This window comes from Cornus florida, unplaced genomic scaffold (genome assembly GCF_030987335.1).
Source record: "Cornus florida cultivar Cherokee Brave unplaced genomic scaffold, ASM3098733v1 CherokeeBrave_3.0.0_Hap2_Chr02, whole genome shotgun sequence".
In the NCBI taxonomy this organism is placed as follows: Eukaryota; Viridiplantae; Streptophyta; class Magnoliopsida; order Cornales; family Cornaceae; genus Cornus; species Cornus florida.
In genome coordinates, this window is record NW_026775572.1 from 89,458 (window position 1) to 161,546 (window position 72,089).

At 35.0% G+C, this 72,089-nt stretch overlaps 5 protein-coding genes across 7 annotated transcripts; 3 read left to right on the forward strand and 2 right to left on the reverse strand.

The window, feature by feature from the left end:
• Positions 1 to 5,954: 5,954 nt before the first annotated feature.
• LOC132288716 (protein FAR1-RELATED SEQUENCE 5-like) lies at positions 5,955 to 6,713 on the reverse strand. Its single transcript, XM_059789877.1, has one exon. It carries the CDS (start codon positions 6,711 to 6,713, stop codon positions 5,955 to 5,957), a length of 759 nt encoding a protein of 252 aa, XP_059645860.1.
• A 4,816-nt stretch (positions 6,714 to 11,529) lies between these two features.
• On the forward strand, positions 11,530 to 14,288 carry LOC132289821 (uncharacterized). 2 transcript variants are annotated; one of them, XM_059790006.1, is made up of 3 exons: positions 11,530 to 11,996; positions 13,003 to 13,145; positions 13,877 to 14,288. In XM_059790006.1, exons 1-3 carry the CDS (start codon positions 11,606 to 11,608, stop codon positions 14,078 to 14,080), a joined length of 738 nt encoding a protein of 245 aa, XP_059645989.1. In that variant the 5' UTR covers positions 11,530 to 11,605; the 3' UTR covers positions 14,081 to 14,288. The 2 variants fall into 2 exon arrangements, with proteins under 2 accessions (XP_059645989.1, XP_059645990.1); XM_059790007.1 differs by having other exon boundaries at positions 11,532 to 11,996; positions 13,021 to 13,145.
• A 121-nt stretch (positions 14,289 to 14,409) lies between these two features.
• On the forward strand, positions 14,410 to 27,634 carry LOC132289805 (metacaspase-9). The gene is made up of 3 exons (XM_059790005.1): positions 14,410 to 15,073; positions 26,191 to 26,624; positions 26,833 to 27,634. The coding sequence occupies exons 2-3, from the start codon at positions 26,270 to 26,272 to the stop codon at positions 27,498 to 27,500; spliced, it is 1,023 nt and encodes a 340-aa protein (XP_059645988.1). The 5' UTR covers positions 14,410 to 15,073; positions 26,191 to 26,269; the 3' UTR covers positions 27,501 to 27,634.
• Positions 27,635 to 42,437: 14,803 nt separating this feature from the next.
• Positions 42,438 to 47,041, forward strand: LOC132289873 (calmodulin-7). Its single transcript, XM_059790010.1, has 2 exons — positions 42,438 to 42,651; positions 46,478 to 47,041. Exons 1-2 carry the CDS (start codon positions 42,576 to 42,578, stop codon positions 46,849 to 46,851), a joined length of 450 nt encoding a protein of 149 aa, XP_059645993.1. The 5' UTR covers positions 42,438 to 42,575; the 3' UTR covers positions 46,852 to 47,041.
• A 991-nt stretch (positions 47,042 to 48,032) lies between these two features.
• LOC132289847 (ubiquitin-conjugating enzyme E2 22-like) lies at positions 48,033 to 63,477 on the reverse strand. Of its 2 annotated transcripts, XM_059790009.1 has the most exons (8): positions 63,374 to 63,477; positions 63,163 to 63,199; positions 52,303 to 52,454; positions 50,939 to 51,083; positions 50,781 to 50,858; positions 49,769 to 49,881; positions 49,391 to 49,494; positions 48,033 to 48,573 (listed from the first exon to the last, which is right to left on the reverse strand). In XM_059790009.1, the coding sequence occupies exons 3-8, from the start codon at positions 52,303 to 52,305 to the stop codon at positions 48,216 to 48,218; spliced, it is 801 nt and encodes a 266-aa protein (XP_059645992.1). In that variant the 5' UTR covers positions 52,306 to 52,454; positions 63,163 to 63,199; positions 63,374 to 63,477; the 3' UTR covers positions 48,033 to 48,215. The 2 variants fall into 2 exon arrangements, with proteins under 2 accessions (XP_059645992.1, XP_059645991.1); XM_059790008.1 differs by lacking the exon at positions 63,163 to 63,199.
• Between the last annotated feature and the right edge of the window lie 8,612 nt (positions 63,478 to 72,089).

Consider the following 72,089-nt stretch of genomic DNA (forward strand, 5'->3'; position numbering starts at 1 on the left):
TGTTAAACACTCTAAATGCTTTGCTACGAGAAGAGTATCCTAGGAAAATACCTTCATCTGATTTAGGTTCAAATTTTCCTAGATTATCTTTGTCATTTAACACGAAGCATTTACACCCAAAGACTTTAAAGTATCTAATATTTGGTTTCCTTTTGTTCCAAAGATCATAAGGAGTCTTATTAAGGAGTTTTCTAATGATGACTCTATTTATGACATAGCATGAGGTACTAACAGCTTCGGCCTATAGAGATCTAGGAGAATTATGTTCATTTAACATAGTCCTAGCCATTTCTTGGAGAGACCTATTTTTCCTTTCAACAACTCCATTTTGTTGAGGAGTTCTAGGAGCCGAAAGATTATGATTGTATCCATTTTCATCACAAAATCTTTTCACATCTTGGTTGTCGAACTCTCTACCTCTATCACTTTTAATGGACTTGATCTTACATTCTTTTTCGTTTTTGACTCTCTAAGAAAATTTAGTAAAGATTGTATGAACCTCATTTTTATGTGTAAGGAAAAATACCCAAGTGAATCTAGAGAAGTCATCCACAATGACAAATGCATAAAGTTTTCCACCAAGACTAGCAATTCTCTCCGGACCGAATAAGTCCATATGAATTAATTCTAGTGGTCTTGAAGTTGTTATATCCTTTTTCCTTTTAAATGATGACTTGATTTGCTTGCCTATTTGGCATGCGCTACAAGTTTTATCTTTAGAAAAATTAGTCTTTGGGAGGCCTTTGACCAATTCATTCTTAGATAGTTTTGAAATCAAATCCATACTAGCATGACCTAACCTTCTATGCCACAACCAACTATCCTCATTTGAGGATACAATACACTTGACATCTTGATCGTGTAGTTCACATAAAAGCAAAGAATATACATTACCATTTCTTAGAGCATGGAAAACTTCAACATTATCCTTTTTGACAATGCATTTGTCCGACTTAAACAAGACATCATATCCTTTATCACATAATTGGCTAATACTAAATAGGTTATGTTTTAAGCCCTTAACAAGTAACACATCATCAATAGATAGGGAGGAGGAGATACCAATAGTTCCAATGCCAATGACCTTGCCTTTTGAGTTGTCACCGAATGTGACGCTTCCTCCTTTATGAGGTTTGATGGAGTGAAATTTTGATTGATCTCCCGTCATATGCCTTGAACATCTGCTATCAAGAAACCATTTGTCCTTGGATAAATATGGAGACTTCAAGCAAACCTACAAAAGGAATTTGAATAATCTTCTTTTGGTACCCACATTCTCTTGGGTCCATGAGAGTTAGGAAGAGGTGTATAAGTTCCTTTAATAACCCAAACTTCTTTTGTCCTACATGGCCTAATAGGACAATGATTGATCTTATGTCCTATTTTTTTACAATAATTACATTGTGGACTAAAAGAGGAATTTTTAACAAAGTAATTGTTCAAAGGTTCTCTCTTTTTCAATAAACAAGAGTCTTTGTTGTGAGGATCAAATCCAAGTCCATCCTTGGCATAAGCATTTCTTTGCTTTCCAAGTATGAGACCCAAATTTTCTCTACCTTTTTTGAATTTTGCTAAGGTCTCAATTTGATCTTCAATCATAATTTTTAATGATTTATTTTCAGAAATTAAATCTATTGAAACCGATTCTTTAGCTAATTTTTTTTCCTTTTTCAAAGCTTCATTTTCAAGTTGAAATTTTTCAAGGTTTTGAGAGATGATATTCTTTTCCCTTTTTAGAGTAGCACATTTTTGAACCATTTTGCCTAATTCATCATGCAATTCTCTAAAGGCATCTAGCAAGTAATTGTGTGCATCAACCAATTCATCATAAGTAGTTTCCAAATTAAATGAGTCATGATTAGAAATTACCTCATCGTCATCGGCCATGAGACAAAGATTAACCAATTCATTGAGTTCATCGTCACTTTCGGATCCATTTGAATCATCATCCTCCCATGTAGCTTGTATGGCCTTTCCTTTCTTTTTCCTTTCCTTTTCATTTTTATAGGCATAGCAATCGGATTTGAAATGCCCCGGTTTTCCACAATGGAAGCAAGTAGGTGCTTCTCTTTTTCCTTGCTCACTAGATGACCCATTTCTTTTGAAGTTGTTGCTCTTTTGGAACTTCTTCATTTGAAGGATTCTTCTCACGGTTTTGGTTATGAGAGCAACTTGTTCTTCTTCTTCATCATAAGGAGCCTTATCAATTGCAACTTCTTTGGTAGTAGCTTGTAGAGCTATATCCTTCTTTTGAGTTTCTTCATCTCTATCATTCATTTCTAGCTCGTAAGCCATTAATGAACCAATGAGTTCGTCAATGGGAAGTGTGTTAAGATCTTTGGCTTCTTGGATGGCGGTCTTCTTTGCTTCCCAATTCTTTGGCAAAGATCTAAGGATTTTTCTTACATTGTCGGATGATGTATATTTTCTTCCAAGAGCTTTCAAAGGATTAACAATATTAGTAAAACGAGAGTACATTTCACTAATAGTTTCTTTGTTATTCATGGTAAAAAGTTCATATTTATGGACAAGCATATTCATTTTGGATTCCTTAACATGACTAGTACCTATATAGGTAACTTCAAGTTTATCCCAAACTTCTTTAGCCGTTTCGCAATCCGAAATTCTATTGAATTCGTCTTTGCTTAAGGCACAATAGAGATTAGTGATAGCCTTGACATTACATTGTATAAGCCTACGGTCATTGAGGGTCCATTCAATATCGGGTGTTGGAACATTTTCACCCTCTACTATCTTGGTTGGAACATGGTCTCCTTTTTCTACGGCTTTCCAAACATCTACATCTATGCCTCTTAAGAATGCTCTCATTTTGATTTTCCAATAGTTGTAGTCACTTCCATCAAACCAAGGGGGTCTATTGTTAGATTGACCTTCTTGATGAAAATTTGTATTGGCCATGATCGTTCTCTAAGATGATTAATCTTTTTCTAGAGATTAGGCTCTGATACCAATTGTTAACCACTAATTGACTCTAGAGGGGGGGTGAATAGAGTCAATGGCCAATTTTCGCAATTTATGAAATTTGTTTTACAACAACTATAATGCAATGATTAATTGAAAAATTCAAGCAATATAAAGCACAAGTATAAAAGAGATAGAGATAGGAAGATGCAAACAATGAACTCGGTGATTTAGCGAGGTTCGGAAACTCCTACTCCTCGGCTCAAGATCCCCCTTGAGACTTCCCAAATTCACTAGAGCTTCTCCTTAATGGTGGAGAGCAAACCTTCAAATTTGAAGCAAGACCTTGCTTCTTTTCCTTGCTAGGAGAACACCCTTCTCCTAGGCTTCTTTTGGGTCACACCAACCCTTACAAGATTGTAGCAAAGTTTGTAAATGAAATACAAGAATCTCTCTTAATAGATATACAAGTGTAAGTTCACAACTAGAGAATATCAGAATATTAATGAAGCTCAAGTTCTAGGATGAGAGAATGTAGTGATGGTTGAAAGTGAAAGCTCAGAGAAGAATTTAAATGGCTTATTGAATGCTCTTGAATGCTCTCTTGAATGTATTATTCAGTGGTGTATCTACTTCAGTAAATGAGCCTTCCTTATATAGATAACCGTAGCTTAATATGTCTGTTAGAAGTAGTTGGAAGACTTAAATGCAGAAAAGTGCCGTTGTAGATTCAAATTACTTAGAAGAGCCGGCTCTACAAAAAATTGGAGGAGGCTCCAATAAATGGGAGGCGGCTCCAATAACTGGGAGGCGGCTCCGATTCACAAAATGCATTCTACGACACACAATTTGGCTACTGGAGTGCAAAGAGCAGGCTCCTATATTTGGGAGGCGGCTCCAATCCTTGTGTAAGACTAAGAATGAAACACATCTTGTTCTGTGCACTTCCTATTATGAGAGCATGCATAAGTAAAGTTCATGGAAAGATTTTAGGCTTTCTAAAAACTGATTTTTAGAGAAAATATGCATGAACCTAAAAACTTGAGCTTCAGAAGATATTCAAATATGCTTTAACATTTAAATCTAAAGCTTTCACCATCCTATCTACCCTTTTCTCCATTCCCTGACCATGATCTTTTGAGCTTGATGAAGACTTGCTTTCTTCCTTGAAATTGTTTGATTGATCTTTGAAGTTTGAGTCTTTCTTTGATTTCTTGCAATCTTTGAGGCTTCATTGAGTCCATAGCTTGAGTACTTGAATGCTTGAAATGGCTCATCTAGCTCATTATATAAGATATGAACTATATATAACTCAATGAAAATATTAGTACATAAACATCATTAATGGTTTGTAATCATCAAAAATAAGCTTGACCTTTAGATAAAAATCCTTAGGCCAACACCTGGTGTGTTACCAGGTCCTACTCCTATATCTCTATGTTTTAGTGGATTTGGCGGGGTTCTTACGAGTTTCGAGAGTTTTAGTTCGGTATTATCCAACCAGGCATTTTCCCAAGGGGAGTCGATTCTCGATAACGCTAATGTCGCGTATGATAGGCTACATAAAATGGTAGTAAAAGACGACGCTGCCAGATTGCAGAACCTGCCAGCATCTGAACTTTCAAGGAAATTTCTTCATTTAATTAGTCAGGTGAGATTTTACCCTTATCATGTGCATCTCTTTCTTTTTCAACTATTTGCCACTATTTATTTATTTATGTATTGATTTATAGGGCACTACATACTCAGTTGTTATTGCAAAAGAATATGAAAAGCTTTCCCTAGAGATGGCTTCCCTCAAGGCTAAATACGAAGATGTTACTTCTATGCTTAAAAATAAAGAAGATGACTTGGCTAATGCGAAATTAAACTTTCAAGATGAGAAAGTGAGACTTACCAAAGAATACTTCAATACGCTGGAACTTGAGAAGTTAGCTGCCGTGGAGAGCTTTAAAAATTCTAACGAGTTCAAGGTGCTCATAGCCAAGGCTTGCTGTGATGGTTTTGACCAGTTCAAAGCTCTTGTCAGCAAAGTTCGTCCGGACATAGATTTTTCTATCTATGATATTCTGGCAGAGAGTGAAGAGGAAGATTGAACTCCATAGTAACAGTCATATATATATATATATATATATATATATATATATATATATATATTAGGTTTTTTTTTTTTTAGCATGTCGATCCCTTAGAACTGTTCAGAATATCTCTCAACTCAGAGAATAGTTGCTCTTCTTTTGACATCTCTCAACTCAGAGAATAGTTGTTTTTCTTTTGACATTTTATCTTTCATGATATTGCTTCATACTCGTTACTTCCGTATGCAGAATTTCTTTTACTTTTTCAGGCTTCACTCAGCTTGTCCTTCTTCTGAAGGAATGTCTTTTTACGAGCTTCACCCAGCTCTTCCCTCTAGTAAGGGAATATTTCTTTTAATAAAGAAATGGACTTAATGCTTTACTAGTCCTTTCGTGACTTATTAAATTTAGTAATAACGTAATCAGCAGTAGAAACACGTGAAATAAATACGAATTTTATTAAAGACTTATCGAAAACAATATTCGATAGTCGAGCATCAGCATCCATTAAACATTGGTCTACTTTATTGAAGCTAAAAACATACTATCACTTTTAAAAGTGAGATAATAAGACATAGCCTGTACCTACTGGTAATATTTCCTCAAAATGTTCTGTATTCCATGGGTGGAGAAGTTGGCTCCCACCAAGTGTCTCTAACCAATATGCCCCTGGTCTGTTGCACTGGGTTACTAAATAGGGGCCTTCCCAATTGGGAGCTAACTTTCCTTCCCCCTTCACCATAATAGCCGGGGTAACCTCGCGAAGCACCAGGTCCATTGGCTCGAACCTCCTTAGCTTAACCTGGGCGTTGTAGTACTTGGATAAGCCTAGCATAATTTAGGATTGGCCATAAAAAATACACCAGGTGATCCAAGGTATGGAATGGGCAGAACCCATTATCAGGTACATAGAGAACGAAGAGCTACACCAAGATCGCATGGAAGCACGAAAGATCAGGATGCCCAGAAGATATTAGTTATCATTTCGTCGCTATCCAACTGCACGGTGTGGAAAGATGAAGGATTCTCACAAGATTGAATTTTGAAATAATTTATCAGCCACGTCTTCTCTCCGTATTCTAACTCACTCTGTCTTCTGGTCCTCATAAAATTTTGTTGATCAACTTTGGTGTAGCTAATTGATTGCCTCCCACCAGCCTGCCTGCTCATTAAGTCAAATGCATTATCGAGTGGAACTCCAGATTGGCAGGCCAATTCCACATCAATTACTTGGGCAACACTTATTCTTCGTTGTGATGGCATCATATGTGTGCATTCTTCAATTATCATAGGATGATTGTGAGATTCGATAAAATTATATACAACATACTTTCCCTTCTCGCAGTCATATCTAATTTGCATCAGTGCACCACAACCAGTTCGAGTTTCAGCCCTGGGCTTTCTTGTATAGATATCCTTTTTGTCCTTCACTCTAAAACCTTGTTTGGAACACAAAAACTTGCTTGTTGTAATATTTCTTGTCTTTCGGCTTTTATTTGCATAATTCTTATGAATACTGAATCCAACTTTACCCCCATAAGCATTGTAAAAGTCATATGCTTCATCCTCAGTGTCAAACTGCATGTTCAATTTTGGTGTGAATTCCATCTCAATGGGATTGACAACTTCTGCTGCTAAGTTTTCGGTAATATTGATTTCAGCAACGATTGGAATGCTTGTTCTCACATCATTAGTACTTAAGTCGTCGTCCATTGGGATAACTTAAGTATGAATGCTACAAGAAGCAAAAGGTCCATCAGAAGGTTAAAGTCAGTTGCTATAACTTGTGACATAAAAAAAATACTAAATATTTACCAAAATAATGAAAAGGGCCAAAAAAAACCCTAAAATTATCCAAGATTTCAGATTCACTAGAATGCTTAACCAATGTCAATTTCAACTAAAAAATATCATAATTTACACTAACAGATGACAAATAAAAGAATCATAAATTCTTACACTTATGTGTGACAATGTTCAGCACTGTGTGAATACCTTTTATTAATAGTGAAGGTGATCAGTGTGCCAATTTATTAAATTTCGCAATGTTTATTTTCTTAGAAATATCAAATAATAACCTGTGAAATGTGTAATTGCCGCATACATTTAATACAAAAAAATTTGGATAACACAGTGGTACCTAATGAAGCCAACTCAGTTCAAAAAATCAATTATGAAAGATTTTAGATTCACTAGAATGCTTAACCAATGTCAATCAATTTCAACTAAAAAATATCATCATTTACACTAACAAATGACAAATGAAATAATCATAAATTCTTATAGTTATGTGTAACATTAGTTAGTTAGCACTGTGTGAATACCTTCGATCATTTAATGGTAAAGGTGATCAGTATGCCAATTTATTAAATTTCGTAATGTTTTTTTCTCATAAATATCAAATAATAACCTGTGAAATGTGTAATTGCCGTATACATTTAATACCAAATTTTTTGGATAACACATTGGTACCTAATGAAGCCAACTCATTTCAAAAAATCAATTAAAGAATATTTTAGATTCACTAGAATGCTTATTGAAGATTATAGAAGAAAATCCTACAATTATCCAAGATTTTTAATTCACTATAATGCTTAATCAATATCAATTTCAACTAAAAAAATATCATCATTTACACTAACAGATGACAAATGAAAGAATTATAAATTCTTATAGTTACGTGTGACACTAGTTAGTCAGCACTGTGTAAATACCTTCATTTAATGGTGAAGATGATCAGTATGCCAATTTATTAAATTTCGCAATGTTTTTTTCTCATAAATATCAAATAATAATATGTGAAATGTGTAATTGCCGCATACATTTAATACCAAAAATTTTGGATAACACATTGGTACTTAATGAAGCCGACTCAGTTCAAAAAATTCAATTATGGAAGATTTTAGATTCAATGGAATGCTTATTAAAGATTATAGAAGAAAATCCTACAATTATCCAAGATTTCAGATACACTAGAATGCTTAACCAATGTCAATTTCAAGTAAAAAATATCATAATTTACACTAACAGATGACAAATGAAAGAATTATAAATTTTACATTTATGTGTAACATTAGTTATTCAGCACTGTGTGAATACTTTATTTTGATAGTGAAGGTGATCAGTGTGCCAATTTATTAAACTTCGCAATGTTTGTTTTTCTCATAAATATCAAATAATAACCTGTCAAATGTGTAATTGCCGCATACATTTAATACCAAAATTTTGGGATAACACATTGGTACATAATGAAGCCAACTCAATTAAAAAAAAAAAAAATCAATTATGGAAGATTTTAGATTCACTAGAATGCTTATTGAAGATTATTAAAGAAAGCCCTACAATTATCCAAGATTTCAAATTCACTAGAATGCTTAACCAATGTCAATTTCAACTAAAAAATATCATAATTTACACTAACACATGACAAAATGAAAGAATCATAAATTCTTAAATTTATGTGTAACATTAGTTAGTCAGCACTGTGTGAATACCTTGTTTTGATGGTGAAGGTGATCAGTGTGCCAATTTATTAAACATCGCAATGTTTATTTTCTCATAAATATCAAATAATAACCTGTGACATGTGTAATTGCAGCATCCATTTAACACTAAATTTTTTGGATAACACATTGGTACCTAATAAAGCCAACTCAGTTCAAAAAATCAATTATAGAAGATTTTAGATTCACTAGAATGCTTATTGAAAATTATAGAAGAAAACTCTACAATTATCCAAGATTTCAGATTCACTAAAATGCTTAACCAATGTCAATTTCAACTAAAAAATATCATAATTTACACTAACACATGACAAAATGAAAGAATCATAAATTCTTATATTTATGTGTGACATTAGTTAGTCAGAACTGTGTGAATACCTTATTTAGATGGTGAAGGTGATATGTTTACCAATTTATTAAACTTTGCAATATTTTTTTCTCATAAATATCAAATAATAACATGTGAAATGTGTAATTGCAGCATACATTTAATACCAAAAATTTTGGATAACACATTGGTACCTAATGAAGCCAACTCAGTTCAAAAAATCAATTATGGAAGATTTTAGATTCACTACAATGCTTATTGAATATTATAGAACAAAACCCTACAATTATCCAAGATTTCAGATACACTAGAATGCTTAACCAATGTCAATTTCAACTAAAAAAATATCATAATTTACACTAACAGATGACAAATGAAAGAATTATAAATTCTTACATTTATGTGTGACATTAGTTAGTTAGCACTGTGTGAATACCTTAATTTGATGATGAAGGTGATCAGTGTGCCAATTTATTAAACTTCACATTGTTTTTTTTTCTCATACATATCAAATAATAACATGTGAAATGTGTAATTGCCACATACATTTAATACCAAAATTTTTGTATAACACATTGGTACCTAATAAAGCCAACTCAGTTCAAAAAATCTATTATGGAAGATTTTAGATTCACTAGAATGGTTATTCAAGATTATAGAAGAAAACCCTACAATTATCCAAGATTTCAGATTCACTAGAATGCTTAACCAATATCAATTTCAACTAAAAAATATCATAATTTACACTAACAGATGACAAATGAAAGAATCATAAATTCTTATATTTATGTGTGACATAAGTTATTCCACACTGTGTGAATACCTTCTTTTAATGATGAAGGTGATCATTGTGCTAATTTATTAAACTTCTGTAATGTTTATTTTCTCATAAATATCAAATAATAACATGTGAAATGTGTAATTGCCGCATACATTTAATACCAAAATTTTTGGATAACACATTGGTACCTAATGAAGCCAACTCAGTTCGAAAAATCAATTATGGAAGATTTTAGATTCACTACAATGACAGATGACAAATGAAAGAATCATAAATTCAGTTCTAAATTTACAATGTTTAGTTCAAAAAAAAATTTTCACTGTATTTTGAACAATAAATGAACAAGACTATTAAGTGCATAATATTAATAACAAATATTAAGAGGAGAATCTTACCAACCATCAAGCATTAATTAGGTCAATTGTAGATACCAGCTCAGGTCCATTGTAGATTTCTTTCTTGTAGATGAAAAGGAGAATCTTATTGAAGAAATCACCAATTTTTGAAAGGAAATCACTGCAATCTGGGTTTTGATTCAAAAAAGGAAATAAAAAAGTAAAAATAGAGGGAAGAATTAGGGTTTTGAATAAAAAAAGGAATTCAAAAGCAACCTGTTTTTTATGGAACAAGAAGAGACAAATTAGGGTTTGGATTAAATAAATTAAAAAGAAATAATGGAACAAAACGAAAAGGGAATGAGAGAAATAAGGAAACCAGAAAGGGAAGAAAGAGAAAGGGAAAGTGAAAGTGAAAGTGAAGAAGCGGGGGCGCCAAATTCTGTAATTTTCAACTTATTTTAACTTTCCTTTTTTGTTGGCACTTTAGCGTTAACGTTACTGTGCCATTAGTTGCCTTTTTTTTGTTCTGCCAAGCCAAACACGGCATTAAGTAGTGCACTGCAGGGGACCGCATGGTTAGGAACAACAGAGTATTTGCGCCCAGACTAGTAAGAATTTACGTTATTTAACATATTGGGAAACCTCAACTGGTCCTTTATGAGAAATTCTCTGAGTCCTTTAACATAACCCTTTGAGAAATTTAATTCTATCCTCTAAGAAATTCCAATTTGTCCTTTATTTGGACGGGATATTCACCTGAAGAGGTATAAATGTCATTAGCCGAACCAATACAACCCATTACATCTAAAGGTTGAATAGCTTAAAGAGAGGTGTATTTGGTGTCGGTTGAAAATTAAATTAAAGTAGTTAAACTAAATAGGTGCAATGGATGGTGAAATGACACATCCAATCTCAATAGACACCATGCCCTCTATAACTACCTATAAACCCCATTTGGAAATTCACTTTAAAAAAAATTCATTTATCAGATTTCTTTCCTCTCCAACTCAAGTGGGTTCAAGCCATAGGTCTAATAGTCAGAGCCACTTAGACTCAAAACTAATTTCACTGAGTCATACTAAAATTGGTCCGAACCATTTGGTTTGGTTTGCACCTTATTCATATTTTATATGGTATAGATGCATATTTGAATCAGAAAGAATATTACATAGAGGTGATTCGCCGCATGCACGAGTTTGAAATGATGTTATTGGTGAATAAAGACTGTTGTCACTGTAGAGTTTGTCACCTCCATGCGGAGTGTAAATTGTTTTAAAGACCTAGTATCTAATATGGAGTACTTATCTGGTCTAAATTCTTTATTTATTATTATTTATTTACATAATTAATTAAATATTTAATTAATTATTTCTTAACATATTATTAATTATTTCATAGCACATTAATATAAGGTTTGTTATGTCTAACAAATACATGCCTATTCTACAAAAGGGTATATTATTTTTTATAATATTCTCAAATTATTCTTTTGAAATTGACTTAATTAAACATGGGCCTAATTAGGAGTTAAAAAAAAAAATGTAGTATAAGAGAATTTTGGGACAAAGGCAGTATGTTTTTTAAAAAACAAATGTGCGAGACTAGGGAATGAGTGGGAGGCATATATTATACTCGTATGTGTTTAAAACGAAAAAATGAAAGAGATGATGGCAAACCCTAGGAGGAATTCATATTCAATTTCATGCGGGAACAACGAAAGCTCATCGTCGTCGTCGGAGAACAACCAGCAGCGGCCATTTGAGGCACAAACCCTAACAGCGGTGAAATTGTTTTTGAAGAAGCCCCATGCCTTCCCTTTTCTCCTTTCGTTATTCCTCCTCCTCACCTGGCTCTTCCTCAGATTCCAACAACTGTCTCCACATTTCTCCACCTCCTCCCCTCCACACCTAGAAAGAGAAGACATTGATGGCGATCAGAAGGCCAACCTCGTCAGATTCGCCTCTGCCTATCCTTCACGCATCACCAAAGACAAGCGCGGATGGTTGCTGAATCCCCTCTCCGTTGCCTTTCATGCTGGCATTTCAGGTCTCTCCTTTCTCTTTTATCTCTGTGTGTGTATATATTAATATATATTTATCTATGTGCCCAAATATTTATCAATAAATTCATTATCTTCAATGTTGCAACCTTTTGTTTTCTGTTATATATATATATTTCCTTATATATATTTTTTTAAATGTGAATTATTTTACTTCTGATTGCTTTCCTTGTTTCCTAGAGTTCTTTTCCTTTATAATGACTATGGCTGGAAGAATTTCTAATCTAGTGCTTTTTTTTTTTTTTTTTTAAGTTAAAGTAGTCTAGTGCTTTTTGTTCCTCTTTCTTTTCTCTATTTATTTTTGTCAGTTTCTTTATATAAGGTGTTAATGCTAACTTTTGATAATTTATTAGGACATACTTGGACTCCCATCGAGATAGAGTGATTCTATTCTATTTCTTCAAAAAAAAAAACAAAAAACAAAAAACAAAAAAGAAGAAGAAGAAAATATAGGGCCTTAAATGAGTTCATTGAAGACAATGCTGAGCGTCAGCCCCACTAATGGTATGGGCCAAAATTTGGAATGCTTCGAAATCATCCTCATCATCCTTGCCTTATTCTCTGGCTCCCTTCCTTTCTATTACCCCCCATATCACCTACTTTGTTTAACTTATAAAAGTCATTTCTAGTAACTTCTTCACGTTATTTTGGGTCTCCCTCTCCTTCTCTTACCTTCGATATGGTTGTTGTGAATATTTGTTTTTCAATTGCCATTTTCTATATGAGCTCATTAGATTGACAGAACTCTACCTCCAACACCACATAGCCATTAAATTTTATGGAATTTCCAAACTCGTCCGTATTTAATTTCTCAGTCACTGTGAGTGAAAAATTGTCTTTGAGTTGTGTTTGTTTCATCCTATTACAGTTGAAGCTAGTGATTTCTCTTTGTGGTGGAAGACTTGCTTTATTTGATATGAATTACATATAGAGATTGATAGTTATGTTTTCATCTTTGTTCTTCAGTAATCTTGATAATCTATAATTTCGTAGGAGTTTGTTTTCTTGTAGGGGGTGCACTGACTTGTGTTTCGATTCATGTTGGCGAGATCCAACCTGGTGGTGTGAGAGGAAACCATAGGCACTACACCTGCAATGAGACATTTCTCATATGGGGGGCTAAAACGATATTCAGGGTATGCTTTGTCTGCCTTTGAAGATCAAAGACTGTCTCATTCTGCTTTTGTATAATAGAAAGAAATATTGATTTCTTTTGTCCAATATGATGATTGCTATATGTTTCTACACTATGTAACTGTTACAAAACAAACACCAACGGCTGAGGTCAAGTGGTATCTCCTCTTCTTCCTCCTTCCAAATGGAAGGTTGAGGATTCGAGTCCCCAATGGGACCAATAGGTAAGAAAAAAAGAAAAAGAAAGAAACTGTTAAAAAAACAGAGCTGTTTAGGAAACAGTTCATGTTGTAGCAATGGAGGCTTATACTCCTTCCGATTCTCTGAGAAAATGAGGAAAAATAAAAGGAAATGATTGCAAATTGCTTCTTTCCTAAAAATTTATTTTTCCATCTTATTCCTTCCATTCTTCTTGAGAACCAAATGGAGGATTGAGAATGCAATTCACAGTTATGTTTTCTGCATGATAACTCAACTTATGCTGTTGTCCTGAATCCCTGATGCACAGGAATCAATCACTGTTTTGTAGGTTCTATCTGAAATTGATTGCATCACCTGGCACTAGTTATTGGCTATTAGTCACCTGATATTCTGTGCCTTCTGCAATGACATAAAAAAGATATTTAATGCAAATAAATAAATAAACATAAATATATCAAGATTTCTCTTATATTACATGTCATGACATTCTTCTGCATCAAATCCTTCGTGCTAAGTTATTAATCATCTACAGTTGGAGAATAATGCGGTCCATAAAGGTTATGCTGAGGTAACAGTTGGTGCAGATGAGGTTGCTGTTGCAGCCAGCCCAAGTGGGACGGCACATGCTTTAGTAAATGTGGATCCTGTACGGAGTACATTCTTCATAGGGTGCCAAGACAGTATAATCAATTATAATAGCTCGACTTCTGATTTTAATATTTGGAAAGATCTTTAACTGTTCCTTGTGCATCTTTGCATCCCCCCTTCTATCATTTGGTAAATTGGAATCGTACATTTAATCTTAATTTTTTTGTTTAGTGTGAAATTCATACTACTAGGACTTTGAAAGATGAAGTTTATGTGCATAAGCCGCAGTTGCTGTCCTGTTGCTTGGTTTGTTTGTAACCCATTCTTCCATGTTATATAAATTGTTCAAGTCACCATTCTATGCTTTACACACACACACACACAGAGCTTAGATTTCATTGAACGAACTATCGGAGTTGTAGTTATGGATCTTGTGGCTTATGCTTCTTGAATTCTTCATAGAATAGATGCAAAATCTTCATTTGACATGTGTCAATGCATCACTAACTCAACGCATGTTGTATTTGGCATAAATCTGCCTGTACGCAAGCACATGGGTGCGTGTGCACTCATTTTTGTTTTGCGAGTATGTTGCATACATTAATGTGTTCTTGTGTATGCATGCATGCATGTGAATGCATAGATGTGGTGTGTATGGGCGTGCATATGTGCGTGTGACCCCATTAGTGTTGGGCTATACTGTAAAGGATGCTTGTCTATTTGTCTTTCCCTTAGAATTAATCTATAAATTTTGAATCTTAATCTCTTGATTACTGAGGCCTTTCTGTTGTCAAACATGAGGATGAAGGTCTGAACCTTCACGGTAGACAAAAGGAACTAATGCCAATGTTAGACTTGTAACCATTCTATCCCTCTGGGCTGACTTGACTACACTGGTAATGATCCCTTTTTTCTTTCCAATCTGCAGTGTTCATCCTTTATGTTGTAAGCTACTCTCTATTTTGTATTTTATTGTGTTGAATTTTGGATTGTTTTATAGGTCCTAAAGAATAAAGATGACTCAATTAAGATTTATTTATTTTCTTATTTTCAAATGTATAGTAGGCTTGGTGCAACGGTAATGTTGCTTTATTGCAACTTGGAGTCAGCCTGTTCAAGATTACAAATAACAGTGATAAGGGTAAGTGATCTTTTTCTAATAGAATTTTCAAGAAAATTAGTTGACTTAATGATCTTGTAATCATATAATCTAATAACTCAAGGAACCACGAATATGTGAATTTAACTTTTCTAGGGATATGGTGCACTGGGAAATGGTTCAAGTTTGGACATGTTCTTTAGCTGCCTTTGACGTCCACGTGAATTGTATTGTTTATCATTCTAGTACATAATACATCCTTCATAACTCATGTGAGCAAAAAAAAGTAAATCATTCCATGGTTCTTTATGTTTGATGACATATAGACACAGTTTGACATACAAATGTCATTCGATGGTCTGTATGTTTGATGACATATAGGCAGAGTTCGATCATATTTTGTAGGTTGATATTTGGACTTCTGCTTTCTGTTCTTTAATGGGGATTAAATTGAGTTGGAGCTCAAACTCTTTGGGGACATGCATGTTGCCTAAACCTGGCTTTCGCCTGTTGGCATCTCTAACCAGAACTGAGACATTCTTATTAAATATATATATATAGGTTTAGTGTATAGCTCAAATCACTTCAGGTGACAGGGGAACCCATAACAGAATCAACCTCAAGTCGGTAAATTAGTTAACCATCACATATCTCTCTGTCATTTGAAGAGATTAAGAAATAAAAGTCTCATAAGCTAGAAACCTTGTCTAACACTTATTTTTATTGGTGGTTAGTAGTGAGTGCCGATGGAGGTTCATGGAGGGTACTATGAGAGGTGGATAAGATGCTAGTTACTCTGCAGGTAGAGAAGCGGTCATCATGCGTTGAACTTGAGGGAACTTTTAGAACAAATGAAATAGCAGTGATTGTTGAATGATTTAACCATAGTGGACCCTATGTAGTCTTTTTCTTGTTATTATTATTATTTTTTCTTCTAATTAGCAATTATACCTCTACCAGTCCATGTATAGTGGAGAATTTAGCTACCTAGGCATCACGCATAACCATTTACATTTGTTGTTCAAATGAAGTTCCTAGGTTATGCAAGAGCAATAACTCTTTTCATTGGGCTCTCTCTCTCTCTGTTTTGAAGATTGTGATTTAGAAAGGGAAACTTTTTTTGTAATATGTGAAATTTAGGGTATGATTTGATGGAACCATCTATTGATTAAACGGAGATTTTCATAGAATTAGTCTAGCAATTTTTTGTGAGAAAATGTTGGGCAGTTAAGAAACAACACATGCACAAAATGAAATTGGTTAAAATGCAAATGTGTAGATGAATATGTGGCAAGATGAGAAGGAATAAAATAAAAAATGAATACATTCGTGAAATGGTTGAAGTAGGGAGATTATCCTTAAGTTCACCAATTGTGGTCCGGATTGACTAATTGAGGGTGAGGGTGATGCTAGGGGAATGGAAGATCAAAATTAACATGGATGGAGTAAATAAAGATATATATGATAATGTATGGTTTGACTAAGGTTTTTTTTTTTTTTTGGTCGTCAACCCATAGCAAAATCCCATGAGCTGTGAGCTCTCCAGATAAGTTTCCATTCAGAAAAAAAAAATAAAATAAAATAAAATTTCATTTTGAGATTGGTAGAGATAATAAATAAGGAGCTTTATCAGAATTTTTAGTAAAGGAGGAAAAGGCACGTGGCGTCTTGGATATGAATGTGTGTTACCGGATTGAAGTCTCTTCGGGAATGGTAAACTTTTTCATATTTTTTTGGGATTTTTGTTAATTTAGGAAGCTTATATAGAAGAGAATAGGACTTATTAAGGTCTGACACCATCATAATTGCAATTCAATATTTCTCCATTACCTTTTCAATTGCAATATTTCCTTATTCATGCAATTTCGTTTGCCGCATTTAATTCATCCTGTAATTTAGGTTGTTTTCGTGCAATTTAAATTCCTTGTCAGCTTAATTATGTACTTTCCTTTCAAGTTTTTCAATTTAGTTTATTTTTCTTGCTTTCTTGTTAAGTATTTCAATGTAAATCAATTTCCTTTTCATTTTGCAATTCCTTGAAAAGTACTTTTCATTGAGGCAATTTGAATCTTAAAAGGAGTTGGATATTCTCTCTCCTTGAGAATAGTTGCCTGATCCAGTTTTCATATTCAAAAGAGATATACTTTCGATCTCAAACACATTATGACGCTAGGCGCTCGCACGCTTGCATCAGCCATAAAATAAAATAAAATAAAATAAAATAAAATTTTGAGATTGGTAGAGATAAAAAATAAGGAGCTTTATCAGAATTTTTAGTAAAGGAGGAAAAGGCACGTGGCGTCTTGGATATGAATGTGTGTTACCGGATTGAAGTCTCTTCGGGAATGGTTAACTTTTTCATATTTTTTTGGGATTTTTGTTAATTTAGGAAGCTTATATAGAAGAGAATAGGACTTATTAAGGTCTGACACCATCATAATTGCAATTCAATATTTCTCCATTACCTTTTCAATTGCAATATTTCCTTATTCATGCAATTTCGTTTGCCGCATTTAATTCATCCTGTAATTTAGGTTGTTTTCGTGCAATTTAAATCCCTTGTCAGTTTAATTATGTGCTTTCCTTTCAAGTTTTTCAATTTAGTTTATTTTTCTTGCTTTCTTGTTAAGTATTTCAATGTAAATCAATTTCCTTTTCATTTTGCAATTCCTTGAAAAGTACTTTTCATTGAGGCAATTTGAATCTTAAAAGGAGTTGGATATTCTCTCTCCTTGAGAATAGTTGCCTGATCCAGTTTTCATATTCAAAAGAGATATACTTTCGATCTCAAACACATTATGACGCTAGGCGCTCGCACGCCTGCATCAGCCATAAAATAAAATAAAATAAAATAAAATAAAATTTTGAGATTGGTAGAGATAAAAAATAAGGAGCTTTATCAGAATTTTTAGTAAAGGAGGAAAAGGCACGTGGCGTCTTGGATATGAATGTGTGTTACCGGATTGAAGTCTCTTCGGGAATGGTAAACTTTTTCATATTTTTTTGGGATTTTTGTTAATTTAGGAAGCTTATATAGAAGAGAATAGGACTTATTAAGGTCTGACACCATCATAATTGCAATTCAATATTTCTCCATTACCTTTTCAATTGCAATATTTCCTTATTCATGCAATTTCGTTTGCCGCATTTAATTCATCCTGTAATTTAGGTTGTTTTCGTGCAATTTAAATCCCTTGTCAGTTTAATTATGTGCTTTCCTTTCAAGTTTTTCAATTTAGTTTATTTTTCTTGCTTTCTTGTTAAGTATTTCAATGTAAATCAATTTCCTTTTCATTTTGCAATTCCTTGAAAAGTACTTTTCATTGAGGCAATTTGAATCTTAAAAGGAGTTGGATATTCTCTCTCCTTGAGAATAGTTGCCTGATCCAGTTTTCATATTCAAAAGAGATATACTTTCGATCTCAAACACATTATGACGCTAGGCGCTCACACGCCTGCATCAGCCATATTAAATTTGGCTAGCCTTGCAGATTTAATGAACGAACATTTCCATAATTCCCTCTTGTTTGGAGTGCATGACATGGAGCCCAAAGCAAACTGCACAAAACCAATTAGGGGCAGTGTCTGTGCACAAAATGGCTCTGTTTGGTGCACGGAAGCAAACTGCACAAAACCAATTAGGGGCAGCGTCTGTGCACAAAATGGCTCTGTTTGGTGCACGGGACAGTGTAAAAAAAATATATCGTACTTCTTACAACACAATTCAAAAAAAAAAAAAAATTATTTTAGTGAATTTTAGTAATTTTAATTGAATTTTGAAGACCATTTAACACGATTAGTGACCTATTTATATTTTTTAGTCACTGTTCTTATTAAAAGGCATAGTAGTAATACTTTTTACTAAATTAATGAATGATAATATATTTAAGTATGAAATAAATTAAAATTTATACCATATATAATGTTGCACCTGGGGTTTTTCCGCACCTCGGAGAGGAGGACCTCTAGGATGACTAAATGAAATCACCTATGGGGAAAAGAGGCTTAATGCGAGGGAAGGCTACGACTGAAATTCTATGGATAGGGCTAATTAGTTTGCATGGAGTCACCGTCTAACATTGGATTTGTGGTGTGGTCAGTCATCCAAGGAATGTCTAAGGATTTATTGGAATAGATCTTGTGTATGTGGGTCCTAGCTGCGTATGACTACCATCTAATCTTCGTGAACCAAATTAATGGATTCGGGGGTTTGATTATACCCTCATAAAATTTGTGAGACATAATTACCTTATTTCTCATGTTGTATTCCTATGCTAAGAGCTGGAACACTTTACAAAGCTTAAGATGGACATGTCCTTAAAATCAAAAGTAGTCTTGAAAAAGTCATGTTTGAAGTTCTTGAAAACCAATGATTTGAAGAGTGATTTTGAACATGAGTTCTTTTCAAAAATAACAATTTTGAAATGTATGACCAAGCTTAGGTTGCCTACATAGCTTGATTATGTCGAGATTCAGGTCAAATATATTTAAATACGATGAACTTGGAAACTTTTGTTGTTTTAAAATAGGAACATATGAGTTGTTTAAAATAGAGTGGGAGTGTTTTGAAAAAGATGAAGTTCTTTGAGGATTTAGAAAAAGAGTTTGCCTGAAACTCTTTTTTTCTAAATCCTCAAAGAACTTGTTTGAAAACATGGCATAGAACCTTGAAAAGGGTTTTTGAAAAATGAGTTGAATTTGAAGAGAGAGTTAACTTATGAGTCTTGAGTTGAAAAGAGAATTGACTTACGAGCCTAGTTCATCATTTGTTAGATTTAACTATGAAAAACCTAAATGAAAAGCTAGGAGTGGTGAACCTATTGGTTTATGAAATGACATGTTGAATCTAAAGAGTTCATGCTTGATCACTAGGGTTTGTGTCTTACTTGACGTAAGTAGACTCGAGTGAATTTGGAAAGTGCTCCTAGGCTCTAAGGAATCTAGGGTTACGACTTGATTAACTTAACTTGCGGGTAACTAGGGTTTCCTAGTTTGGATGACCTAAGTTGTATGGAAGCTAGTGCTTAATAAAAACAAACTTAAATTGGATGACCTAGCTTAACTAGGGATTCATACGTATGGAACTAGGTAACATGCCTAATTGGATTAACTTAGCTTCTATGGAAACTAGAAAACTTGCATAATTTAGATGACTAACTTTTATGGAAACCAGAATTGGAATGGACGGTTTGACATCTTTTTTTAATAATAGAATGTGTATTTGAAAAGAGTTGCTTTGCCTCACGCGCGCAAGGTGGGCGCCGGGGGTGCCCTCCGAGCGCTCGAAGGGCTTGTCCAAGCTCTCACAATTAGATCGGGCACAGTGTTTTTTTTTTTTTTACTTCCTCTGTTCACTCCGAGCTTCACCGTGTGGGTCCTACATAACCTTTAGGATGTACAAAACCCTATGGCCGCATCCGATTATGAGTAGAATGGTCCAAAAGGTCGTTTTTACCCTTTTTAGCCCTAAAACGGGCAACTTTGAACCAAATTGTTTTCTTATAATTTCAAGTGACCCCAAATGACTAGTTATGACTTAGAAGGCAGTTATAAGATCCCCAATGCGCTGCACGGTCCAAAAAGACCGAATTACCCTTATAACCCTATTTAGACCTGTTTAAGGATAAAGTTGATCCGTTCACCCGTAAGTGACCCAAATTGATTAGCAATGATTATTATGGCATTGTTATGACCCTTAGTACACAGTATTAGTCAGAAAGACCATTTTACCCTTGGGTGTTCTCGGGTCGGGTCATGACCCGGTTAGTTTTCCGGACCCTGGGTTTGGGTCGTTACAAAGTTAAAAGACGTATTTGAACTTAGTTTTGAAAAATGTATTTATGATCTTTACATGAAAAGGGTTTTGAATAATATGTCTTATTCTAAAGACTTGACAGAAGGTTTTGAAAAAAAGGAAGAAAAAATGTGACTTTTAAGATTATCATTTGATGTATTTGAAAAATAATGATTTGAAAAAGATGATTTTGAATTGAAAGTTAAACAAAATGATTTTAGGAAACCACTTGTTGTGAACCCTAAAATGGAAGTATTCTAGAAGTGAACCTTATGAAGAACTTCGAATGCAAGTGTTGTTCAAGAAAGTTGAGCTAAGGATGTGATTATGACGACCTAAGCTTGACGGATCATATGGACATTATGACCTTTAGGGTTTTGAGAAATCTAGACCTAATTTCCATGCATACTAGATCCTAGAATGGAAGAGTACTTAAAAAATATGGTTTTTACTAAACCTTGAGTTGAAAGTGGAATTCTAGAGTTTTATGAAACTTAGGCTTGAAAAAGTGAGTTTCTAGGTTGCTAAGGAACCTACACCTAACATTTAAGAATTTTAGGGTTTGAAAGACAATAAATCTAAGGTTTGCATAAAAGCAAACCTAGAAGGGCTTTATAAGGGTAGATAAGGATGCTCACCCCCATTCTAACAACCCCAAATATATAGAAGGTAGATCACCCACGCCTCTATATATCCAAATGCTATGCAAGCAATTATATGTGGCTATGCAAAGAAGGGTTAGAAAGTACCTCCTGGTACGAACTACTTGTTTATACCGTGTATTGACCTTTTATCTTTAGTCCTTCACTTTTCAATCTCTCTCTTTTTTCTGCATAATGAAGTGATTGCTAGCTCTAGGGTTGTGTATTCTATGACATAAGGGGGTATAGGGGTGTATTTATAGAGATATATGCTTGTTGGGCACGCATATTGCAAATTAGGAAAGTTCTGGGTGAATTCTCAGAATTAGAAATGGCAGAAGGGTCATTTTGGAAATTCAGCACCTATCACACAACCGGTGTGGTTGCACAAGGGTTGTGCAATACCAAGTGATGTCCCTGGAACAGTGTAGAATTTAAGGTTTTCTGTGTTTTTCTTTATTCCTCAAGTAATTCCATACTATTCTTTTCATAGCAATTAGACCATCCCACCCTTTATTCGGGGTATTGATTGATCAAATGCTCGGAGTGGGGTTACAATCCCATCCTTTAGTGCATTCCAAAGTTTTTGGACGCTCTGGACATAATGGCGCAATCTATTTTTCGATCGGATGGTAGAATTATTTGATTTCCCTTAATCGGAAAATGTAAGTACATGCCTGTAAGTTTTCTTATATGGCGAACATAATAACATTGGTTCCTATCCTTCTTACTGAAGGATTTTGAACCATAATAGTATCCTCTAAAAGGTTGGCAAAAATGGGATGTCTACATATAACATGTGAGGAAAGAAAATAAAATAAAGAGTAAATTAGAAAAAAAAAAATACTCTGTATAATACAAGTCAAAAGTTCCATACTTAAAGAAATGATATAAATATGTTAGATACAATAAACAAAAACAGATTGCATTCTTACAGAAAGGTATATGGTTTTTGATTTTTTTTTTTTTTTTCAGAATTGATGGGAGCTGACTGATTTGAGCTCAGACAATTTCTCTTTAGTACCAGCTAGTTCTGTTGTGAATTTAAAAGACTAACCAGTAAATCAGTGAGTCTCAATAACAGAAACATGGAAACCTGTTGCAAACCGACCCATTCACCAAACCATGGTTAGAAGTGTATGCTTGACTCAGTAGGTCTTCGTTTGTATTCTTTTAAATGAATTGATTCTTCATACTTGGTTGAGAAGATGTTATTTAATCTGGCATAATGAGTTAATCAGGCATATAATGAATTGGGGCCAAGGAATTGTATCACAACTGCTAAGTCTAGTGGTCACCAAGGGAACTCTCAAATTCCTTATAGGGAATGAACCCTTTTCATTTTTTTTTGATAAGTAAGGAGTGAACCCTTTTCATACCCCATAAGAGACAATATTATGGACTCCATAGAAGGATGAATTCCTGAGAAGAGCAAATGACTTTTCGAGTGGTTGATAAACTTGATATGGAGTCCAGAAAGAGAGGAAAAGTGGTCTAGGGAAGCCTTGAGTGTTTGGATTGAGTTAAGGCTACTATGGAAAATTAAAAGGAGGTCATCAACTAATATTAGATGAGAAATTGAAATTTTTATGCACCTCTAATGGAAGGCAGGATATATTGGCTAGAATGTTATTGTTTAAATTAGAAGAGAAGACTTCTGGAAAGGGGAACAAGCGGTCTCCTTGCCTAAGACCCTTGACCTCTTTGGAAACCCCATGAAGCTCATCATTCACTGAGATAATGAATGAGGTAGACGTGATACATTTCCTAACCCAAGTAATGAATTTTGGGAGAAAACTAAGCAAGTGAAGGGAATTTGGAGTCAATAAGAAATTCCAAGAGACTTAAGTCAAAATCTCCTCAAGTCTATTATCATTGAATATCTACGTGATTTGGATTGTTTGTGATACCCATGAAAAAGTTCTTGTGCAAGGATGATGGTATTTTCAATATTTCTTCCTCTTACGAAGGCTGAGTTGATTTCCTTAAGTAGCTTACCACCATGAAAAATTTCTTGAATGATTCGAGTCATGTCTAGGCTTATGATGGGCCACGCCCTTTTGAAGAAAAGGGTTCCAGGAGCTTTATCACTGTGAAGTGAAAACATGCATTGTTTGATCTCAATATCAGAGGGAATGGAAGAAAGAGATGGAACTGAATGAAGAACAATTGGTGTGAGAAAGCTAATTCCAAGGTATGATAGGGGTTCCTACCTATCAAGATTTGGAAGCGAGTGAGAATTTCTAGCTTTGGTTGCATCCTCACTAGATGTTCATCAGAAGTTGTAGTAATACTTATAATTTTGTTCCTGTTATTCCGGAAAGTGACTTACGAAATTTCAACCAGGTAATCATAGATTTTTGCTTCTAAGTTTCCTCTGCATCACTGAGCTTGATGTTTGAGGATGGTAGCAATTTTTCCTTCATTCTTAGGCCTGGATCAGAAGGATTACTGTCCAATATCTTTTAACAGGAGCTGAGTTCTTCCTTAGCTAGCTGGACTTTAGCAGAGATGTGATTGTGGTCTTTGGAACATATGCTCTTGAGTGGTTGTTTCAATGCTTTTTGCTTAGACTTGAAACATGGTGACTCCACTCACTTGTGTTTGCCATACTTCCTCAAGGATAGGCATGAATTGATCATGGCTGCTCCAACAGTTGAAGAACATAGAGGGATCTTTCTTTTTGAAGTGGGATTGCCAAGAGTGATGATTATTGGACTTCATTAAACAGTCCTTGAGGTAGGAAATTACAATGAGACAATTATTGGACTTCATTAAACAGTCCTTGAGGTAGGAAATTACAATGAAAAAATGGAAATTAAGGATGAATTCCATTGGTCATTGATTAGGAGTATTTAGGAACCTGTCTAACTTCTTTGATATATTGGCCACTCTTGCTTCAAAGTGTAGTAGATGCCTGAAAACCTGAGGTCTTGCAGCCCTGAGTTCTCTCTCTAAGCAGGCTTTGAAATCTGAAATAGATTGGGTTGAACCACCAAATGTTTCATGGTTTGCCTTGATTGCATTGAAGTCTCCAGCTAGAATCCATGGAGATGAGGCAAAGAGTTGAGAATGGTGTGAAATGTCGAACCACGGAGATTTCCTTCCAGTAACAAAGTTAGCACCATATACAAATGACATGACAAATTGAGTTTTACATTTAAGAATGGTCACAAAGCAATGAGTTTGACATCTGTCATCCCAGGCCACAATGAAACTATCTGCAAAATTGCTATGCAATATTTTCTCCTATCTGGGTATGCTGCTTAATTTGTTTTAACAAATAAATGGTTCATTAAGCCTTTTTTAATTTTTATTTTTTTTTTGGAAGTTAAAGCATACAGACATAACAATTACCCTCAACCTCTCCATTTGGGGAAGAGAAGTTATACCATTGGACTAGAAGTCCTTTCTTTGGTAATAGAAATAGTTGGTCAATTAGATTCTTCTTTCATTATCTTTAATTCTCTTGTGCTTGATTTTCATGCTTAGATATCTTTTGTTGATTGGATAATATCATCCTCATTTTGAGGTGAAATATCACCAAAGATTGTTGCAACAAGTTTGTTATACCATGAATAATGCTGCCCCTGGTGATAGCGGCATCCCTAAGTTATATGTGTTTTCTACATTGCCGCCTGTTTGAAGAATAATCTGGTTTTCAATATTTACTCTCAGCTTACTTATTACGGAGTAATAAAATAGAAAGAGAGAGAGAGAAGAAGAGAGTGGGAAACTGATGTGATGGAAAACATAAACAGATAATGTTAACACATGATTAAATAACTTGAGAGCAAAACGAAAAAGAAAAATATAAATGTTAATTTGAAAGTGTGAATGAATATAAAAATGAATGAAATGGCGAAACATGAAATCATCTGTTATGGTGGGGTGGGGAGAGTATCAATTAGACAATAACTCCATATTTTGCTTCTCTTGCATTTCATTCCACTTTTAAAAAGGAAAAAAAAAAAAGGAGGTTGATCTCTCTCTGTCTGTTCTCTTGCTTTAAAAGGGACTTGTTGCTTAATTTGTATCATTTTCTTTGCCGAAAAGCAATTCCCTCTTGCATTTTTCAAGTCTTAGAAGGCAATGCACAGAGAGAGAGAGAGAGCCTTTGAAAAAAAAAAGAGAAAAAGGGATCCGGGTCAATAAAACTAGTTTTGTCATATCATTGGATCATTGAATATAATGGTATTACCATTCCTCCTCTAGGGAAGGCAAGGGTAATTCGAATCCCATAAGGGGCAATGTGGGGGTGTGTGTTGTTTTATGGTCTAACTAAGAAAATAAAAAATATAAATAAAACTAGTATTTTAAATGAAGACATACAAAATTTTATTGACAAAAAGAAATCACAAAGTTCCTGCAAAATCTCTATTTTAGTGCATGGAAGAAATCAAGTTTATGTATATTCTGCATTACAGTAAAAAGCAAAATTGTTTAGCATAATAATGTGTGAGCTGACACAATAGGATTCAAGATTTAGCACGTGATGAATATCCTTATAATTACCTCAATGCATCCTGGGGATTAAAACTGTTTGGCGTATGACTTCATTTTGTCAATTTATTATCTCTTCCTGTCTTTAATTAGAAGCTTTAACATAATGACACTTTCCAACAACTCATGCGTGAACTTAAGTTACTTGTACAACATTTTTGGAGTGAGACTTCTCTCTGTATATATATTTTGAACCTAATAAATAAGAGAACCAACTGCAGATTGATAATCCGAAGACAAACTTGTTTGTTGCTTTGCGTTGATCAGCTGATTATTAATTGAGCTGTTTTAATATTGGGAATGGAGAACGGAAAAAAGAGATTAGCTGTTTTAGTGGGATGCAATTATCCAAACAGCCCAAATGAGTTGCACGGATGCGTTAATGATGTTGTTGCCATGGGAGAGGTGCTTGTAAGGCGGTTTGGGTTTGAGTCAAGCCACATTGAGCTACTAACTGACGCACCTGGCTCGATGGTCATGCCCACCGGAGCAAACATTAAAAATGCTCTTGGTAAGATGGTTGATCAGGCTGCGCAGGGTGATGTCCTGTTCTTTCACTACAGCGGTCATGGAACACGGATTCCTTCTGTGAGGCCTGGCCATCTCTTTAGGCAAGATGAAGCAATAGTTCCTTGTGATTTCAATCTCATAACAGGTACTCAACCTTATGTCTGATCTCCTCATTAATTATCTGCCCAATTATGACATTAATTTTATTTATTTGTTTAAGTAATATTAATGTACTTTCTTCATTCTCTGCTTACAATAATAATTTAATATGTATGTGTATACTATTATTATACAATAATTAATTAATGATGCGAGTCTGAAGCAGTACTAGTACTATTCGGTCTTTGTGCTAGATGTGGACTTCAGGCAACTAGTAAACCAGCTGCCAAAGGGAGCAAGCTTCACAATCCTTTCGGATTCCTGCCACAGCGGTGGCCTCATCGAGAAAGAGAAAGAGCAAATTGGACCTTCTTCTTCTTATTCTTCTTCTTTAGTACTTAACACTAGTAGTAGTAGTAATACTACTACTGTAAGTACTAACTGTCGCAAGCCTAAAACCATCCCCTTGGAATGGATATTGCAACATGTTACATCATTGACAAGAATAAACACGTTGGACATTGGGACCCACTTGTTGGAGTTGTTTGGATCTGATGCCAGCCTTAGTTTCCGTTTGCCCATTGATCAGCAGGAGCATCTGTTTGTATTAATACCAAAAAAGGCAGACGTCGACAATGGAATTCTACTGAGTGGGTGCCAAGCAAATGAGACTTCGGCAGACATGAGTCCACCAATGGGCGGTGGAGGAAAGGCGTATGGAGCATTCAGTAATGCGGTTCAGATAGTGTTGAACCAGAATTTGGGTCGACCACCACCTCTCACTAATAGGCAAGTTGTGATTCTGGCCAGGAAGGTTTTACACGCGCAACACTTTGACCAACAACACCCTTGTCTCTACTCCAGCGATCACAACGCTGATGCAATTTTTTTGTGCCTACCACCATACACCTCAACTATGTAGACATACATATGCATCACTCATTAGTCACACTTTGATTAATTCCAGCACTGCCTTGGCTTTGATATACTGATATGTAATTCGATTGTGTATTGTAACAATGTTTAAAATAAAGTGGTTTGGGAAATTAAGGGTTATGCCGCGTGTGCAAATTAATAGTGCATGAGTCATGCATGATAATAATAAACTATTCGACTGTTGGTTTCATGTACAAAACTCCAAATGGGGATTTTCCCTATTACCAATCCACACTGTGAGTCTATGGTGGTACATTTTTTTTTTTTTTTCCTTTCTTTAAAACAATTTCAAGAACAAATTCCAAGGCCTATAACGACACAGATGCCAAACATTCCATTCGCAACCCTCTCCTAGCTTCAAGAGGAAAGCAAAATATCAATATCACCAATAGGCATTGTTGCCCTAGCAACTGATGGCCTCAGCCATATAGCTTCTTGATATTCCCCTCTAACAATACACTGCTATAGCCTATAACCCCAATTAATGAGCATCTTCAAAGCTTCCCTTGGAACTAGAATTTCAGCCAGCCTATCACTACTAACATCATGATATATATATCAGAGGATAGAAGCTACTTTGATAGTTTTCCTCTACTTTTCCTCTTCCTCAGCACCAATCGGATGCATGAAGATCCAATTGTGTAATATCCTATGTTTTATTAGGCCTTTTAATCGTGTTTACTGACTCTTAATCGTGTTTAGTGATTCTTAATCAGGTTTAGTGATTCTTAATCGTGCTTAGTAACTCTTAATTGTGCTTAGTGAGTTAATTGCTTTTATTAAGGCATTTGTGACAAAATTGCCTTAATTGAAAATGTTACCTACATACATCATATATTCTATGAAGCATCCCCAACCATATACATCTGACACTCAAACCAAGACAAAGAAAAAGATCTTAATGATATAAGGTATCATTTTCTCAGAGATAAAATACAAAAATGTCTTCTTGATATCACTTATTTGGCCACTGGAGATAAACTTGCAGATATTATTGTTGGGAAACGTGCTAGTTTTAAAAACTTTTCGAGGGATTTTAATTCATAGATCTTGATTCATTACATAGAGACAAGTTTTATGCAAAAATAAAACATGATGTACCATTCAATTAAAAGATTGAATACTTACATCAAGGTTTAAGTAAACCTTAGATCTCTCCTCTAAAGTGAATGTTTTCACTTATTGTAAATCTCTTTTGCTAGACACCTTTTCCATAGATCTCTATCTCCATCTTCTTGGTAATGGTCTTGCCTTTAGGAATCACTCATAAGCCTCCATAAATGACCTTGGAAAACTAGGCTTGTGGGAGCCTCCATTAGATGAGAACATAAACCCTAATTTTCTAGAGAAAGAAAATATTTATTCCTTTTTTTCTTTCTACTAAAAATCACCCCCTAAAATATACATACACCATGTATATTTATAGGCAACATAAAAATAAAGAAAGGAAACAACAAATCCTTCTCCATCTCTAATTCATATGTCTCAAATCTAATATGATTCCAATATCAAGTTGGGCTATGAGTGAGAATCCATTGGGCCTATTATTTTATTAGCTACAATGAATTAATAATTGGCCCGGTCCATGGACCCAATTCAATTAATTCATAAATTAATTTCTACTCCACTAAAAGAAATTAATTGAACTCCAATTAAATAATAAATAACCTCTAAGTCAATATTGCACTTTGATCCCTCTATGCATAATTAGTTATCGGATAAATATAGCCATCAATCCGACTACTTAATTAATATATTTATTTTGGTACCTTTGATTATTTCTGGCTCGATCACAATAAAACATTTGTTTGACAAAAATAATAATTTAAATAAATAAATATATAATAAATCATTTTGTCTAAAAACACACGAAGGCCTTCGAATTTACTTTGTGATCAACCATAATCAATACAAAATAAATACAAGTAGCAATGATGCAAATATTGAAAATATAACCCTCTAACTATTAATTACATAACTACCCAAAGTGTCGGTCTAAGGATCCCGAAGAATCCGTCGAACAAATCAAAGTAATTATTAATTAATAAAAGAGTCTATACTTTTCTCATGCTTAAGAGTCAAATGCCATGACGGTGATAGGGAGTAATTGCATACGAAAACTCTCGCAATATATCTCAACCTAACACGGATCCAGTTCAAGTCTTAATTAATTATGAGTCCATCCATAATTACCGACTATGAACAATTTATAATTACTATTTATATATCATGCATTGATTGTCATCACATACATATATATAAATATTTCTTGTAATTACATGGACACTATCAATTTCATAGTGAATCGAAACATAATACATTGAATTCACCAATTATATAAATCATAAATATTTCAGATATGTCAGGAACATATGTCACTATAATCCAGATAGGAATTTGCTATGCCAGGGCATATAAATCCCAACAGCTCCCACTTGCCCTCATAGCCAATTCAAATTGCACCTAACTCCAATGTTATCCAGATGATGATCAAAATTATTGATCAATGACACCTTTGATAATGGATCAACAAAGTTGTGTTCCAATGCAATGTTCTAACTACAAGTGCATTTTCTTGCCGGACAATATCATGTAGAACATGATACTTCCTCTCAGTGTATCTTGTTCCTCTATAGAATCTTGGGTCATTGGTTTGGACTACTTCTGCACTATTGTCACAACATAGCTCAATAGGCAGGCTAGTATACTCCACAACCTCTAAATCAGTGAGATCAAACTAATAGGCTTCCTTTGCCGCCTTTAAGGCTGCAATATATTTCACCTACAGGTTTGAGTTAGCAGTTGAAATCTGCTTAACAATCTACCAACTAATCTCCCTTCCATTAAGTGAACATACACTGAGTCATGAACCTCATAGTATCTACTTCTGATTGAAAATCAGAACTAGCATACCTGACTAGGACCATATCATCACATCCATAAATGAATATGATATCATTGGTTCTCCTTAGGTACTTAATGATATTTTTCACAATAGACCAGTTGTCAAGTCCAGTATTGAACTGATCTCTACTGACTATCCCTACTATGTAGCGGATGTCCTATTTGGTATAGACCATGGCATATATGAGACTCTCATATGCCGAAACATATTGTTCCAGTCTCATTTGCTCAATCTCCTTTGATAGTCTTGAAAAACTACTTACTAGAGAGAGCCATCCATATCAATAAAGCAAGAACTCATTCTTTGAGTTATGCATACCAAACCTGGTCAAAACTTTATCAATGTAGGATTATTAAGATAAGCCTATTTTCCTTTTAACCTGATCTTGCAAAAGCTTGATCCTAGAAATATAGCTTACATCTTGAAAATCCTTCATTTAAAAGTAATTGAACAACTACCTTTTTATTGATGACACAACTTTCACATCATTCTAAATGAGTAGGATGTCATCAATATATATAGAATTAGAAAAATAATGACATTCCCTTGTACACTCATGATTTATTCACTAAGAAATCTTCTAGTATCTTTTTGTAGATTAACTTGCCTTCCATAGGAATCACCCTACTAGAAAGTTCTACAAGATCTCAGAATTTATTAGAATACATCGATTCCAACTCTGATTTCATAGTAACTCACCAAAATGATCTGTATCCACATCGGTTCACGCTTCCGTGTAGCTTACTGGGTCCAACTCATGTTTAACAGGGATGTCCATAATGGTCTCACCTAAAAACATGATTCTGTCGAATTGGATGATAATCCTCCCACTACATCAATGTACCGATGCAAGAATCTGTGTAGTAGATGATGCTAACGCATCAATAGGGAATTCATATATTATTCTCAATCTCTATAATAAATGTGTTCACATGTGGTACATCTGGTACTCATACCAAATTCTCTAACATTATGCTACTAGGTATGTGATTCATAATATGATTCTCCTATAGATAAACAGTGAGTGAAAACAATTAACTTTTATCGTTGAGATCATAAAATAATCCATCCTAGTGACATTTAGAGTAGCTATCAAATCTAGCATGCCTATGATCTGCTTCCAACTTACTTGTGCATATCAAGCGCACATGTGCAAGACTATCCCATATGTGCATATGATTCAAACTAATATTTAGTAAAAAAAACATAGCTCAACGGTATCCTTGAGACAGACTAAGATGGAATGCAGTTCATAATGCGCATCGATGTCATTAACGCTAAACTCTTAAATGAAAGAGATAATGTAGCATAACTGATCATAGATCTACCCATGTTAAGTGGAATTCTGTTATTCCTATTTGACACCTAAATACATTTAGCGTCAATTGCGGAAAACTGGTACATAATACCCTCATTGACCATATAGTCTTTGCACTATCCCAAGAAATACTCATATCCTCGATCAGATCGAAGTGTCTTGACAAGTTTACCTAATATGTGTTCCACATCAGTCTTAACCTTCTCAGAAAATACCAAGAGTTTAAGACTTGTGTTGCATCAGATAAACTTATCCAAAACGTGAGTAATCTTGCTTGGATGTTCATAAGACCACACGTGTCAGTGTGTACCGACTCCAATTGTCCTTTATGTCTATTTCATCTGTCTGATTAAGCCCTAAGAGTTATCTATCCTTCAAAACAGGGTTCACAAGTTTGGTTTAGGCTCCCCTGCCTCACTAGGTAATTAACCTTCTTTGACCAATCTTTGAATCTTATTTTGATTGATAACAACCCAAAAATAGACATTAAAAATACAATGAGTCAGGAATAACAAATTTTCTCTTAACATTCAATCTAGAAGATGCAACATTAGTTTCTACATCCTGCAAATCTTAAGAGTTTGTGATTATAGTATATTAACCATCTTTCAATACACCAGAAGTAATCGCATATCTATTCAATTTTATAAAACCAGTTTTACAAAATAACAACACAGTTTTTATAAACCACAAGTGAAACAAGAATAAGATAGCGTCTAACTTCTGTGCATAAAAATAGTTCTCTAATACTAATATCCTCATACTCTCTATTTTCAGATGTAATACTCCCACTGACTTAGCTACAACCTTGACATCAGGTTAAGTACAAATATATTCCATATCATCGAGGCTTCTGGAATCCTGAAATCCTTACAATAAATTGCAAACATGTTTAGTGGCTCCAGAATCTATCCATCAGGAATTAATAGACACAACCACATAACATGGCTCAATGATTAAATATATATTTTCCTATGCCACGTCATTGCTTAAACAGTTCGTCCTTTAGTGTTTTAGTTAGCGACAAAAGAAACAGTTTTCTTCGCCCTCAACATACACTGCCTTATTCCCTTTAACCTTTTTGAATACCCATGTTTTGTGCTAGTCTAGTCCTATTATCATCCTTCTTCTTTGATTTGCCCGTCCACTTGGGCCTAGAAGAAGATGGTATAGACTGGGTTAGATTGATAGGAACGCCCATACTCTTGATTATCCCTTCATCTGTTACCAATTCTATAAGAATATCAGCGAGTGTGAACTCAAACTGATTCCTTATTTAGTTCACTCTAACAGAGTCGAACGAGTTTGGTAACAAGGCAATAATCATGTCAACTTGAAACTTACCACCCAAGTCAGCCTTATTGATCTCCAGCTAATTTTTAAATAATAAACAATCATTTTCCAAAATTCGATTTCATACTGGAGTTCCTTAGGCTATCTTGATGCTATTCAAGTCTGATATAGTACTTCAGCATACTCTCTATCTAATCTCACTAAAACATCTTATTGACATTTATCATGATGCTTAAAGAAAATAAAATAATGTAAATGTTAGCTTTGGAGCGTATTCGAGCTAAATTCTAGAATATTGCACCAAGTCATATCATTTGCCTTATCTAATTTATTAAAAGCATTAATGTCAAATTTGGTATCTCAAAGTAAAAGAGATAGGTATAGGAGTAATAAACACATTTTGTACCCTTACGTTGTGAATAAAATATCTAAGTTCATTTTCCAGTCATTATAAATAAGGTCCAATATCATAGAATATGTAAGCAAGCAGATAAAATGGATTAAACATAATTCATCTGAAAATAAATGCATTCATACAACATGCAAGGTGAATTATTAATTCTGTCATGCATATTTAAAATTAAAATGAGTTTGTTAACCACATAATATAATAAATCTCAATCGAACAAGAGATCATTATCATTATTAGTGAACAATCCCTTTTAATTAATGCGGGTCCCTCAACTCTGTAGCATAATAAATCAACCAATCAATATGTCAATAACTTATCATGTTGGAGGAGTTCATTATTACTATTGTTGAGATTCATTTACTATTAGGTGAGCACTTCCATTAAAATAATAATATGTGGGTCCCTTAACCACTGCATGAAAAATCGAATAACCAATACGCCAATAACTTATTCGGTTGGCAAAGTTCATTATTGCTATTGGCGGGCAAATCCCATCATTTCCATATCTCTTAAGACAATGCCTTGTCTATCATATGAAATGATTCCCGATTTAATTTAGCCTTTCTAAAATCACCTAGTATAGACCACTTCGTTGGAAAGCTAACACTATTGATTTTAGATTGAGTGTATAACATTATTAATGCTCTAATGAAAAATAAAAGTTTTAAAAACTTTTCGAGGGATTTTAATTCATAGATCTTGATTCATTACATAGAGAAAAGTTTTATGCAAAAATAAAACATGATGTACCATTCAATTAAAAGATTGAATACTTACATCAAGGTTTGAGTAAACCTTAGATCTCTCTTCTAAAGTGAATGTTCTCACTTATTGTAGATCTCTTTTGCTAGACACCTTTTCCATAGATCTCTATCTCCATCTTCTTGGTAATGGTCTTGCCTTTAGGAATCACTCATAAGCCTCCATGAATGACCTTGGAAAACTAGGCTTGTGGGAGCCTCCATTAGATGAGAACATAAACCCTAATTTTCTAGAGAGAGAAAATATTTATTCCTTTTTTTCTTTCTACTAAAAATCACCCCCTAAAATATACATAGACATGTATATTTATAGGCAACATAAAAATAAAGAAAAGGAAACAACAAATCCTTCTCCATCTCTAATTCATATGTCTCAAATCTAATATGATTCCAATATCAAGTTGGGCTATGAGTGAGAATCCATTGGGCCTATTATTTTATTGGCTACAATGAATTAATAATTGGCCCGGTCCATGGACCCAATTCAATTAATTCATAAATTAATTTCTACTCCACTAAAAGAAATTAATTGAACTCCAATTAAATAATAAATAACCTCTAAGTCAATATTGCACTTTGACCCCTCTATGCATAATTAGTTATCGGATAAATATAGCCATCAATCCGACTACTTAATTAATATATTTATTTTGGTACCTTTGATTATTTCTGGCTCGATCACAATAAAACATTTGTTTGACAAAAATAATAATTTAAATAAATAAATATATAATAAATCATTTTGTCTAAAAACACACGAAGGCCTTCGAATTTACTTTGTGATCAACCATAATCAATACAAAATAAATACAAGTAGCAATGATGCAAATATTGAAAATATAACCCTCTAACTATTAATTACATAACTACCCAAAGTGTCGGTCTAAGGATCCCGAAGAATCCGCCGAACAAATCAAAGTAATTATTAATTAATAAAAAAGTCTATACTTTTCTCATGCTTAAGAGTCAAATGCCATGACGGTGATAGGGAGTAATTGCATACGACGGCTCTCGCAATATATCTCAACCTAACACGGATCCAGTTCAAGTCTTAATTAATTATGAGTCCATCCATAATTACCGACTATGAACAATTTATAATTACTATTTATATATCATGCATTGATTGTCATCACATACATATATATAAATATTTCTTGTAATTACATGGACACTATCAATTTCATAGTGAATCGAAATATAATACATTGAATTCACCAATTATATAAATCATAAATATTTCAGATATGTCAGGAACATATGTCACTATAATCCAGATAGGAATTTGCTATGCCAGGGCATATAAATCCCAACAATTATGACCAAACATCTTCTTCCTCAGAGATTTATAATCCTTAGAAACCTTCTGAGGGTTGTTCCACCACCTTATTGAGCTTATCATTGTTGATCCTTATCACCTTTTGACCTTCAATATCAAAAGGGGGGAGAAAATGACTGAAATAAGGATAGTTTTTATCCTTTTATAAGGTTTTGGTGCTTGTTTTTAACTATCTGTAACTGAGACTTTCATGTACTTGTGTTGCTGAATCTTCTCTATTCAGTTCTTATTTCATTTTGGGATTTTTGTCATTAAAGGCAAAAGGGGGAAATTGTTGGTCCTAATCAGTACCAAATGGTATTTGTTTAATGTCAAAAACTGGTGTAACAGAGCTTTCGATGACTTATACCATCAGCATTGTGGTGCACAATGGCTTAAATCATCACACAAGGGTAGTATTGTCTTTTACAATCTTGTGATGCACACAATGGTTTGATATAGTACATTGCTATCATTCAACCAGTTCAGGTTATTTTTCAATGTAAGCTGAGGTTTATGATATGAAAATTAGCTACAGGGATTTCTAGGGGCACTACGGTCTTTTCATAGTTGTAATTATATGTTTATACATATGTTCAAATAGCTGCATTGCATTGAACAGCTATGATTTAGCCTGCATTGTGAATTATATAGTCTCAAGATCTGTATTGTGATGAGATTGACAAGTGGCCGTTACAAGGGCATTTTGGTCTTTCTACTTGAAGCTTAGGCGTGTGATACATTGCTATGGTCCTAAAATGAGAGTGTATACACTGCAATTGCATTTGTTAGGCACTAAATTTGGATAAGAATGTTATTACAACCTTCTCATTGTGAGTTGTAATTCCTGGTATACTAGAGGAGAAAACAGCTGAGGTAACAAAGGTATAATAGACCTATATTATTATTCACATGAAGAATGTCAGAACATTCTCTGGCCAATGATTGGCTGTGTAGTGAGCTTAAGTATATATGTGTTGTTATAGAATTTCTAAGTGCAGTATACTATACTCGAGAGCTAACAAACATTTATGAGGTCTTTGATGATGATCTGAACCTGAAATCTTCATAAAAATGTCACTGAATTGATCCTTGCTGTTATGTTCATTATCGAGGTCATTTGCTGTCAAGGTTTGCTGGTGCGAGGGCTTGCTGTGGTGCTAAGTGAAGTAAGTAAAGGTTGAGACAGGTATATTTGTGCTATTTACATTTGTTGAGCACTTGTTCTTAAACTATACTATGCTGCAAATGATTTCTTACTCTCAGACCTGTTATTAGAGCTATTTTATGGTTTAGCCTTGTGATTCAAATCTAGATTGGTTATATCTTGCTATACGATGTTTGATCTACATGCTAGCAAGTTTGTATTGATGAATCAAGGCTGTTAAACTTGGTTTTTGGACAGAACTTTGGTTAACTTTAGTTTTGACCTACCAAAACCTTAGTTCTTCATTGAATAGTTATTGTTAAGGCCTTATTAGGATTATATTGTGATATACACGTTGTACTTATCTTGTTTATCATCTGAGCATGATTATAATGGTGATAAAAGGCTGTGGGATTGATCTCAAAATTTTTGGGACACAATTCCAGTTTTACCCCTCAAACCTTAGTTTCTGCATAAAGGGTTCTAGAGGCTACAGATTGTTGTTTTGAGCTACACAACCACTCTTATCATTTGTGTAAGCTTGAATATAGTTGGTATACATTATTTTCTATGTATTTGGTGAGATATGAGAGCTTGTAGGGTCCAAGTAAGGGTGCTTAGGACTGGGGGGTGCAGTGTGCACTGTGTTGAGCTAGTGTATGTGTAGAGGCTGTGAAAACTAGTGTCTTAACTTATACAAGGGTGTGTGCAGAGTGTGAGACAGCTAAGTGTGTAACTACTTGCATGCAACTAGCGAAGCTTTTATTGGCTAAGGCTAAGAACCAAGGTTTTTCCCTATTGAAAGGGTTTCCTTGTATATCTTGTGTTCATTGCATTTGTTTCTCAGCGGAGATTGTATTGTGAAGAAGTTGATAATGAAATTAACCAATTCACCCCCCTCTTGGTCTAACAGATTCTTTGCACCATCCTTGTAAGTTCATTTATTTTTTCTTTTGAGGTTTCGTCATAGTGCCTAAAAATCAAATTTATTTGTCTTAGAGCTTGATAAGAATGACTTTTTTTTTTTTTCTTCTTTTAAAACCTCGTCCAGAACTTTTGTAGAGAAAATTAATGAGACAAAGTGTTGGAGCAGGGTTTGTGGGATGAAAAAATAATTAAAATTTGTGAAATGTTTAGAAATAGGAAAAAAAAAAAAAAAAAAAAACTTACACTTTTATGATAGTACCAAATCATCCTTATTATTTTTTATCAAATGGTGCTACCATGGAAATCAATTGTAAAATTAACACCCACAATTCATTTGCATCCAACTAAATGAATATATGTTAATTCAAGAATATAAATGATATATTTTGATGTGTTTGTTATCCCTTCATTGGACAATCCAAAATTCTGAGTTTGGACACTGCTTCAGTGATGGAGCTCGGTAGTCGTCGGCAGCCAAAGCAATGGTAAAGAGTCCTAAATTGTAACGGCCCCGAATTTTCTAAATAAAATTCCTTAATTTATTCAAATCCAAATACTTCAATATACACCCAGGATCTCAAAAAGAAATGCACTTTATTGATACACAATCAATTTCCTCAAATTAAAAAAAAAAAAAAAAAAAAAAAATCTCTAAATAAAATAATTTAATCCTTAACACCAACTCTTCCCCCATCTCACCCTCTTCCAGTTTTAGGTACCGAGGATGAGCTTGGATTGCTAATTTGACGAGCACTCGTAGCTCTTGGACGAGTGTTCTAAGCCTTCACTTAGCTTTGACACTCCAACTTCAAATAGTCATAACTCTTTCATTTTAACTCCGAATTGGTCCGTTCTTGAGTCTAAACTAACCGCGTCACAATAAGCTTTCCAATGGTACCAATTACAGTTTCATATTTCACTTGTACCTCGAGATATTCAAGTTTTAGTAAGGGAGTGTCAGGATTTGGTTCGAACCGGGATAGAGTTCTTTTGGAGTTTCTCTTCCTTTGACTTCGGGACTTGATATCTTTATCATCCAGACTACGAATCAAGTGATTCTTGAGTCTATCTTTGTTAATTTTTCGTTGTCTATCCAATGGTGTGCACTGTGGCACCCATTTCAGTTTAGAATGACCATTTTACCCTTGGTCCATTCCTTGGAGGGTTTTGAAACCCTAACTTCGGTCTTACTTCCGCTGAGTCGTGGGACTCCTCAGAAGGCTACTCTCGTGTCTTAGGGATGACGTACATCTCTACAGACTTTTTTATGTTTTGCTTTCGCATTTTGAATCCGTTTCGGGTCATCACAGAACACACTGGGTTTATAAAATTCAGGGTCGTCACATAAATGATTTTAGAATTTGGATTGATTGGATCACAATTTAAAAACCCTTCAATTCAAAAATTAAGATTTAAATGAGTTTCAATTATAGCCCCTATTCAATTACATCTATAAGGTTTTAGTTATGGCCCATGTTTTGAGCATAAGCTTAGCCTTTGTTTCTATAACTTCTCTCCCTTTTTCATCTTTGCCTCCATTAAAGAAACCCGGCCATTAAAGCCTTAAATTTTGGAATTTTTTTTTTTTTTGTTACAAAATGGTTTTGGAAACAGTTTTTCTCGTTCCGATTTGAAGTGGATTTGGTCTGAATTTTTTGGAGAATTTTTTTGGGTGAAAAAGGAAAAATTAGGTCTGAATTCCATATATAATTTGGTTTACAGATGCATAAGGGATGAATTCTTGTTGAGTTGAAACGGATTTATGGTTTTGCTGGTTCTGGTGGTTGCTTTGGTTGGAACAGAAATGAGTTTCCTATGAAGAAAGAAAAACATGAGGATCGGAGGACAATTTGCTCCAAATATTAAAAATAGAAGGATTTATATACACTTAGGCCGGTTTGGTAACTATTTATGTGTACAATTTATTGTTTACATAAAGAAATTTTGAAGAAAAACACGTTTGTTAATATTGTTTATGTTTATCGATTGTATAAATTCACTTATATAATTACTATTCACACGTACCAATTTTATAAACGTCTAAATGACGTTTATGTTTATGTGTTTATGTTTATAATTTATTTTTTATATGAAAAAAGAATAGAGCTAATAAGCAAAACAAACATTATTCTTTTAATAGGTTTTCATAATGGGTATCTTAAAATATTACTTAAGCAATGAGTATCTTTCGGAAAAAGCAAAAAGAAAATTGATTAGAGTAGCAACTTGTTACCTAAAGCCATTATAAGTAAGAAATAATTAGACACTATGAATTTGTGCAGCGGAAGATATAGTGGAAAATTTAAGTTTGTATATAGAAAAGATAAAATTTGTGTCTTTCTATTTTAACTAGCGTTACTTAAATTAGCAATGAAGTAATTAATCACATGCAAGATCAAAACAAAGAAAGCAAACATAGTTTGAGATATGACACTAGAATTATTAGTGAGAAAACCCCAATTGGTATAATAGACCAATTGTTGTGGGAAAAACTTCGTGGACTGTGCAGTCCAGAGCAAAACGATTTACTATGTTTGAAACAAAATACAATGGACTTTGACTTAAGCTCACACCCTATTGTTCTACCAAAAATCAATTGCTGACAATCCTCTAGTTCTACGACGTCCCGTCCAATAGCTCTTGACTCCATACTCTTAATCTCTATAAAAGAATTGTTGGTAGATCAAACAACACTTCTCGAATGCTTTGACCCTTCCAAAGTGTAATCGCTTTACCCATTTTCTTCAAGATCTAACTTTGATGTAGAAGAAATAGATCTGTTTTTCTCTGATCGTTGTCAATGCAATATTCAATAAACTTTGAACGTAATCAGGAATTGAATAAGACCCTAAAATCACTTTTGTATTTATGTGTGTGTTCAAAAAATAAAAACAGAAAAAATATATTTAATTTTCTGCAAAATATCTCTTAAATAGATTTTTAAAGAATCAGAAGTTGTAATCCAAAATCCATATCAACCTAGATGTAAAACAAGGTTTATATAGACTTTCAAAAACCTAGATATGCATAGGAAAGAAATAAATTTTGTGCATGGGTCTTTTGGAAAGAAATCCGTACCAAATAAAAGTTTAGACAAAATAAGAAACAAGTTACCAAATTGCAGAAGCCTTCTGAACCAATAGCCACTTCTGGAACTGGTTCAAAGTGTCCAGAAGTAAATAAGATTTGAAGCTATGGTTCTTGAAATGGTAGAAAGAAGTTGGTACCGGTTCCCAAATGGCATATTCGAATGGGAAGGACAAAAAACACTTGGGAAAAATCATGTTTTGGAAAATTTGAAAAACATACCATGTATGTAAAGTGTCATAACTTTTAACTCAACTTCCTAAAGTGTTGTTCATACATATTCCGTATGTATTAGTTTATCAAACACGAACAACTTTTCAATTCCGCAACCGATCTCAATTTTGAATTTGAAACTTAAAAATATAACTCGATCGAACTTGTTTTGACAACGAAATTAACCAATTACAAAATATATATCTCACAGACACTTCATAGATGCTTTTATTATTTATTTAAAACTGGTGTTAAATTTTTTAAAAATAGTTTAAGGTAAACAAACATATTTTTCTGTTTATTATTTTAAAAACAAGATAAACATTTTTACGTTATCAAACAATGTATCTGTTTATCGATAAACAAAAGTTATACATAAACACTCATTAGGTATAAGCTTAAATGATAAACAATAAACAAAAATGGTTACCAAACAGAAGTGTTTTTTTTTTTTTTTACACTTTTTTTTATATACATAAAGAGTTTTTTTTTTTTTTTCAACCTTATTCATAATGAATATGAATATATTTAAATTTTAAATAATAATAATAATAACAATAACTTTAAAAGTGAGTTATCATATTTAAGCAATGGATTGAAAAAAAGTATAAATTATTCATTTGACTTTTCATTAAAAAAATAAAAAAAAAAAAAAAAAAAATCACTCTCTTAATCTAATAATAAGATATAAAGGGCTCTCCACCCTTGTAACTACTGAGTTCTCTCGTAATCATTACTTAGTGGTTGCAAATTTTGATACGATTTGCCAACATGACTCTAACACGACACAAGTTAAACGGGTTTGAGTTGACCTTAAACGGGTTCGAGTCTTAAACAAGTCGACACGATTAACCCATTTAATTAATCGTGTCATGTTTGGATTGAGGTGGTTTTGCCCGTTTAGATCCGTTTAACTATACGTGTCATAAATAAATTTATATTTAAGTTTCAAAATAACTATCTAAATTTGTGTCAGATAAACTATTTAGTAATTTGGTTAAATTGAAACTTATAATTTTTTGTATTATTTGTTTGATGGAGTATTATTAATAATTTAAGTAATATAATTTTTTATTTTAATAAATACGTTATTGAACGGTTTATACCTATAACCTGTTTAATAAATAACTCAAGTTAATGTTAAGAATTTCTGATAATAATATTAAACAGGTCGTGTTCATATTGATTTATTTAGTAAAATACACTTGGATTCACAAGACACAATTATCACCCGTGTATGCGAATTGTTACCCTTATTATTATTGAATGGTAATATTTATTGCTTACCCAAAAAAATTATATATAATAATATTTACTCCGTAAATAATTCAGCATCGATGCAACCGGGTTGGAGATTCTATGCCACCTCACGTGTCCTGTCGGGTTAAGGAGAAATTCATCGATTTGTTTATACCAAATTACCAATAATTACGAAGTTAAAACAGCGAAGGGCAAAGCGGTAATCACGGATGCACCAAATTTGATAAACCGATCACGTCCGGATGCAACCGGGTATGTAGCTGATATAAAACGCTACTCTTGTCCGGGGGAATAGAACCCATCTCTCTATATCTTGCTACCCTTTGGTCCCCTCTCTCTAAAGCCTAGTCGATTGTTTATCTCTTAAATCTCCCGTAGAAGAGAGAGTTGAATAAAGCAAAAGACGAAGAAGAAAAAGATATGGCCGATCAGCTTACAGATGACCAGATCTCCGAGTTTAAGGAGGCCTTCAGCTTGTTCGACAAGGATGGAGATGGTTCGAACCTCCTTCAAATCTCCCTTTTTCCTTTCTATTATTTTCGTATGCATTTATGTGTACAACTATATGTGTATATATTATTTGTATATATCTTCAACCAGATCTAGCTATCTGTTTAACTTATTGCTTGAATTGGACTTCTGGTACTCTTCATTGATCTAGATAATGGAGTCTTTGTATTTTATGCTATACTTATCTGTACAAATTATTGTTTGTACTTGCTTATTAGAAATTCTATAAGATACGTTTTTTTTAAATAACAGTAGGTTAGCTATATCGTGATAGTTTAAAATCAAACATTTGGTAAGGTAGTGAAAAAGAGGTTGAAGTAAATCTCACATTTATCATTGTTTGGGGCCAGCAAGAAATGAAATGAAATGAAATGGAATGGAATTATTATTTTTTTAGTTTGGATATGATAGAAAAAAAGAGTTTTGAAAAATTAAGGTTCCCCCGCAACTGGCGCATCAAATTTCTTAAATTTCAAGGTACATCAAAATTTTAACGAATCGAATTTCAGAAAAGGCTCATGCTTTGCTATTTATTATTTTGGTTCAAAATTTCTTATTATATTTTTGTTAATGGCTGGCCCTCTTGAGTAATGAAAACTAATTTTAGTAGCTCGTCTATAGGTCTTTATCATCTAAGTCTACTCCCTCTTTTTTTTCTCAATAATGGTTGCCACTCTTTATTTTTTTCTGACACTACTTTCATGAGTAACCCTATCTTTTTAAGTCATTCGTAACATTCTTATTTCCACTACGTGTTATGATTCTCATTTCCACTACATAGATTTTTTGTTATATAGGTTTGCCTACTGACAGTTATATATTATTGATCCTTTTGAACAATGATTGATGTGTGATCATTATATTATCAAGATCCGAATCTTTATTACATTTGTATTCCATATACTCGGATTTTGTTCTACCCATTTGATTTCAAGGCATTTCTCCACATTTCTAATTTTGTTGTCAAGTTTTCTTTAGAAGTATTGAATGACACTACGTCATCAACAAAACATAATACACTTCGGCTGAATACATTTCTCCACATTTCTAATTTTGTTGCCAAGCTTTAGCTTGTGGGCCATGTTGGTTTTCGGCTGAAAACATTCGTTTAGGGCTTCGAAATCGCATTTTATTGTGTTGTAAGAGGCCTGCAGATTATTTTGGGATTTTTGTTCGAGGCCTTAACGAAGTGAAAATGCTCTGAGATTTTATATTTAGTAGTTTTATTTGATTATGTATCTTTCTCTATTTTTTCAAAAATTTTAAAGAGAATTGATTTTTTTAGACTTATTTCTAGGATTAGTTTCCTTGTGTTTTTAGTTTTCTTCTAGTGTTAGGTTTTCTTTTATTATAAATACATGTACTGCCAAGTGCAGAATTAATTTTGTATTCATTCAATTATCAAATAATATATCAGATTTATCTGAATTATCTTTTCGTTTTGTGGATTCAAAACACCCACCTTGTGGATTCAAGGTAACCTGTTTCCCGTGAACAAATTTATCACTTCCGCTTACGTCATAGCTTCTTCGACGAGGAATTTAGAGACTTGCCTGACGTAGTTCGTCTTCCTTCTTTGGATTGAAGTGTGTGCCCATGCTTTTGACCTAACTGCTCTTTCTCTCATCAAAGACGTTTACGTGTCTTAACCTTATGCCTCTTGAGACTTGCCCTTTCTTTCCTATGTTGGACTTGCGCATCTCGTTTAAAGGTTAGGGTTGAGATATTCCGAAAATTGAGGATGATGAATGTTCCCAAAGGAGAGAGGGGATAGGACCGTTATGAGAATTGAGGATGATGAATGTTCCCAGAGGATGATGAATGTTCCCAATGGGATTTTCATGGTTAAGAAGAAGATAAAAGGAAATATTTAGGCTTTCATAGGCTGCTTCATTTGGAGTTTATTAGAGGTGAGAAACGACAAAAAAATTTGACTGGTGTGAAGAATTCTTTGGGGAAAGCCACTGTTTAAAAGCTTTGAGCCTTAATTTTCAATTTATTTTAATTATTTTTTTGGTCATTTCTTTTCCGTTTCTGTACAATTTTACTTTTGATTATTTTCCCAAAAAATATGTATGAACAATTGGTAAAAAAGGATTGGTCTAATACAAATTAAATTTATTTTAGTTTTTGAAATAATAAGGGTAATTTGGGCAAGTACAAAGTAATTTTCTTGCTATCCAAACCATAAATAAGTATTTTCTCACAACTTTATTGATAAATTTTCATCCTAACTAAATTGATTTTCTCACAACTTTTTTATTTTTACTTTAAAAAAAAAGGACAAACTGATTTTCCTTTCACTCACTTCATTTTATTTTATTTCCCCTTTCCACTATTGGTTTCCATCTAACTATGGAACCCTAGTAGAAAGAAGCATTGGAATGTGATCATTTTTTCCCCCATACAAACAGAAGGTTTTGTGATTTGTAAGAGTTGAAGGTTTTTATGGAAAGTGGATTTTTATATGGAGAATTTCTTCTTTGTTGCACTTAACATCTTCCCCATGGTTCTTAATGGAGCTTTGTAGAGAGAAGCTCCCAGGGAAGCCATCCAGCTTAACTTATTTAACAAGGCATGCAGGAATAGCATTATATAAGGTTGTACGCTATAATTGGTAATTAGGGAGTCAAGTTCAGGTCTCATGGTTCCTGCAATCTTATGGGGATTAATTTGTTAGATCAATTTAATATTCTGGCTCGTAAAATTATAGGATCATAGCATCCAGATATGAGTTTTAGCGCTTCTATGCGCACATTAGCCAGTTTGGTCTCCTATTGGTAATTATCATATGACATTTATTTTCCTACATATAAATTCTGTTGATTTTTTAGGCTGTAAGCATTGCTAATGATACTAAAATTAGTTTCATTTGTTCTCAAGTTTGTTTCTTACTGTCATGGTAACAGTAATGTTTTGATTGTATTTTAAGTATCCTTTGTGTTCAAATCCTGTATATATAATATGTGGACTCCAATAGCTTAATAGCTGCAAAAATTTGACATGTGTAGTTTTTAGAGAGCTATGTTACAGAAGTCTAGTATATTGATAAATCCTCAAACCCAAGGATATGAGTTTACAACTGAATATTCTTATTTTCGAACAGGGTAAAGTTTGCAACAAACCCCCTTGAACTACAATTTTAGCACTTATCCCTTACCTTCAATCACATGAGATATATAATTGGTCTTACGATGAAAATGCCCTTTTCATGACAAAATATCCTTGAAAATTATATATCAAAAGAGAACAACACTTGTTGCACAAAAACAATCTCTCTCTCTTGAGAATTACATAGAGAGAACAAGAAATGAACAATGTAGGGTAGACAAATCTGGAGAGATATTTTCTTACAAACCCCTTTACGAAAAAGAACAAAAAAAATATGAGAGAAGATTCAAAAAGAGTTTGCAAAGTCAAAGGGTAATCTATACTTTGTTGCAGTATGATTTGAACTTGGGTGATTGAATCATTGTTGGTATTCAGAGAGGATGTTGGAAAGTCAATTTATTCCATATCTATATTTTGTTATGTTCTGGCTGTCCAATATGTCACCTGTTATGGCTTATTTATTTCTGTATACTGTTGGGTGAACCTCCTGGTTTGCAACAGGGTAATGGAACCTTTGAAAGAAAATGGGGACGATGTTTCTGCTTGATTAAATTATTTTTCAGAACAACTAATACTTGATTAATTGATTTTTGAAACAAATATGCAATATGAACATTGATGTTTGAGTATTAATTAATATCCAAAAGCTTGTGTGATTGGGACGTTGTTATAGTGAATTGTTCTTCAAAATATATGACCAGGTTGTATCACTACCAAGGAGCTTGGGACTGTCATGAGATCACTGGGGCAGAACCCGACTGAGGCTGAGCTGCAGGACATGATAAATGAAGTGGATGCTGACGGTAATGGAACGATCGACTTTCCAGAGTTCCTAAACCTCATGGCCAGGAAGATGAAGGATACCGACTCCGAGGAGGAGCTGAAAGAAGCATTCCGAGTTTTTGACAAGGATCAGAATGGGTTCATCTCGGCTGCCGAGCTGCGCCACGTGATGACAAACCTGGGGGAGAAGCTTACTGATGAAGAAGTTGATGAGATGATTCGGGAGGCTGATGTTGATGGCGATGGGCAAATCAACTATGAGGAGTTTGTTAAGGTGATGATGGCTAAGTGATGATCCCATTCAGATCAAAGTAAAAAATGAAAATAATTATTAGAAGAGACTGAAGAAACCTAAGAAACTGGATGGACAGGGTTAACTAGTATAATTTTCTCTTTTCACCAATTTATGCGTTGAAATCAAACCTTCAAAACGATGTAATGGCTTGTTCTGTTGGTGGTAGAATTCTTTCTTTCTTGTGACATTTCTTGTGATTCTTGGATTTCCTTTTTGTTTCTTTTGAATTTGATCTAGAGGTGAAAGTTTAATATTCTCTGATGGATGAAATCTGGTTTCTTGCGAGTCTGAACTAGTTGAAAATTTTTAATATTCTATGTTGGAACTTGAATGGATGACACATTAGATATTGCGTTAATTAGTCTCATCTTTTCGGGGACCACCTTATACTATATTGCTAGTAGAATTGTCTATTACCTCGTGGAGATAATGTTGCGCTGTCGTGTTAGAGATGTCATTTTGTTTTTGTTTATGGTAAGTTATGTGGGTGGGCTAGCCAACCGTCCCTTAAAAAGTTGTGATGCAGCCATAGTTTATGCCTCGGGATAGAATTGATGAAACCACCGTTTGACGTTCATGCAGAACCTTTCAGAGAAAAATCTGAGCTTCGTCTGGTGCTCATGATTTCTCGATTTGTGTTAACGGCGGCCCATGATTTCTCCAATTGGTAATTGTTGTTAATGCTCTCATACCTAGTGTTAGAAGGGGCCATTTGTCCCGCATTGGATCTGAATAAAGTGATTGGGTATAAATAAGTGGATATACAACACTACCTAATAACTTGAATTTTTGAATAAATGGACAAATGTCCACCAGTTACAGTTAGTATCACACTTAGACCCAATTCTTAAGTCACGCCAAACGCCCGCTAGAAGGCGTCCGGGTGAGCCACCCTGGGTAGGCAGGGTGGTCCAACCACAACGAGGGCGTTGCGAGTTCGGGTAGGAGAGAATGTTACAATGGGCCATTTTTTCACTTGAAGGTTTTTTTTATTTTTTTTACTGCTTCACCCTTTTTCTTTCGCTCGCTAATTTACTTGCGTAATCAAGCGGCTGAATTGAAAAGCCGGGCAAAACACTTGGAACTCTGGCTTTTCCCGAGAGATCAATCAAATATGTAAAGTTAAAAAGTAATTATGCAAATCCATACGCCGGAATGAAAAAACTGTTCAAAAGGAATGGTGATCGAGAGAAAAGATCCAATAATGAATCCATCGAGTTCCCACCTGATATACAACTCATACAATAGCTGACACCCCAATTTAACCGTCACTCTTTTATGTCATTAATCCTTCAGATAAACAACAAAAGTTAGCCACAAATTCTACAAAAGCCCATCTCTCAATCATTTCCCCTAAAATCTTATAATCTCTTCAAACTTTTCTTTCTTGCATCCATTTTCTTTTTCTCTGCCTGGACTTTTGTCAACCCAACTTCCTTCTTCTGTGTCCATAATATTACTGTTGACCCACTACCTCCCGTCTCAGTAGTTGAACTCAACACAGCTGGAAGAACCAGCCCACTTCCACCTTTGGAAACTCCTGTTGTACAACAGGCCAACGGGGATGACAATGGCAGCACAGCACCGGATACTGCATTTTTCTGATCAGTACTAAGAACTGAGGTGTTTGTCTGGTCGACGTTTAAGGCAGTTGACTCAGAAATAGCTCCTGTTTTAAACTTTGGCTTTGGTTTCAGAGCATGAATTCCAGTGTAAAGCCTGTTTTTTTCAAAAACAAAATGAATAAATAATCATACAAACTTCTACTTGAGTAAGATTCTCGACATCATTAATCGAATAACTCATGTAATCCAAAGTCTCAAAAGGAGGTCAGGGGTTCAAGCCTCAGTAGAGGCATGGGGGTGTAAGCACCAACTAAGAAGAAAAAAAAAAAAAAAAATTCATACAAACAGGCATTATAATTATGAATCCCACCTATATAACTGAAATATGTAATCTGAACAAATTAAATTTCTTTCAAACTCAAAAAGAAATTCCACATGAGGTAACTGCTCCCTCCTAACTTCAAGATTGCATAAAAGCTATATTTAGAAACTACTAGAGCTGTAAAGAGATAGTTCCGAAAGTACTTCTTTCAGTTTAGTCCAAATCACACGCTGTGAATTCAAGATGTCAGTCAATATCATGCTGAGTTTAATAAGGAGGTTTCTAAGGTTGGGATGTACAATGTTCCAAGATATCCACCCACAGGCACTAAATAAAGCAAATACTGTAAAGCTGCACTCTAGCCATGCCTAGTCATTTTATGCCAGATAGGAAGCAAGGAAACATTAACAAAATTCAGCCACTATGTAGCAATGAATTTAAACAAAACCCAAAAGCGTGGATGTTTGCCTCCACCTACTTGTGTTCTCTGAGTAGGTACTAATATAAGGTTCCACCACAAGTGGCTGTTTCCCAATAACCGGGTTGGGGTCTTGTCTCAATATAACCAAAATGGGATGTTCAAATGGAAATATCATGTTCTCAGCAAAGCTTCGAGACTCAAGCAGATAACAGCAGGAATGTGACTCACCTGGCATGCCTGGCATACTCCTCATAATTTTCAAGCAACATCTTGCCAGCCTGCTCATTCAGAGCTGATTCCGGGAATGGCTCAATCAGTAAACACCTTACTACCTGAAATCACAAAACCCCAGGTCAGTGAAAAGATAACATCACAGAGCCAACACCTTATTAGCTGAACTCACAGAACCTAAAGTCAATGAAAAGATAACAGTGCAAACAACTTACTACCTCAAATTGCGGAACTTGAATGAAAAGATAACTGGATCGCAATGCAAACCAAGTGGTGAATGCAATACAGGTATTTGGGTTCAGAAAACTACCACTATCCCCATTAAAGGAGAAGAAAAAGAGAGAGAAGAGTAGAAACACCAGGCGTGGAACTTACAATCAGAACATGCCGCAAGCCAAGACTCGGGTTCCAATCTTTTTTCAATGTGTTGACACATATCTCACCATTGGTTGCAATATTTGGGTGGAAAATCTTAGTCACGAAGTAACCTATGTCCATAAAGATCAAAATATTCAAAAAAAAAAAAAAAAAAAAAAGCCAACCTAGAAGTAATACATATGTACCGCAAATAACAAGATTTGAAAATAAAATTTTCAAGAAAAATAAAGCAGCATGAGCCATAGTTCGCTGTATCGTCCGATACGCGACCCTTTTTCAAGTCCAATACACGACCCGTATCGGCCAGTTTACACTGACTTTGTCCGAGTCCGTTACACCGCGACCGATACTGCGAACCATGGCCTGAGCATCACACATTTCATGGAGCAAACCACTCCATAAAGTGCATGCACCAGGATCAATCCAACAATCTCATTTCCATGACCATGAAAAACTCTTCTCAAATGCAAAACTTTAAAAATTATGTTACACCATTTAATAGAACTCTATCTAACAATATCCACCAGAGAGGAAGGGTAAGTTAACGATCTCACACCTTAGAAAGGAAAAATAAATGAATAAGCAAGAAAGATCGTAGCAGACCATTAATTAACCTATTTAGTACCCAATGACCACCATTAATAAAACTCTACCCAACAATATCCACCACAGAGTAAGGGGTAGTTAACGAGCTCACGCCTTACAAAGAAAAAAAATAAAGGAATAAGCAAGAAAGATCGTACCAGATCATTAATTTATTTATTTAATATCCAATGATCAGGCAAACAATAACGTCAACCGTGTTTTGAGTAGCAAGTGTGTAAGTGTGAAGTATAGAGGTGTAAATAAAAGATGGGTGAAAGAAAGAGATAGATTACCTGTTCAGCATAGAAAAAAATATCTGAAAGTGCGCCTTTCAAAACTAAAAAAAATTGGAAACTAGAAGCACAGGCAATAGTCAGAGCCTTCGTGAAAATAGAATGATTCTATACTATGTAAACCGGCAAACCTCTTGGAGGGGACTGTGGAAAGTCACGAGACAATATCAACTTCATGCGGAAAACACCGTTCGCATACGGAGTCCCAGCTGCAAGGTCAGAGATCTTTCATTATGAAACTTCAAACGACCTTAAAGGATATAAGAAATTAAAACAGAAAAGAACATGCCCGGGCCTTCAATGTCAGCATATATGGTTGAAAAATCATCATCATTGACTCCCACTTTAATGCCCTCAGGAGGGGTTTCATCAAGATTCTTCAACTCCTTCGCAAGTTGCTTTACTACATTTGGTGGAAGATTTTCGTTGGTTGCCTACAACAGTAACAAATTCACAAAAAATAAAAAAATAAAAACTGTAAGAAATTCCTTCACCTACATTTACCAGTGTTGAAGGATTTAAATATTAAAGATACACCATATCAAACAACTGAAGCTTTTAGAGTAGATGTGCATCAACATGTTATGAAGTCATGTGTTCGAACCTCACCATCACCCTAATTATTACAATTGAAACACGTGTTGGACCAAAAAGAATGCCATAAGTGAGGAGGCGTGTTGAAGGATTTAAATATTAAAGTTACACCCTCTCTGACATCTTAAGCTTTTAGAGTGGATGGTGGTCAACAAATAGCAATTTCATAAACAGCAAAGCTCTAAATATATATCCATCCTGACCCACAGGGAATTGTGTACTACAAACAGCAAAAATTTGGCAAAAATTTCATGCTTACAACTTTAAACCATACATTTGTCTACATCAAACGAAAAAAAAAAAAATCAAATCAACCTCCAAGCATTTGTACTAACCAATCAAAGATTCAACAATTTTAAAATATATCGGGTTACTATTGGTGCAGAGTATTGGGCTTTAAAAAATATATAGATATCGTGAAAATGAGGATGCTAAGATTGATGATGGGAGTGACTTGAAGATAAGGGTTACTAACCAAAATAAGAGGGAGAAATTAGGAGTGATGCCGATTAGTGATTAAATAACAGAAAGTAGACCCAGGAGGTATGGATATATACAAATTAAGATCTATAAAAGGGAAGAAGAGGAATACTAATTTGCATAGAAGGTAGGAAACAGATAGGGGAACCGAAATTAACATAGAATGAAATTATTAGAAATGGATTTTAAGAGGTTAAATATTGTAGGAGAGATGGCCTGTAATAGATAAGAATAGAAAAAGAGAATTCATGTGGCTTGCCTACCCCAATTATTCATATGAGATTAAGACAAAGATGATAATGATGATCATAAGTTCCACGGTTCAACAAATTTCCATGGTTGAAGTTTTCATTTTGCACATGTACATAACATCACAATTTTGATCAATTTAAAAACCTATATAATAATTAAAGAAACTGTTCTCTTGGAAATACTCTGTTTATATATATATATATATATATATATATATATATATAAACAGAGTATTTCCAAGAGAACAGTTTCTTTAATTATTACAGAAATATGTGGATCCTCACAACTTAAGAAAGAACACGATGTTCTAGAAACAGAGAAACTTGCCATAGCCACAAAAATGAAGATGGAAACTCTACAGAACTACAATGACTTTGCTGATAAGAAATCACAAATGCAAATGATGTGCCAAGGCTGTCTTCAGTTGTGCTGTCTGGTGCCTAGAGAGATGAAGATGATTGAGCTACTGAGAGAAAATCCTGCAAAAACAATAAATTTGATTTTCAGATCAAGACCAAATTAAGAGCACTGGCACAATTTACATTCAGACTTTTTCTCCACACAAAGTAATAACCGATAGAAGTATATCACCAGCATCCAAAATAAAGAACAAAAATTTTGATAGTTAAAAAGTTGTAACCCTTTGATGTTGTTCGTAGCCGTGCCAAAAAAAGGTGGGAATAATACAATTGTGTGCAGCTATAGCTACCAGAGGCATGAATACAGGCACTGCAGGCAAGTCTAGATCGAACCCTAGAAGGGTAGACAAAATAGAAACCCATGTATGTGAGCAGGTCCCACCCTACTTCACCAAATGTAAACAATCAACACTGACTACAGGCAGCCCATCGAAGTTACATAGCGCCCTGTCCTACCCCACCCTTCCTTGCACACTGAACCATTCCTCAAATTCTCTTAGTATGTACATTAAGGATATAAAACAAAGAATATTATATATAAGAAAGGCTAAAATCTAAATAAGTTTACTGTACAATGAGGAATCTTTTTAACTTTCCTAGGTAAGCCCATATCCATCTCCTAGTTAAAAGATTAATAAATCATTCATCATCATCATCCTTGCCTTACTCCCATATGAATGGGTTGGCCACATGAATTCTCTTTTTCCATTCTATTCTATTACAACAATCTCTCCTCTAATATATAACTTTTTAAAATCATTTCTAATGATTTCCTATTTCATCCTATGTTAATTACAGGTGCCTCTCCGCCTCCTACCCTGTATGCAAATAAACCTTACTCTTCTCACCAGTGCATCTAGAGGTCTTCTATGTATGTGTCCATACCACCTAAGTCTACTCTCTCAAATCTTATCACTCTAACAAGTGCCACACCTAATTTTTCTCATATTTTGGTTTGTAACCCTATCTCTTCTAGTAACTCCTATCATCTATCTTAACATCCTCATTTCTGCTACATGAATGCGTAGTTCTTGCTTCTTTTTAAAGCCCAACACTACGCCATATAAAATAGTTGGCATAATAACTATTCTATAAAAAATTCTTTTAGTTTATGTGGGGCATTCATTTATCACATAAAACGGAACTGTCTCACCATCTTTTTATATTATTGGCCCTAAATACCAAAAGTGTACACTTTGGATTATTTTTTGGTTTTGAAATGTAATCATTACCTCATTAATATCCAACTCTTGACTAAATTTGCATTCCATGTATTCAGTTTTAGTTCTACTAACCCTTAAACCTTAAACCTTTTGGTTCTAACGCGTTTCTCCACCTTTCTAATTTAATTGCCAAGTTTTCTAGATCAGTAAATCCTAGATGATTAAAATTGTACATTCAGCTTCCACTATTAAAAAGCAATCATGTTCCCAATGCATAATTCACAATATCCTTCCATAGAAAAAAGCTTGATTATGCTCAAAACAAGGTGCCATCTAATCACCTCACATTCTCTTGGGAGTCAGCAGTACATGATAGAAAGCTCACATTTGTGGTATGCCCATAAAACATTGAGTTTGTTGCTTACACTTGTCGTAAAAGGTACAGCAATACACATATCGCAATTACAAAATCACTAAATCCTTCAAGCTTGTAATTAGATAATTATACTTCAGTATCAGAAATCCATGTAAATAGCTATTTCAAAATTCATACGATCCTTGTAAAGAGAAAGCTCCATAAAGGACAAAATGAGCCATCATGTAATCCCCTCCTTTTCTCCTGTAGATAGAGGTCATTGAGAAGTTTTTTTCTAGAGAGAGAGATTTTGAAGGGTGGGAGAGGCTTTGAGAGCTTAGAGAGGCATTATGTGGGTGTCGGATGTGTGTAAATGCAAGCATTGTAAAAATGATTTTTCAGAATATATATTTTACTTGAAAATGTCATGGAAATACAAAAAACTTATAGGAAAAAAGGGGCTTAACGTGACAGAAGGCTATGGCCAAAATTTGTCATGGATAGGAACATTTGATGTGTGTATATTATCTTGGATGGATTAGATGCTCTTGGAAAAGGATATCCTACATACAAGGGTATTCCTAAAATAAACAAAAAGCCTAATCACACGAAAACCACTCATAGCGCAGTGGTACTAGATTTATTTGGCATCAAAAAGTCCTGAATGGACCATAAGATGACTACTAAACATCCCAAATATGCACATGCATGTCAAACTGTCAGGAAATACAGCTACCATTACTTCCTCATCCTGATTCCAATCATATGCTGTTATAACTTGGCTTCCACATGTACAAAGGAAGCAAACAGTATGACATTGGCAACTTAACTTAAAAGTCCAGATGCATAGAGCTCTGGACATGGACAAAGGAAGCAAACAGTATAACATTGGCAATTTAACTTAGGAGTCCAGATGCGTAGCTATGGATCTGACTGTTTGAAACCCAAATCCTCATTTTCTGGTGGGCAGAACACAGAACTTCATGGATATGAACAAGAAGTTATCTGTCTACCATGGGCTCGCACCTAGGACCACTTTCATACTAAATATCAAGTAAATCTAAGATAGGCCTAGTAGGCTGGTAGTCCTAAAAAAATACATCAATAATCTGTAACCAACATTTTAACAGCTTTACCTATCCACTCATCTTTGAATATAGTGACAAGTCCCTATATATACGTATAGGTACACTAGCTGACACACGAGCAAACAAATCAAGGACATGCAACAGTACCAGTGGAAAAGAAAGTAAAGAAGCCTCAACCCAAGGGGAGAGGGGCGGCAAGAAAGGGGAAGCTAAGAAGTACAGAACTTCTACAAAGGTGTCGTGTTCGTGTCAAACACGTGTTAGGCACTAACACTTCATGAACAATCTTGGACACGTTTGACATGTCCATAATTTAAGAGCAAATTTTATTACTTCAAACACTTCTCGGAAACTTGGCCGACACATCCAGACACTTCCAAACACAGGTTTTATATGGCACAAAGACATCTAAAAGTAGTCATATCCAAAAATTCTAGAAAAAATATGAACATACCTCATAATATCCACTTTTTTTTCTTTAAGAAAAATTGGTATTATTCACATGGTCACAACAAGTCGAGGTGTAAAAACACTTTTCGTATGGGACAAAAATATAATTGGAACGACAAAGTAGGAGTAGTAGTAGTATATATAATAGAATAATCTTTATGATATTCGCACAGTTTCATCTTCTAAATATGTAACTCTTACTATAGAAATATTGGAGAGAATGTTTTGGTGCCAGTTGGGGAGGTTCCTAAGATCACTTTGTTTGCTGGCATTCTTGGTTGTCGTACTGGCTCTTTTCCTATCTCTTATTTAGGGCTCCCCCTGGGAGCTCCTTCGATGTGTGTGGGGCTTTGGGATCCAGTTGTGGATAGGTTTAAGAGGAGGCTGGCGGGTTGGAAGAAGGGGGGTGGGTCACTCTGATTAAGAGTACCCTTTCTTGCCTTCCTACTTATTTCATCTCGCTTTTCCAGATTCCCTTCTCTGTCGCTGAGAGAATTGAGCATTTGCAGCGTAACTTTATGTGGGGGAGAAGAAGAGAGGAGTTTAAGTATCACCTGGTTCGATGGGAGCAAATGTGCAGGTCGATTCGAAATGGTGGGTTGGGTCTTGGAAGATTAGTGCCTTTCAATAAAACTCTCCTTGGGAAATGGTTGTGGAGGTTTGGGGTGGAGAGGCATTGGCTTTGGCGGAGGGTCATTGCGAGTAGATATGGGGAAGGCAGAGGAGGGTGGTGCTCTCTTGAGGTGCGTTGTCCGAGGGGTGTAGGGGTCTGGAAGTGTATTAGGAAGGGGTGGGCATCAGTTTTTGGGAGGATGTTTGGTGTGGGGATATTTCTCTTACTCTCGCTTTCCCACGGCTTTTCAAGATTGCTACGAATAGGCAGGCCAGGGTGGTTGACTGTTATCATCTTAATAGCGGGAGATTGGTTTGGGATGTTCGATTCAAGCGTCTTTTTCAGGATTGGGAGGTTGAGAATGCCACTCGTTTGTTGTAGACGTTTTATCGGCAGGGTGTCATGGCTGGAGACTCTGATTGTTGGATTTAGAATCCAAATTCGCAGGGTCGCTTTGATGTTCGTTCCTTCTTCAGGTGTCTTACAATGGAGCCTAGAGGGTCCTTCCCGTGGAGATCTGTTTGGCGCTCTAAGGCTCCTCTCAAGGTGGCCTTCTTTGCTTAGACCTCTATTTTGGGTAAGATTTTGACCCAAGACAATTTGAGAATGAGAAATCAGGTGGTGGTCAATCGGTGCTACATGTGTCTTCGGGATGAGGAGACAGTGGATCATCTTCTTTTGCATTGCACCATGGCCAAGGATTATTGGTACTTGATGCTTAGTTTGTTTGGGTCATGCCTCGTTCTTCTAAAGGGATGGTTTAGGCTTGGGGAGGATGCTCTGTGGGGGGCCATATTCGTGATGCTTGGAGGGCTACGTCTCTTTGTGCGTGGTGGTGCATCTGGCTGGAGAGGAACAGAAGATATTTTGAGGGCAAAGAAAGGCCTATTTCTTTTCTTAGGTTCTTTATTATTTCCACTCTTTTTTGTTGGGTTACGGGTAGAGATTATAGATCTTTAGAAGATATTGTTGTTTTCTTGGCCTCTTTGAAGGCTTAGAGGAGGCCCTTTTTGGCCTTGTGTTGTTCTCTTGGGATGCATTCCCCTTTTGAGCACTTTCAATGCATTTCTTACTTATCAAAAATATATATATATATATATATATATATATAGAAATAAAAAATTAGTTAGTCATATAATTGACTTACCCAATAGGTGTATAAAAATAAAAGTTTTTATTTACATACAGTCATGCACGTCTCCTACCTTTTTAGGATTTAACATATTGGCATCTAAATGTCGTGTCGTGTACGTAAATAACTTTCATTGTTAGCTTCCTTGGTATAAATCTAATTGTTTTATGGACACTACTATTTCATAACTTAGTCATTGTCCAATCATTCTCTCCCAAAGTTTCATAAATATGTACAAAATTGAGTATCTCCAAATTACTATACATAGGCACTAAGATATTCTTACTTATCAAAAAAACAGGTACTAAGATATACTCTAGGCATTTTATTAGTTATTAACTTATTATGGACTTATTAAACAATTTTGTTAACTAAGAAATGTCATCATTCTCTATACAGTACCATATCTAAGTAGGAAAGACCATCTAGACTAAAAACCTTCTTCTTGTTTTCGTGTTGTTCAATGCGTTTGTTACCTTGCATACACTAATGCTATGAAAAACTTTGTATCTCTTACCTCCCCAAAAAACAATATTCTTCTAAACATAGGATTCCAAAAGAATTTCATTCAACAGCTCTTCAAAATAACTTTTCCACCTTAATCTAATTTAATCTTTTTACCAAAAATCCTTCTGTTCTTTTCTCATTTATTTTACCTAATTTAGAATAGAGAATGCCGCGCATGTTCAATACTTAACATCATTGTTATTTTTTTAACTTTGTTCATTACAGCTCATATTTTTTATAACTTTCTTCCTTTTTAGGTTTTTGCACATCCCACCACTTTCTTTCTTTAAAATAATGGTCCTTTACATCTTTTGATATTCTTTTAATAAATTGGTCATGCTATTTGTCACAGGGGTAAATTCTGAACACGAATCTAGTACCCTGTGATGGCATTAAGCCAGAAATATGAACAACTTTTCTTTGAATTTCTAACTTAGCTCTGCCAACTCACACTTGCTGCCTAGAACACACAGCAAGTAAAACACTCTCACACACAAGTATAGTTGCAAGAATGTAAAGACAATAACACCCACGAATTTACAGAAGCACAAGGCTTCCAACCTTTTACTATTATTCACAAAACAGTACAAGAAAAGGCCTCAACCTGCAGAAGCATACAAGAGTCTCTCACAACACAACTCTGTGTCTCACTCTCAATCTGCCCTCTCTACAGAACCCACATTAACAATATATAGGCAAACTCTCAAAACCGCCCACAACTGCCCACTAAAGTGGTGGATGACACCCCCATCCACCTAGGGTCATGTTGGCACCCACTAAGTGTGCCAACACTACATATGTAGTTGACAAGCCCAATTACTAGCTTGTTGGCACGCTCTGCTCATGCCACTTGTCCACAGGAAGTTACACATTATCTGCCACCTTCTATATATCAGCATAGTGGAAGAAAACCGACTCTAACCACCTGTGTGTTGTCCCCTCAAATCTGTGTCACATGCATGGGAAGTTACTCAGCACACCCCCACTCCCCATAATACATGCATATGAGTGGGAAGTTGGAAAGTTACTCAGCACACCCCCACTACCCATAATATATGCACACTAGTGGGAAGTGTTAGTAACTTCCCCAACCAACTGAGCCCACTTAGCCATCTTCTGTAACCATAAGTAAATTCCCCCAACCAACTGAGCCCACTTAGCCATCTTCTGTAACCATAAGCCATGACTTATGTGGTCCATGCTTTAAGCAACATCTGAGCCAACTTTGTAAACCTAGCCCATGCCAAGCCCACTAATCTGCACCCGCATATAAATGTCTCAAAGTGCACGACATCCAAATCGAATGCCGTCTGCGCCAACCATCTTCTATGGACTCAAGGTACCTCCCATAAAGATCCCGAGCCAAAACTCCAAACTTCACTTTTTCGCCATATTTACGAAAATGCCACTAGGCACCCCCAGTGCACGCTGACAGCATCCCATGGTTGTCAAGGGGCTTGTCAAGGTCCCAACCCCGTAACAAACCTCCCCCACTTAAGAATTTCAACGTCCTCGTTGAAGCAATCACAAAGTGTCACAAGTCTCTACCTGCAAATTAGCATGTTGGCCCCGAGCAACCCGAATGTTGAATATTAACACTGCAACAACTCCACTGTTGCACTTAAATAATGACATAAACCCCAACCTCCGCTTCGATTCATGACATGAATTCTGGACACCTTTGGATTCTGTCCTCACAACCAGCAACCCAAATCAGAAAAACAAATAAAGAGAGAATTTGCCATTACCAACCTTGGCAATAACTCCGTGAGCATCTCTGCATAGCCTTCCCCCGAAGCCACGCGTCCACCTGCACCTATCATGACTGCATGACAAGAGGATTGATCCGAACATTACCCTCATCCGAGTCTGAATCTCCTCCATTGGCTTCTTCAGCAACCATAGCATTCACCTTCTCTTTCTTAGGACAGTCCCTCGCCCCATGTGGACCCTTGCAAATGAAGCAACCACTGTCCAGCTTTGGCCTCTGCTGGATGAACATCGCCTCTGACTTACCTTTGTCTTTCTCTTCCTCAGCAACACCATACCTCTTGGGCTTGTCACCAAACTTGCCCTTCTTCTTCAGTTTGCTGGCGATAGTAGAGTCAGACTTTTCAATCTGCAAGTCCACCAGGCTGTCTGCTGCAACTATAGCAGAAGAGAGGTCGATCACTCCGCTCCTCCTTAACTCGATTTGTGCCCATGATTGCAAGCCTGCCATAAAATTAAACAATTTGTCCCCCTCGGACATATCTTTGATATCCAACATCAAAGATGTGAACTCTTTCACATATTCACGCACTGTATCCGTATGCTTGAGTCTCCTCAACGACTCCTGAGCCACCCAGCCAGAATTTGCTGGAAGAAACTGCTCCTTCAGTTCTTTCCTCAGCTCTGCAAATACAATAATTTTGGGGCATAACTCGTCCTCCACCCGAGTCCGCCACCACAATTTAACATCACCAGACAAATACATACTGGTAATAGTTACCTTGTCATTATCTGGAATGTGGGCTGCTCGAAAATATTGCTCCATATCTCTCAAGAAATTCTCCAAATCTTTGGCACTTCTCTTGCCCCCGAATGACTTTGGTTCTGGAATTTTGATTTTGGAAGATGATGGCTTCTCTCCCACAACAGTCTGATTGTGCATGGCTCTCTTCAACAGAGCCACCTCGCCCTCCAAATCCTTCGCATGATCTTTGAAGAGGTCTGTCATGGACATCACATCAACCGTCATAATCTGCATCATTGAGTTTGTCTCCCCCACAAACTCTTCAAGCATTGATCATATTGTCTGCAACTCAACTGCAAACAATTCCATCTGCTCCGTCAAGGCAGCAGCATCGTCAGATTGTGGAGCACCCACCAAGGCCTCCAAACAAGTCACACGATCTTTGAGAGCTTCTGTAGCATTACCACCAGCCATGATGAACCCAACTCTGCGCTCTGATACCAATTGTCATAGGGGTAAATTCTGAACACGAATCTAGTGCCCTGTGATGGCACTAAGCCAGAAATATGAACAACTTTTCTTTGAATTTCTAACTTAGCTCAGCCAACTCACACTTGCTACCTATAACACACAGCAAGTAAAACACTCTCACACACAAGTATAGTTACAAGAATGTAAAGACAATAACACCCACGAATTTACAGAAGCACAAGGCTTCCAACCTTTTACTATTATTCACAAAACAGTACAAGGAAAGGCCTTAACCTGCAGAAGCATACAAGAATCTCTCACAACACAACTCTGTGTCTCACTCTAAATCTGCCCTCTCTACAGAACCCACATTAACAATATATAGGCAAACTCTCAAAACCGCCCATAACTGCCCACTAAAGTGGTGGATGACACCCCCATCCACCCACAACTACCCACTAAAGTGGTGGATGACGCCCCCATCCTCCTAGGGTCATGTTGGCACCCACTAAGTGTGCAAACACTACATATGTAGTTGACAAGCCCAACTACTAGCTTGTTGGCACGCTCTGCTCATGCCACTTGTCCACAGGAAGTTACACATTATCTGTCACCTTCTATATATCAGCATAGTGGAAGAAAACCGACTCTAACCACCTGTGTGTTGTCCCCTCAGATCTGTGCCACATGCATGGGAAGTTACTCAGCACACCCCCACTCCCCATAATACATGCATATGAGTGGGAAGTTGGAAAGTTACTCAGCACACCCCCACTACCCATAATATATGCACACTAGTAGGAAGTGTTAGTAACTTCTCCCAACCAACTGAGCCCACTTAGCCATCTTCTGTAACCATAAGCCATGACTTGTGTGGTCCATGCTTTAAGCAACATCTGAGCCAACCTTGTGAACCTAGCCCATGCCAAGCCCACTAATCTGCACTCGCATATAAATTTCTCAAAGTGCACGACATCCAAATCGAGTGCCGTCTGCACCAACCATCTTCTAAGAACTCAAGGTACCTCCCATTAAGATCCCGAGCCAAAACTCCAAGTTTCACTTTTTCGCCATATTTACGAAAATGCCACTGGGCACCCCCAGTGCACGCTGACAGCATCCCATGGCTGTCAGGGGGCTTGTCAAGGTCCCAACCCCGTAACACTATTCCATAATACATTAGTTTTGATCTATTATGGTCTTATTAAACAATTTTGTTAACTAAGAAATGTCATCATTCTCTAAACACTACCATATCTAAGTAGGAAAGACAATCTAGACTAAAAAACTTATTATTTTTTTCATATTGTTCAATGTGTTTGTCACCTTGCATACACTAATGCTATGAAAAACTTTGCATCTCTTACCTCCCCAAAAAACAATATTCTTCTAAACATAAGCTTCCAAAAGATTTCATTCAACAGCTTTTCAAAATAACTTTTCCACCTTAATCTAATTTAATCTTTTTACCAAAAACCCTTTTGTTCTTTTCTCATTTATTTTACCTAAATTAGAACAGAGATTGCCGCGCATGTTCAATACTTAACATCATTGTTATTTTTTTTAACTTTGTTCTTTACAACCCATATTTTTTAAAACTTTCTTCCTTTATAGGTTTTTGCCAAATTTATAGCAATCCCATTTGTATTTACTATGGCTTGGACAACCACATCCCACCACTTTCTTTCTTTAAAATAATGGTCTTTTACATCTTTTGATATTCTTTTAATAAATTGGTCGTGTTATTCCATATTACATTAGTTTTGATCTGCCAGATGTGAAGCTGCATTTTTAGCATCTTAGTCTTGAATACTTCTATTTTCTCTCTTTTGAATTTCATCACCTAGTTTTTGAAATTCTAATCTCCTCTCTCTTTCTTGATTGTCATTTGAATACATATCTATAAATAACATATATACAAATAAAGGCTCACCAAAAGAGTAGAAAAAACCAAAAAAAAAAACAGAAAATGAGCTAAATATGAAAAGAAAATCAAATCCCTATGATTTATTCCAGGGGAAAAAAAATCAAAACCCTAAAATGCATGTGTGGGGAGAAACTTATTCCCGCTCTACTTGCCCACAAATACACATCAAAATAGTAATTGGTGTTTATACCTAAGTCAGTCGACATAACTAGATCTGTTATGTAACCATTTCACATAAAAAATAATATCTGGAGCAGGCAATTCAAAAGAAAGAGAGAACTCAACAAACAAAAAATTTGTTGAAACCCTAATGGACAAGAAATTGAGCATTTACATTCTCAACCCACTTACCCTAAAATCACATTAAAATTGTCATTCAAAAATCTTGAACATGTTCTTATTTCTACCCAACTTATTAAAGTCAACGGCAAATAGATGGTATGCATTCAATCCCCTAACAGAGACTCCTACGAAGATATATTAGAGAGAGAAATCATTTTCCGCGGAAAATTAAAACCAAATAACTCATTTAGTCAGAGTAATGGCCTTATACCAACGCATAACTGGGGTGTAAATCACCCGATCGAGAACAAGATGAAAGCCAAACCTTAATGCATCATGGAAGAGCCAGCTAACATCATAATCTATACACACATATAACCAAAAAAAAAAAATCAACTAAGTCATACGAAAGACACGAAAAAGGTCACAGAGCCCAGGAAGGAATCATTCGAACTCAGCTTCGATTGAATTAAGAAAAAAAAGTATGTTGACACGGAAACTTGCAGAGAAACAAAAATCCAGATAAGAAATATCACCTTGGAGTGTTAGAGAGGAGAGAGAGGCCAGTCGGGTATTTCTTTCATACATCGAGTATCTCTTTGGAATGATTGATGAATTGATTTAGGTGATTTGGGTTGGGTTGGGTTGGTTTATATAAAGGAATAATAAAATAATGGCCAAAGTTAGGGCTCTAGCTTGGGCGGGTTAACCTAGTCCAATCTAAGTCCAATTCGAAATTTTAAAATTTAAGCTTTAAGTTTACAAATTGGACTCATGTTCGGGTTGAGTTTAGGGATGTCAATTTTTACCGCCCCGTCGGGGCCCCGCCCCGTCCCGCCCCGTTAATAATGGATATGGGAACACTTGTTATACCGTTGGGGCAGACATGAATACAAATTTTGTACCCGTCGAGGGTCACGGGGTGGGTAAGGGTTCAATATACATATCCTAGGGGCCCCGCCCCGCCCCGCCCTGCATATAACTATATATAATATATATATATATATATTAATAAGTTATTTTAGCGGCTTACCCAATTACCCATCTCTTATAATCCTAATTTGGGATATAAACTTGGTATTAAATTTACTTTTGTTTTGGTTATGGTGGAAGTTGGAGCTTAGAACTTCTTGTGATTTGGTTGTATTAAACTTTTATTTTTGTTTATTATGTTCTCTGAATTATGTTATGTGCATGTTATTTTTTATTTATTTATTAGGATACATAATTTTATTTATGTTGTGTCATTCCTAGGCTTTGCACATTTAAATAGCAGGAGTTTAAGTTCCAAAAAGTGGGAGAAAAAAATTTGTTAGTGGGGCGGGCACGGGGGCACAGTATTTCCTAACGGGGCGGGGTTGGATATGAAAATCCAACCCGTCGCGGGTCTCGGGGCGGGCATGGACTTGATAAAAATTAAAAGGGGCGGGGCGGGGCGGGATTTAGAGAAACCCGCTCCAAACCCGCCCCGTTGCCATCCCTAGTTGAGTTTTGTTAAGACCCAGACATATTCGAGTTGGGCTCTAGCTCAACCTGAACCCAACCCAAAATCCAAAATAAAAATGAAAAAAAAAATCATTTTTTTCCTCCTTTCTCTCTCCTCTCTCCTCTCTCCTCTCTCTTCTTTCTCTCTCTTGTCTCTCTACCGTCCTCCCTATACGTACAAGTTAGCAGTTGCAGAGAGAGAAGGGGGGCAAGCTTGAGAGTTGAGAGACAGCGGCGGAAGCTTGCGAACGGCGAACCCAAACTGCAACAGCGAGCGATGGAAACTGAAAAATCTGGGTTTTGATTTTTTGAACAATTTGAAATGATATGCCGATATGGGTTTTGAACTTTTGATTATTGCGGACAGATAGATAAAACTGAAATATATGGGTTTTGAATTTGTGATTCTTTTAGATTTTGTAGTTTGCAATTGCAGAGAGAGAGGGGGGAGCGACTTCAGAGAGAATAGAGATGGAGGCGATTAGGGAGGCTAAAATGATTTGCCCTAAAAATAATCAAATGTATAATATATATAATTTGTTTTTTAATAATAATATAATCAAATATATAATATATATTTCCGGGGAAAAAAAAAATTAAAAAAACTCAACCCTTAAACCTGACCCAACTCACAGAAAAATATTCAGACTGGGTTATGATCATAACCCATGTTGGGTACAATTCGGGCTAGGCCAACCTAACTCGATTTGGGTTGAAATTGGGTTGGAACTGGGCTGAGTTGGGCCAGCTCAACTTGTAGGCCTAGCAGAAGTACAATAACCCTTATACCCTTTTCCCGATAAACCTCCCATCTAATTTTTTAATCAAAGAATTTCCTTCAATTATATAATATAAGAGATAAAAGATTGGATGTTTAAACCAAAATGTTTTTATTGCTATTTTATTTGAATTATAATTCATTTTAACTTCGAAAATTCATATCTCAAAAATTATATATTAAAAAATTACAAATAATATATACACGGAAAGCTTATAAACAAGGATTCTAGAAATATCATATTTGTGCAATATGCCACCATAACCAGAAATAAATAGACAATCTAAGAATCTATTCCAACAATCTTATTTTATTTTTGAAAAATAAAATACTCAAAATATTTGTAAGAAAATTTTCAGAATTATTCATTTACACGTGTAGCATAACATATAAAAGATTTAGCCCTAACAAAAATCGATTATCTATTTTGATTTTTTTTTTTTAAATGGTGAATCTATAAGAAAACAAAAATATATTGACGCACAATATGATATCTCATGAAATCGGTCTCTATTGGGGCTAAATTTTTTATATATTATGCTTTATATGCAAATGAATAATTTTGAAGATTTTCTTGCAAATATCCCGATTATTTTAATTTTTAAAATAAAATAAGATTGTTGGAGTAGACTCTTAGATTGCCTATTTCTCTCTGGTTATGGTGGTTTGTTGCACAAATCTTATATTTATGAAATCCTTGTTTCATAAGCTTTTCGTGCATATATTATTTATAATTTTTCGATGTACGGTTTGCAAGATATAAATTTTTGAAATTCAGATGAACTTGCATTTAAATAAAACAACAATAAAGGCATTTTGGTCCAAACATTCACTCTTTTACACCCCTCGAATAGTTAGAGGGGGTTATTTGGTAAAAAATTAAACAAGAGGATTTATTGAAAAAGGTCCATAGTTAAGGAGGGTTTGATGTGTGTTTTTATTTATCAATAATAAAATACTACTTGCAATAGAACGAATTTTTGTAGGATAGGGGCTATATTGAGGGTGTCGAACCTCAAAAACTGCAATGGTTTATGGAGTCTTCAATTAATACTATTTTAATTTAGAAAAAGAATTTAATTTGTTATGGTGCAATAATATAAATAGAAAATAAATAAAGTAAAGAGAAAAAATCAAGGGTAGAGATACTCAGGGATTGACTTCACCACGATCCTCCTACTATGGTCAACTATTCAGTCTTAGGATTTTAATAATTTATATACCATATGAATTAAACTCAATAACATTCATTTAATTCGGTTTTAAAGAAAGATGTTTCATGAATTTCAATTAACTATAACCTATCTACGGTTAGCATGGATTATCCACCTACCTACTTCTAACTAATTTTGCATTACAATCCATCTTTCCTAAGCATAGCCTATGAAAATATTCATTCACAAAAAACGTTTGAACACCTTTACATGATCTCCATTTTTATGTCCGGTAGGGCTCTGCCAGATACCGTCCAATAAGAATGGGTTGAGAACAGTTTATAAATAGTTACATCTAAGACAAATAACTATTCAGAAACTATTAATTCATTAAAACACCAATTAAGTTGACTCAATTGCTCAAAATTATATAATCAAAGTATATAAATTATTAAATTCCCAAAGTATAAACAATCAAACCATAATAATCGGATAGGGTTACATCAATGTCTAAGATAGGAATTAGCTACTCATGACGACACTAGATATCATCTGTGTTGGTGTAGTCTTCATCATCAAGGTCTGCACTTCTTTCTTGGGGACTTCCTTTCAAAACCCTAAAAGCCGCCGTGAGAGAGAAGAATGAGATGATGGAATCCAAAAATTCTTTTCCTTGTGACATTTCCTCTTCTTTTATAGGAGAAATTAAGTCCTAATCCCATTTAGATTGGTTTTACAGCTTTTGGGAACCATTGGGCTTTTAAGGAAATAAAGAGAGGTGAAAATATATAATTCCCGCATGTATTTTGAACCTCCACGATGCCAGAGCTCGAGCTCTGGAGTCAGGGCTCGAGCTTAACCTATCAGCAACTTGTTCTGACGTTGTAATACAATTTTGACATATTTAGAGCGCGAATCTTGAGATGGCTATTAGAGACAAAAACATCGTGCTTCGAGTCTTCTTTCCAAAGCAGCTGAGTTTGCTCAATTTGGAGTTTTGAGTCAAAAGTTATGCCTAAAATACTGAAGTAGGTCCAGAGTTTTCAGCAATGCTCGAGCCCTGAGTGGTTGTGCTCGAGCTTTCTGAGTTGGGCTCAAGCTCTGGGAGCAAAATTTATCCAAAATGTCTTTTTATTGATTGTGCTCGATCCTAAGGTGTTGGGCTTGAGCTCTGGGGCTGTGGGCTCGAGCTCTAGGTGTTAGTGCTCGATCTCTTGAGGTCTGGCACAAGGTCCTGGGACTTGGATCAACTCTTCAAATTTCGACACATCTTGTGCTCGAGCTCGTAGGAAAAGGCTCGAGCATCCTGTGGTTGGGCTCGAGCTTTCGTGTCTTGGTGGAATTTTTTGTTTTTGTTGGCTCTAGGCTTGAGCCTTAAAAACATGGGCTTGAGCCTTAACACTTGACTTTCTCCAAAATCGCCATTTTGACTCGCAGCTAGCTTTGAATGACCAACAACGACTCGGTAAGCTTCAATATCAGTCTTTTCATCATAAAATCACGGTTTTAACTTGTTCTTTGGGAAAGTACCTACAAACACAAAATAAACATAAATCAGTCTAAAACTGGATAGAAGTATTACTTAAAGTCTTACCATACATATATTTAGGGACTCGAATATGCAATATTTAGCGCTCATCAGGGTTTATTGTACTTTGCCCTAAAATAATTAACTTATTTAGAAATGAGATAATAGTCGCAATAGTCCAAAGTGGGAGAAATTATTCATTGCAACTGTTGTAATGGTGACGTAGTGCAACGGACGGTTACAAATACTCTCCCAAAGTAAAGTGGACCTACAATAAAACCAAAAAATTGATATACATGCTTTAGTGGAGTGTTTGTAATCGTCTGTTGCACCATATCTCCATTACAACGGTTGTAATGAATAATTTTTCACCAAGTGGTTGGGTTGTTCATTCCACTCAGAAGCTTGTATTTAATAAGCCTTGCCAGTTGCCCCAAAACCACACCCCAAGTTGGATTATGGATTTGGAATTAGGGGTTCTTGTTTTATGAGATTCTAGGGTTATAATAAATGGGGTTTTGAAGGTTTATATGACTGATGAATTGTTAGACCAAGAGGGGGTGAATTGATCAATTTTTAAACCTTCTTCAACTCAGCAAGATTAATATTGATAAGCAAATACAATGAACATAAGGTATACAAGGAAAACCCTTTCAATAGGGAAAAACTTTGGTTCTTGGCCTCAGCCGATATAAGCTCCACTAACTTTATGCAAGTAATTACACACTCAGCTATCTCACACTCTACACACACCCTTGTACAAGTTGAAACACTAGCTTTCACAACCTCTACACACACACCAGCTCAACATAGTGCACACAGGCACTCTCTCTGTCCTAAGCACCCTTGTTTGGACCCTACAAGCTCCCACAGCTTACCAAATACATATAAAAGATTGATTATCAACAATATTCAAGCATACACAAAAGATAAGAATGGTTATGCAGCTTAAAACACCAAATTGTAACCTCTATAACCCTTTCTGCAAAAACTAGGGTTTGAGGGGTAAATCTGGAATTTCGTGTCCTAAAATTTCTGAAATTAATCCCACATCCTTATATCACTGTTACAACTATGTTTAGATGATAAACAAGATAAGTATATCATGTGCATCTCAATATATCATCTATAAGTCCTTGACATCAGTTATAGAATGAAGAACAAGGGTTTTGGTATGTCAAAACCAAAGGTGACCAAAGTACTATCCAAAAACCAACTTCAACAGGCTTGATTTATCAATACAAACTTGCTAGCATGTAGATCAAACATTGTATAGCACGATATAACAAATTTATATATGAATTACAAGGCTAAACTATAAAATAACTCAAATCACAGGTCTGAGAGATGAAAATCATTTATAGCATAGTATAGCTAAAAAACAAGTACTCAATAAATGTAAATAGCTCAAATATACCTGTTTCGACCTTGACTTAGCACCATAGCTGTAATACCCCTAATTTTAAAAGGATAGTCTCGGTATTTATTTATTTGTTTTAATTGTATTTTTAATTATTTAATTGATTATTTGACTAATTGCTTATGTGTTTAATTGAATTAGATATTACTTGATTATTTGATTATGTGTCTATGTATTATTTGTATTTGTCTATGTGTTAATTATTTAATTAGATTATGTGCTTAAATGGTGATTAATTATAAATTAAATGTTTTCTTTTCTTTTATTATTTTATTTTATTTTTCTTTTATGGTTATGGTTAGTAGTAATGGGCCAACCAATTGGGTCCCATGGACTACTTGGATAGGAGGTTGGATGTGTATGGATTATTACCCATGGATAGTTGTGTATGTATATATATAGATATATATTATATGCATATATAAAAAGGAAAGTAATTTATTAATTACTTTTATGGTAACTTGGGTAATAATATTTTGTCTGATATATATGTTTTATATTTAAATAATAAAAATATACGTAGATTTAATACGTGTTATGTTTTAAGTTACTTTATAATATTATGGTAACTTAAGTATTATTGGATAATCCATTAATAAATAATGGAATGTGTATAATTTATTTATTTAATAAACATATACATAAATTATATACGTAACATATTTTACTTACCTTTTTAATATTTTAATATATATTTTTTTTAAGTTGACTTGGATTGGGAAAAGGGTTAGGGTTATTTTATTTAGCCTATAAATATATAGCTATAGGTTATAAAAGGGGGCTAGAAATATTTACGTGATATATTCTAGAGAAAGGGAGAGTTAGAGAATGAAGGAGGAAAAGGAAGGCAGGAGGAGAAAAAATCCTGTAGAGAGAAGATTAAGAAGAAGAAGTTTAACTTTCGATCCGAAAGTTTAAGGCAAGTTCTTCTTCTATCTCTTTCCCTTTGATTCGTGTTTCTGTACATGCCTAGGAAATTTCAGGATTTATTAAACACATAAAATTAAATAATTATGCATGTTTAATTAGGTTATAACATAGGTTTTATGAAATTGGTTCACATCTGTTCTTGTGTTATGAATTGATAAAATGCATGATTTTGATTTGATTTCTTATGTGAATTTTTACATGTTTAAATTATGTATTTTTCATATCTGTGGAATGATGGAACGTAGAAACATGCCTAGGATTCCTGAACATTAAATAGGGACTGGGTTTGGGTTTTAATAAATTTAAATAGACTCAATCACAATGATGCTTGCTATTTGAATGTTTTAAACAAACGAATGGATTTAATCTTTTAAAATATTTTAGCAATTGAGATTAAATGTGTAGGATGAATTGGATATAGAGAATCCTTATTTAACGGTATAATAAAATATCATCATGTATAAGATTCAGTTTGTGTAGAACATATGATATAGAAAGTTTAAAGAAATAAAAGTCAATCCTGTTATGTGATAACTTGATATCATATTTATCATAGTTATTTATGGAATGTTTGATGTATTTACTTAATTGTTACATCAATTATTGGATTGTGTGGTTTAATGCACCGGTATGGGACGGTGGCATTCTAGGGATGGATTAACTTATCAGTTAAGTCCTACCTATTTTATATAAGGGAATGGATTAACTAAAATGTTAAGTCCTACTTATATTTAAGTCAGGTCAGCTGAACAAGTTGAATGACTTATGGAGGATTAATTTATTATATAAGGGAATGGATTAACTAAAATGTTAAGTCCTACTTATATTCAAGTCAGGTCAGCTGAACAAGTTAAATGACTTATGGAGGATTAATTTATACTGGATATGATGGTTACTAGATTATATATATATAAGTATGGTACCATGATATGAGCTTGAGTCTCAGGATCAATGGTTAGGACGCGTATATCGCCAGGGATGTGTAGCTAGATATAGTGTAGTTGTGTACCCTGGTAGGTCTAGGTACTCATGCCCACTATATGTGCATTTTGTATGTTGCCTACTATTCAGGTTGAGACAACCCTATAGTCTAGTAAGGTTCCTTTAGTGTGTATATATATATATAATACGAACTACTAATTACTGTTGGATTGACTAGGATGTATACGTGTATCGGATCTCTGCTTGGACTATAGTAGAGTAGAACTTGTTTGTGGGCCTGACCCACCATTATTTTTCAGGTGTTCGTTACGAGTAGAGGTTGTTCGTGCTGAGCGGGGATCAGTCTACTTCATTCTTCCGATGCTACATAGGAGTTCCTTTATGATTCAGTTTCTGGTTTTAGATTACTGTCATTTGTTTAGTTTGGATTTTCTAGGGGTCCACACAGTATGGATTCCCGAGTTGTATTTTGGAGGATCAGTTGTATCAGAAGAGTTTATTAATTAATGGAAATATATTATGAGGTTTATTATTAGATTATCATTTTAGTTTCTTGTCAGCATTTTATTTATTCTTCTTTATTCTTTTGTACTCTGTGTTCGTTTGTTATCAATTTCTTTTGATATCCTCGGGCATTCGGGCGTGGGCCTGGCCAACCCGCATTCGGAAATCCGAGGGGTATCACAACAGCAATCTCAGGCTCAAAGTGAACCTTCAAACTAGCCCTTGCACTAGCAAAACTTGACAATAAATGCACTCAATGATGAACAAAGCAACGTACAAGGATCAATTTAGTGGCATTTCTATGAAGATTTAAGGTTCAGATCATCATTAAGGACCTTAGAAATGTTGGTTCATATGAAGCTCTCGAGTAAGGTTCAATGCAAGTCAATATCAGGGTTTTTCAAGAGGCTCAATTTAGTTGAAATCCTATAACAGCATTGATAAGTGCTTAAATGTTGCATATTTCAGCACCTAAATTAGGGTATTTTAGCCCTTGCATCTATATTACTTT

Coding starts and splice junctions, on each gene's coding strand:
- LOC132289847 (XM_059790008.1), bottom strand. Junction 50,859..50,938: donor TGCTGACATTGAAGGCCCGG/GCATGTTCTTTT, acceptor CTGACCTTGCAG/CTGGGACTCCGTATGCGAAC. Junction 49,882..50,780: donor TCCACAGTCCCCTCCAAGAG/GTTTGCCGGTTT, acceptor TTATGGACATAG/GTTACTTCGTGACTAAGATT.
- LOC132289873 (XM_059790010.1), top strand. CDS start 42,576: ATGGCCGATCAGCTTACAGATGACCAGATCTCCGAGTTTAAGGAGGCC. Junction 42,652..46,477: donor GTTCGACAAGGATGGAGATG/GTTCGAACCTCC, acceptor ATATATGACCAG/GTTGTATCACTACCAAGGAG.
- LOC132288716 (XM_059789877.1), bottom strand. CDS start 6,713: ATGGACGACGACTTAAGTACTAATGATGTGAGAACAAGCATTCCAATC.
- LOC132289821 (XM_059790006.1), top strand. CDS start 11,606: ATGAAAGAGATGATGGCAAACCCTAGGAGGAATTCATATTCAATTTCA. Junction 11,997..13,002: donor CTTTCATGCTGGCATTTCAG/GTCTCTCCTTTC, acceptor ATAATTTCGTAG/GAGTTTGTTTTCTTGTAGGG. Junction 13,146..13,876: donor GGGCTAAAACGATATTCAGG/GTATGCTTTGTC, acceptor AATCATCTACAG/TTGGAGAATAATGCGGTCCA.
- LOC132289805 (XM_059790005.1), top strand. CDS start 26,270: ATGGAGAACGGAAAAAAGAGATTAGCTGTTTTAGTGGGATGCAATTAT. Junction 26,625..26,832: donor TGATTTCAATCTCATAACAG/GTACTCAACCTT, acceptor TCTTTGTGCTAG/ATGTGGACTTCAGGCAACTA.